Source organism: Lissotriton vulgaris, chromosome 2_1 (genome assembly GCF_964263255.1).
Source record: "Lissotriton vulgaris chromosome 2_1, aLisVul1.2, whole genome shotgun sequence".
NCBI lineage: Eukaryota > Metazoa > Chordata > Amphibia > Caudata > Salamandridae > Lissotriton > Lissotriton vulgaris.
Genome location: NC_141687.1, coordinates 411613787 through 411685875, shown reverse-complemented (window position 1 = coordinate 411685875; position 72089 = coordinate 411613787).

The following is a 72089-nucleotide window of genomic DNA, read 5'->3' as shown; positions in this document are numbered from 1 at the left end:
GTGGTAGTGTAGGACGAACACTAAACAAGTAACCAAAACACGAAATGTGGATACCAGTGAGCCAGAAGCATTCCAGGAACTTCCATTTGATTCTCAAATAATTGATAAGTGTGGGGCTAGGAGATGTGACAATGCAAGATGCCAAAACTAAGGCCCTCATTCACAATTCTTTTAAGCACTGCAACGTAGCAAGCCTTCCTGCTGTGCTACCGTGCAACAAAAGAAAAGGGCAAGAATGCACGTATCTGCAAGATGTGAGTGAATATTTGCATTGTTTAGCATTCCATCCATCATTTGTTCCTTTTGCATTTGTTGCCCAAGTGGGAAGGGCATGGCCAGACGTGGGTCCCATGCCCCCTGCACCACTGGATTCAAGCTAGCAAGGCTGAGGAGGAGTGATGCCCCGAAACCGGTCCCAGGATGCTTGTTTCCGGTCCAGGGAGGACTTGGCTTTGCACTTCGGGCTGAACTGTTCCCATAAGGAACAGGGTCAAGACTGATTTGCATATGGCTGGGTCCAAACTGGGGTGGTGTGTTGAGCAAAAAAATTAATGGATTAAGCTCAGATTTTTGTGATTGTTAATGAATGTTTGCATTGTTCAGCATTCTGTCCATCAGTTGTTCCTTTTACACTTCGCCTCTGTGCCGGCACACAAACAGTACTTGTGCGCTAACGCAGACAATGTTGTGTCATGTTGCAAGGGTTCCTGTGTTGCGGGGATGATTGTTTTTGTGCAGGAAGGTATGCACAAAAACAATCATTGCTGGCATTTTTCTCTTTTTATGCATGCTGCAGAATGCAGTACTCATAGAAAGAGGAAAAATTGAGGAGAAATAAAAATATTTCTCCTCATTGTTCCACTCCTATGCCTTCATTGCGGAGGAGTAGGATTCTGATGCATTCCCCGTTTTATAATACATTGCAACTCAGGGTTTGTGTAAGGTTCCATGGATGTTGTGTGGGAACACCAAGAGCAACACCCATGAAACTCCCCTTTCACGCAAAGTAATGCATGAAAGTGGCCAATATTTACAAGACGACGAAAAGTCATGCTGGGTGACATTACGTAAATATGGGCTAGCCCATTGCGATGCCATTGCATCAAAAAACCTGACGCGACGATGGCACAATGGGCTTGTTAAGAAGTGCTTAATTTACAGAGAGTGGCAATTAGCAGTGCATGTCAAATGCAATGCAGTCAGAACCGCACATTTTAAGGGGCCATACGGTGAATGACGTCACAATACATCTCAAGACCGAAACTGACATTATCAAAGAAAACAAAATGCTAGAACGCCTATTGTTGGTAACTGTTAGCAGTGCAGGGCTCGGTAAAGAGACCTCCATTTTCACTGGATGGCCCCTTTATATATAATGTTATTTCATGCAATCGGCAGCCTGAAGTTTAGACTGCCCTGCTCGCTCCCTGACTCTCCTGCTCTTGCACACAGCACACAGGCTTCCACAAATAAAGATTGTTTCTTCAGAGACCAAAGACTTCGCCCGCTCTACAATAAATAGCCGCCTGGAATCAACAACATGTCACCCGCCAGATTAAACGTCGTCCTCGGGAATAAAGGATAAATCTCCGAATACGGTAAAAGGAGAAGCACGGAATCAAACACTAATCACCCAATAGATCAAAGGATTCATCAAGCGACCGATCTCGTGGAATTTCAAGGGGAAAACCATCAATCTCTGCATGGATCTAACGGCCTACCGCAGAATAAATGATTCACCGCCCGGCGGATTATTCAGAATCAAAAAGCAGCTCTCGAACAGATTGAACAGTCACCCAGGATAAGAGGCTCATTTCTCACCAGGTTCAAGAATAAACACGCGTTAAGTATTCACCTCTGAGTAGTACACGCAGTTCTTGCAGGAGGGATGGATGCAGCGGGAACTGCCAGCCCTCCAATGCTTGTTTCCTCTCTTTAGCCTGGAACAATGAAATTATACGGCAGAGGCGGTCCGAATTATGTGTAAGGGTTGACTAAATTATGTAGCAAAGGGAAGGCAAATGATGCATTATGATATAATCGATCAAATTCATTTTCAAAATGATCTCGCTATTTTGATATTTAACACTGATTGGTATAAAGGGGTCCCAAAGCTAGAGATATACATGCCATCTTATAAAGAAGGCTAACACACATTCAGCAAATCCAATTTAAATAGTTAGTTGCCAATAATTCATGCTTTTATTGGGTATACCACCAGTTTTTTAACAAGTGCACTTTGTCTTCCATTGCAAAATAGTTTGCAAAATCATTATCCAATAATGCACTTACCAGAAAATAAGCCACATATACATGCTTTTGTAATGAAAAGTGCACCTATCTGAATCCAGAATATCCCTACAATGTTGTAAAACGTCTACAGTTTCGGTTTATGCTGCAAATCCCCTACTGTACATTGAAAATCAATATGTCTAGATAGCCTAATCTAGAGAAGGACCATGCACATTCGCACAGACATAGCACACTGCATAAATTACTAATTCACAGATTGAGTACATGCATTGTGAGCCCACTGTGGAGCACCTACAAGGCAGCCAGACTCTGCTAACATACCCAAGTGTTTGCATTTTGTTGCTAATCAACATTTGCTATTTCACAAGTCCACCTTGTGCCAGCACTAAGACTCTGAGAATGTTTTGTAAATTGGCCCAATGGAATTTGCGGGCACAGCAAAACACTGCAATGGCAGGGCATGGTGGACTCGTTCAGGTTAAGGGCCACATCTACTGTTTACCTGTCACAAAAACTGCTTGTAATTTGCAACCAGTATTTTTGCGACCAGTAAAGAATTTTATGAGCCAAACTGTATATTCATAAATTAGTTGATTAAATTCCAATTAGGAGGAGGTTGTAATCTAACCTACCCTATGAATAATAATGAGGTAGGTAACAATTCACTCTGATTGGAGGCCATCACGTGGATGGTGCCCTGTTAGGGCTAGCAAACCACTATGCCTACGATCATCTTTAAATTCTGTTAAAAAAAATTGCAGACTATTTTCCTTAAAGGGTATGGGACTGCATATGAACATTTAAAAACTTGCGTATAATACATAAGAAAAAAGGTGTTAGCATTTATAAACCCTCTAATTTACTGATTCTGAGGGGCTGTGAATGCTATAATTGTGCATCTGGCCCTAAATGTCATATCCCCTTGACTGCAAGGTATGTTGTGGGTGCAGTGTGAAAGCACATCAGAGTACTAACAAAGCTGACCTTGTGCAGAAATACACCGTCTGACGGAGGAAGGTAGTGCTGAGCGTCTTTAGTGGTCCCCTGGTTCCCAAGACAACTCTTAATTAAGGGGCTCATTAGGATTGCGGTTAATCCGCATCCTCCGGGCCGGCGGAAGCCACCGCCGGCCCGGAGGATGCAGATTAACCGCTGCGGACTGAAAAAAGACCCCCCCGCTAGATTATGATGGCTGGAGGATCTTTTTCCGTCCGCCGCGGCGGAAAAGCTCTAACATGACTGGCGGTGTCTATCAGACACCGCCAGCCATATTAGGATGTCAGTGGTCCTATGCCTTTACACTGCGGCATTTCCGCCGTGGAAAGGCATACAGACTTTTCTTTGGGGGCCTGTTGCGGGCCCCCAGGGGTGAAGGGGGGTGGGGGGTGCACATGGGGGGTACCTATGGTACCCCCCTGCCTTTGCGGTGCCTACAGCTTTGTGCACACAAAGGAAAAAATAAATGTCTTCACATTGCGGCGTGTGCTGCTTCAAGCAGCACCCGCCGCAATGTTAAAAATACCGGATGTGACCGCCAGGCTGGCGGTCACATCCTAATTAGCGAGAAGGGACCGCCGCCGCCCCTGCAGACGGTCCCTCCTCCTCTGAGGTGGCGGACGGACGCAGGCCCGTCCGCCATCCTAATGAGCCCCTTACTTCCTCTCTTTATAGTTCACACAATCTTAACAGGTTTTAGGGATAAATGTGTTTCCATACAAAAGAAGACACAGTACTTTAAAGTGTTTCAACCATAGGCATATTTGTGGGTGTGCTTGTTCAGTACAATCTAGAGTGGGTGTTTTTTGTTCTACCTTCTTGTTTCTCAGTTTAGGATTGGCACCTATTTTATCTCAACACACTTTGATACAGCACAAGAGTGAGAAATACACAATGGGAGGAAAGATGGTGGAAGAGATGAGATTGAAAAACAATGATAAAGAGAAAGCAGGGATACAAGAGAACCTGCAAGACTGGGCTAAAGAGGCAAGAAGTGAAAATTGTATTTAGTCTTGGAGTTTGGGCTTTTCAGCAAAACGTTGGGCCTGGCTCTTCAATCCTACCCTTGACTTCTACGCCAATGGGAACATAGTCTAATCAATGTATAGTTAAGTTACAGTTCCAAAATACACCAATCATCCTTTGTGTACTGGCCTGGGCCTTAATTAATGATATTGATTCAATATATGCATTGCCACTTTGCTTTAAAGGTAAAGAATTATAAGAGAGCATTAATGGTACAATACATCACCCATCAACTGGCTTTACATCTTGCCTCTCTAGCAGGTCATTGTCAGACCTGTGGTGTCTGATCGTGCCCCATATTCAATCCTCTTTCTTCTAAGCCACATAGCTTCACTGAGGCGCAGCACGAGGCTGCCTCCCTGGATAACCCAGCCTGTTCATTTCTTCCTGTTCTGGGCACAGTTCGCCTCCCTCCCAAGGCCTGACAGCGTGCGCCTTCATAATCAGGCATGCATAGATGCTCATTGATGAAACAGACCTTGCCCTTAAGATACAACCATGTAAACAGGGACCTTGTTCTCATATCTCAAGTGTACCCTGTAATTTATGCAGCACGTCCCCGCCAGAAACTGCAAGTGTCGCAGAGATTATGCCTATTCAGCGATGTACGAAAAAAAGACGTATTTTCGATTTTCACAGCTGTAATCACGGAGTGTAGAAGCAATCACGTTCAATCAAAATTCAGAGCGGGGGAGGGGAAGTTCATTCCTTCTTATAAATATATCAACTTCAAAGACAGTGGGTGTTTTCAGCTAGTTGGGCATGATATCACCAGCTCCCAACACCTGAGGGTGAACACTCGGGTCTTTGCAGTGGACAAGATGGTGGCGAGGGCGGAAGGACAGTGGTTGCATGGTTGAAGGTTATAATATCGTCCTACATAAACAGTGTGCCCTTACTGCCGTTTACAAAAATATTATCCCATTGGATATACTTCGAAATCCAACAGAGGGATAGTTTTGTAAATAAGATTCAGGACACAATATTTGTGCCAATCAATATTTTGTCCATGACAATCTGGTACCATCCAAACAGGGGCAGGCATAACATTGGCAGAGGGCTCTTCTTCTTGCCACTCGAGACATCCATCCAGATGTGCTTGATTATTTGTGTTATCCCATGACAGCTGTAAAATGTTTGGCCACTCTTCCCTTTTAAGCACACAACAATTTGCCCTTAGGTCTTTGTAGTTCTGATTTTGCCATTACAAGTGGCGGGCGGCATCTAACATGTTAGAGTGGAAGAATCTGTTTGGACAGCTTCTGAACAACCCTGATTTAGGATCATATGTATGAAACTATTGCATGATCGCAAACAATGAGAATCGCAAAAAAACAGTGTTTGCAATTGCGAAATAGACAAATGCGATGTATGACACATTTTCGCATTGCAAAATAAAAATTGCAATTTTTGCGATTTCTTATTTAGCGGGGCCCGAAGTCTGGGAATTTCTCTGCGAATTCACAGTCTGCGATACACAGCCTGCGAAAATCGCAAATAGAGAAATCGCAGTTTGAGAATTTGCAAAGCAATGTATGAAAAATTAGCAAATTGCAAATTCAAGAAATTTGCACATCAATTTTACCACCAAGTCAATGCAGATGGTAACCTGGTGCAAGCTATATAAACAAGCCCACCAATCAACAGGGACTTCCACAATGGCAGCGCTATATGTGATAGTCAGGAGGCTGCAAATTTGGGCAGCAGCACAAAGAAAGAGGCAACAGGAACGGATCTTCAGAGTGCGCATCACTCTGTTCCAGCAGAACGAGGAGGAGATCCATGAGAAGTACAGGCTGGACTCAAAGACCATTTTAGACTTGATAGAGGAGCTGAAACCCCAGCTGTAACACCCAACACACAGTACTAAAACAATTTCAACCCATGTGCAGGTCCTGTGCTCACTGCACCTATTAGCCTCTGGGAGTTTTCAAGGGGTGATAGAAGAGACAGGTGGGGTCTTCCAGAGTTGCATGTCACGCTTCTTCCATGCATTCCTAGATGCAATGGTACAATGGATTCAACACCACATACAATTCCCCAGCACACAACAGGCATTACAGCAAACCAAACTGGCCTTCTACCAGATTGCACAATTCACGTAATTGGCTGCATAGATGGGAACCATGTGGCCCTCACACCCCATCAACCAATGAATATGTATTTAGAAACCATAAAACGTATCATTCCCTAAAAATACAGGTCATCTGCAATGCCAAACATGTCATCAATGATATTGTAGCTAAATACCCAGGTAGTACTCACGACTCTTTCATCTTTAGACATATTGGGATATACAGACGTTTCAATGCTGATGAGTTTGGTGAGGGTTACCTGCTAGGTAAATGCATGTCAGACATCCCAACATACAGTACATCATTGGGGTGGGGGGCATTGACTCACCTCTCGTTTCCATTCCTGTAGGTGACAGTGCTTATGCAGGACTTCATCCTGACACCATACCTAAATCCAGCCTATGCAAGGGAGAGGAGATAAAACCGTGCACACAACTCTACTCGCTGTGTAATAGAGCGGACATTTGGGATCCTGAAGAGCTGGTTTCGCTGCCTCCATAAAAGCGGAGGAGCACTCCAATACAGCCCTGAAACCTGCTACAAGATTGTGGCTAGCTGTGCAATGCTCCACAACATAGCTATAAAAAATGGCATCCCAATAGAACTGACTGATACTTCTGACAATGAGGGTTGGAGCAGCTGCCGGACGACAGAGACGGGATGAGATCACACAGAACTACTTCTAGGTGAGTAATAATGACATGATGAAAAATATATTTAGTAGCAGGTCTGTGTTTATTCAAACCCTTAGTTGCAAGATAATATTTTATCACACAGCCTGCCAGACTCAATGAGTGTTGCTATACGTAGCACATGTTAGGTCCACAGTGCAGGTATGCATGGAAGTCTGAAGTCCTGTTGGAATGGGTTGCTTTACTCATTTGCGTGACTCAGTGTTGCCAGTTCATCTCCTCCTGGGATGGACTGCTGCTGCCCGCTCTGGGTGCTGGCTACCCTCCCTTGAGTCCACAGGTGTTACACCCTGTCTCCCACTGCACCTTCTTGCATCGGGCACTGGTGGGGTGTTGCTACTCCTGCTGGACACCTACTCATTCTCCCCAGATCCCAGGGGTGCTATGCCACCTGTGTTTTGCTTTCTGCAGTTGTTCCACAGCAGTGGTGACCTGCACCAGGCCTTTTGCCACATTCTGGCAGCAGTAGGACATCTCCACTTGCATGCTGATGGTGCGACGTGGCAGTGCAAAAGTGGTTCACCACCTTGGAGTAGCTGTTCAGACGGCTGTCGGCACTTTGGCTCACCCTGCACCTGGCTGCCTGGTCTCTCTTTATTGTGGCACACAGGTAACGTTTAGCACCTGCCATGTCCATGATGCCTTCCCCCATGTAACGTAGGGATTTGTTGACTGTGAACAGCTGCCGGTTGATGGAACGCATCGATTTTTGTTGCAGGTGCTGTATCTGCAGCATGCTGCCCTCCAGTCCAGCAAACATTGTGGCCTCTTGATCTGTGGCAAAACTGGTGCTCACCCTTGGCCTGCGTCTCACGATTCCTTGCTTTCTATGTTGGGGTGTGTGCTGTTCCCGTACCTGGGCCGCACGCTGCCCTGACGCTGCCTGGATCATCCTCCCCTGTGGACTGTGTGTCAACCTCCAGAGGTGGCAGTGGTGCGCTTTCTCTGTGGGACAGGTGTGGTCTCCGTGGTGTCTTCGGAGTCCCCCTGCCATGCCTGCTCATCCATATGTTCCACCTGCTAAGCTCCTGCGCTGTCATCCTGTCCCCTAGGTTGTGCTGTGGATGGAAAGGGAAATTTTGATTTTGTGACATTGTCTGCATTTCTCACTCACTAAAGTTTTCTCAATTTGTATGGGCTAACTGCTATTTATCGCTTTTTCCTTTTACGGGAATTCACATACTGCTTCAACATTGCTGTGTCTCATTGCCCCACTGTTATGCATCTGACTACATCTCCCATGATGCATTGCTGTGTGTGCTGGAAAAAGTGGACCGGCGTGGAAGGAGTAGTTTATGTTTGGTGCATTCCTGACTGTGTGAATGGGATGGTGATGTGTGCGGCTGCATTTGGCATGAGTCTTATTTTGGCTGGTGGTTTCAGGGTTGGAGCTGTTTATGTCAGCCACACCATTGACGCTCCCGGGCAGGAGTGTGGAGTGTTGAGTCAGTTGCAGTTGATGTTCCACCCGCGGTCCTCTTGGCCTCTGCCAGCCAGGCTGCCACATTCTTCTTGGACCTTTGACGCATGTCGTACCATCTCTTCCTTAGCTCCTCGACCATGCGCTGGGTCACAACGACAGCATTTACCTTCTCCTGTATATCCAGCCAGATCTTCCTCTTTCTCGACTCAGGTACACGGAGTTCATGGCTGAACCCCATCTCGTCAATCAGCACTTTCTGCTCCCTCTCGCTTAACTTGCGCCTTCTCTTTTTCACTGCCCCCTCCTTGTCCTTCTCTTTGTCCAGTGAATACATTGTAGCTGTTTGGAAATGCTGTGCTCACATTTCTGCCTCTCCTCATAGCCTCTGACTCTGCCTCAGGCAATCAGGTGCAGCATGTCACTCCCACTTCCTGGGTGTGATGTCATGAAGCTGCACCTGAATTGGAGAGCCCCTAAATTTTCAATTTTTTATTTGCGAATTTCGCAAATAAGGAATCGCAAAAAAAGGATTTGCAGTTTATTTTGAGAATTTTTAGAAATCGCAAAATTTTTGCGACTTTTTATTTACATCGCGATTTGCGATTTTCAAAATTCGATTTGCTAAAAATCGCATTTTGAGAATAGCAAATTGCTTTTTTGATACATATGCCCCTTAGGGGTCGATTAGGATGTTTGGCGGATGGCCAATGCCCGCATGGCGATGGCAATCCACCCTACATCATTCCCCCCACCACCCATTTCCCCCCGCCATATTAGTATGGCGGTGGGACACCGGCGGATGGAAAGACCGTCTGCCGGTTTTCCGCTGGTCGATCAGTCGACCGGGCGGAAAAGGGGCTATCTATGGGGCGGTGTCTACCAGACACTGCCATCCATATTAGCATGGGCAGCGGAGCATGGCTTTCCATGGTAGAGACCCCGCCATGGAAAGCCATGCAGAGTCTGCTTTCGGGAGCCCGTTGTGGGCCCCCAGGATATTGGGGGTGTGGGGAGTGCACATGTGGGGTTACCTATGGTACCCCCCGGCATTGTCATGGACATGGTGGCAGGCACCTCGCGGTGCCTGTCACCTTGTGAATGACAATGCACATGGTGCATTGTGGCGGGCTGTGCTGTGAGCACTGCCCACCACAATGCTGGGAATTGAGGATGCCACCGCCACAGTTGCATCCTAAATGCAGATGAGGGACCGCCGCACCACTGGCGTCTGGTCCCAGCACCGCTAGGGTGGCGGACGGACTAAAGTCTGCCCACCATCCTAATCGGCCCTTTAGTGTATTATCATGGATCAGAATATTCAATGAAAAACAAAGTTATGGCTGCAAGGATAGTGATTGATTAGGAGATATAACGCAGTAGCAGTGGGAATTCACCAAATGGAGAACGCCAGCTTGACAAAACCAGGCTAAAGATTCACCAGGTGGGAAAAAAGTAAATGCCAAAATGAACTGAATGTTCGATTATATTCACCAGGTTAGTTTCATCTCCTTGGACGAATGGCTTGCAGAGTAAATACAATTGTGGAAAATGATTCTATGAAAAAGGTTAATCAGAAATGGGTTCCTCTGCAAGTTTGATTTTCATTAATCACACATGCAGTCACATTCATTCTCAGAGAGAAGAAAACTCGTTCTTTTCAGGTGACTACTGAGAGACTATGAAACACTGATTTGGAGAGTACAGCCTTTTTATTATTGATTAGCTTGAACTAGAAACATCTTTTCAGGAAACAAATGTAAAAAAGAATAACGTTGCAAGAGAGAAATTTAGAGGCATTTTTCATGTTCCCAACAGACAGGAATTTGTGGTAGATATGATACGTTGGTATTTGTGGGACGAGAACTCGACAGACAGGCGCATTTGGAGAATCCACTGGAACAAGCCATTAGCCAGCCAGGAAGGCTGGGACTGTACGAGATTTGAAAAAAGTGTCAAAAAAGAACACGTAAGATATCGACTGAAAGAGACGCATGCCTGATAGTGAGGTCAGGATTGTGTGAAAACATCTGGTGAAATATAAACAGAAGAACCAGGGAGGTATGCTAGACTTGTGTTAGGAAATGGCTCACTAGATGCATTTGTAGAACACCAATGGAAAGTCTAAAATGTTTGCCAGCGAGAAAGACAAGGGCTGTGTGAGAGGACCACGCTGCAAACACCAATGGAAAAAAGGCATCTCCCAGAGAGGCATTTGATTAATCAGTGCCATAAATGCCTTGATTCCATTGGTGTTGGATGGGTTGAGTGTGGCCTGCCTTATGTCAGGGATTGGTAAATGGCTCGAGACAGGCACATGAGAAATCCTGATCGGAAAGCTGCATTAGCAAGAAAGGCATGCCATGATTGTCAAGTGAGCATCTTTCTCAAGACAAATTTGGAACACTGATTGGAAATAGAAGGACATATGGTAAAGGAGCAGGTGAGAGGAGTTCAAGAGAGCACACTTGAGAGATACATTTAAAAAGGCATATTTGAAAGGTATGGAGGCAAGAATTGCGTGATGGATTAAAAATGAAGCTGAGCAAAAGAGATATGTGAAATACTGACTTAAAAGATACTTTGGTGGATAGGCACGCCAAGCTTCTGTTATATTCCATATTGGAACCCCAATATCGGCTCAGGTACTACTTGCACTTTTACCCTACATTGCCCTCATATTACACTATATAAAGGTTCAAAGGGCTGACCTTTTACCTAGTTGAGGTAATGACTAGAGGACCTGGGGATTTCTCTGAAATGCCTAAGCCTCATTCAATATGCATGAGGATTCTTGGAATCACAGCTGGACAGCAGGCCGAACATCTCCTCCTGTCATCCTAGTTCGACATGACACAGCGAGGTACATCCCCAGGGGCTATCACTTTTGGCATTTATACACCATCTTTTGCTAAGGTAGGGAGAGGAGAAAAGGACTTCCATGCTGACACACTGACGCGAGATGCTGAGGCGCCTGCATGCAGACACTCCAGCTCGGATTGGTCTGAGCATGAGTGGCTGAGCGAAAAGTAGCATTGTTTCCATGATCCCTGATGGGACAGAGTTGTCATGTTCGATAGATGCCAAGAACTATTCTCTCCTTGGTAAGAGGGGTTTCTAATGGGACTATGAGCTAGCTGGAATGCAGGCTGACATACTCAGTGGGGGTGTCTGGAATCAGTCCGGACACCAGGCCCGCAGTGTATGCACAAATATTATATAGGTTTATAGGAACTACAGGACATGGCTCCACCAACGTTTGTTTTGGTACTTATTTAACAGTCAAATTTGAGTAGTTCAGTTGTGCTTTCTCAGAGACCCCGACTCATATTACCTCAGAGGCGTCTGAAGTGAGAAGGGAACTATCCTGCCACAGCTGAGTAGGCAAAAATTCCTATTTATCAGCTGTAGGTTTATCAAGCTTGAAGGACAAACAGTTCCTATATCTGTGCATAAAACCTTATCTAAGTTTCCTTGAAACTCTTCCTTGAGAAACCTTTTTCAACAATGACTGAAGGAGACGCCACTGTGTTAGCACAACGTGCGAAACTTGAGGAAGAATTTAAAGGGGAAATTAATATTTCAGAAAATGCTAGAACCTCCCTTACCTTAAAAGTAGCTGAATACGATTTCCCAGCTAAGGGTGGGACAGTAACTTTCGTGATTGAGGCTCATGAACCAGGTATTCTATTCATGGGTTACATTCCCAGAAGGAGATGCACAAACACATACATTTCATTCTTACCACTAGATGAATACAATCCATATGAGGACATTGAAATTCCACTCACCTACCAAGAGCACATAAACTGGTTTAAAGGTGCCCTTCCCCATACAAGAAATAAAGCAAGACTAAGTCCGCTTGGAAGAGACGGGGACACTTGGCCTGTACTTGGGACTTTGACACAATGCCAGTAGCAGACTTGCGTAACCTTCATAAAGGAATATTAAAACTTTACAGAAATTTAATACAATTTGTGATGAGAACACTAACAATTCAGCCATCAAGATCTGCGCAAGCAGGACCCATTCAGATGTCCACAACTACAATTACACCACAAACACTAAACATAGTCATGGGTAAAATGCCCACTAAACATGAACAATTGCCATTCTGGATAGCTCAGAAAATAACACAGCTAGCGGCAGTATTTCCAAGAAAAACACAGAATGCTTACAATCTGCTTACCAATGAGGATAGCTCCCCAGACATTTGGGGTACAGTTTACGCCTCAATATATACCAGAACTCATGGTATCCCTTCATTAGCAGTGGTACCAGATGTATTAAGACAAATACTGACTGAGTATGGAGCAGAACATGCCCCGAAATTAAGAATTAAATTGCTAGGTCATTTTGCCCAGGTATCATCTATAATATTAGCAAATGTTAAAGGGGAGGCATCAGCAGTGGCAATACGCCAACGCCTTAGGGATTTCAGTACTTTACAACAGGAAAGTGAATTACCTAAAATTATCACCAGCACCTATGGTGAATCTGGTAGGGATAGTTTGGGAGCTAGAGCATTAAAACCTCAACTAATGAGTGGTCCTGAGAAGGATAACACAAAGCAAGCACCTGATTCTTCTAAGAAGAAATGGGATAATAACAATAAAAAACATAAGAACAGATCTCACTCCAGGAATGGGTCTCCTCAACAGAAGCCCTCCAAAAGGAAATACAACTTTATGAATAGGGACAACATTAAAAAAGCATTGGCATAGCCAATAGGTCTCGCCTTTGGGAACTTATACGTGTTTAGCCATGCAACAGTTAATGTTGTTGCAGCAAGAATATTATGCCGCATAACTAAATACTTATAAGGTTCCAAAGGCAAGACCTATTGGCTATGCCAATGCTTGTTTTTTTAGTTTCTGGGGAAGATTGGCGAGCCACTTATATCAGAGATACAAATGACTACTGATATATTTACATCTTTGAATATTGAAGCCTTAAACCACTCAAAGAAATCAAAATGAATAATGATCACACTTAGCGACCATTACTTTGGTACACTTTGATACCACAAGAAAAAAACAAATTTAAGTATAAAAAATACCCAGTAGGCGGCAACACCTCACTTGCAACCCAAAACCACCACCACTCACATCACATAAACTACATGCCTTACTTCATATGACTCTCATCACTTTAGTTACATCACTTCACCCAATGTAGAAAACTAACTTGGATCACACCATGTTGCTTACATTATAATTAGGGCTGGGCGTAGTTTGCGAAGTAGCGCTTCGCGAAGCTACGCAAAGTGCACTTCGCACTACGCGAGCTACGTGTAGCACTACGCAAACTGCGTAGTAGAACTTTTTGCACTGTGCAAGATGCCGTTTTCAATGATTTCACAGTGTTGACAAGCATATGGAACTGTGCAATCATTGAAAACGGCATCTTGCACAGTGCGAGCTGTACTTTTCTACTGCTTGAGTAGATTTTTATTTGTGCTGCAGCTTTCTCAACGCAGACTGGTAGTTTCCCATCGCGAGCGGTCACTAGCATGCGCGACCACTCGCAATGAGAAACCTGACCTCGCCGCATTAAGAGAATCTCACCAGGCTTATTTTACATGCTCGTGATCGGTAACTTGATGTTGCTGATCGCAAACACGGAAAAAGTCTTGCGAGGATGTCATTTTGCTTGCTTGCGGTCATCATCAACTTGACGTTGAGGACCCCGAGCAAGCAAAAAATGACCGCTGCACTACGCTATGCATGTTTTCACTGTGCTACGTGCAGTTGGCGTAGTGCGAAGTTGCGCAAACTTCGCAAACTACGTGAGTGTAGCGTAGTGCTTTGACCAGGGTTAATTATAATACAAAACTCACATCTCCTCTATTACCATGCTTACCCAACCTCACATCACTTCCATAACATTAGTTTCATCAAATTGCATCATTGACTGCAGAGCACCCATATCACTTAGATCATTGACACAACATCACATTACATACATGACGCAACATGCCACATAACATACATCACAACACTTAAAGACTCAGGTCATATCACATTCATCACTCACAGCGCGTCACACACATTGTGACTCACGGCCATCACATCCTTCATGTCTTATCCCACCACTCCAAACTCAGACACCCAACTGCGGCCATTGCTTCCATCTTGTTATCAAGCTATGCTGGTGTCACTCGGCCACACCCTGTACATCTCTTAGAGGCCCAAGACAGCCTGCAGAGCTTAAGCTGGCATCCAGCAACGTGTCCGGACCTGAACTGACTACCCCGCATGGAGGTTCGAGAAAAGCTGGTCTTTCAACACAGTAGAAAACGTTATCGCACATTTCCAGTGAAACAGTCAAACCTTCTTCTATAGAACAACAACAGTGGCCATTTAAACTGCGCACAGTTTTGGCTGTTTTGGCTGGGCATAGTCAAAAATCCACCTTGACTCCTACTAAACAGGAATGCCGCCAATGCTTTAAGTAGCAGGAAAAAGATGGGGGAGGGTAGGTGTCGCTAAATGGGTTTGGCCAAAGAAGGTACAAAAGAGTCCTGTCCAAGATGCATGCCCTGTGCAAATCATGGCATAGCCTAAAACATGTAAGTAATAATCGTGTGTCACATAGCATGCCACCTGACCAATGTCTGGGCGCCTCGCTTTGAGTTTTTTGTTATGGCACCCATAAATATCACTCAGAAATTCACATATATACATAAAAGAAGCCGGACGATGGGCTTTTTTAATGCTTTTTAGCTGTATCAGCTAAACGAAAAACAATGATTTTGTGGGGAATAAATAGAATTTAAAATGTTTAATTCTGAAAATGTGAGTGTGAATTAAACATTACTAAGATCTGTAAAGGGGTAGCTGCTTTCGGAGTGTTATCACATTCACACCACTTTCTTCTGTAGGAATACACCCTGTTAGACACTTACACCCTTGTTTTTCCTTATATCTAGCTAAAAAACTCCACCTGCATATCTCACACGTTCCCCCAGTTACAATTGGCACATATTCGACCCTCGCTCTGTGCGCTCTGCAGAGAGACCGAGGGCTGTATGTGCTTGTAGTCTGCACACCTTTATGACACATAGGAAGGAAGGTACTCGGAGAAACTCTCACTGCCTACTGGTTCAACTTCAGATCTCTCACTCGTGCGCCGTCATAAACACCCACCCACACCTGAATTCACTCAGATACCTCCTGGCAGGCGGGCAACTAGAGCTACATTTCGGCGTGGGGGAGCTAATTCTTCTAGCCAAAGGCAGAGTGGCTCTAAGAAGGGGTGAAAACACAACAGAAAACCTCATTAACAAGTCCTGCAGCAATACTCCAGAGCCCACAACGTACATACAACAGATCATCCAGCAGGGCAAGCGCTGTAGGCTCGATCTAAAAACGTTGAGGACATTAACTCTCTTTGCACACTCAGATAGAAAAGCACAGCCACCTTACTACATTGTGCACAGCCTAGACACATGATTGAATGGGCAACTGACTGTGAAGTAGAGGTAGGATACTATGCACAAGAGTACCCCGGTCCACTCACAGCCCTCTCTGCCCGGCCCCTAAGGAAGGAGTCTGAAAACGGACCTAGGCATGGCCAAGACTGCCAGCGCGGTGCCTTACTACTTTATTAAACTGCCACTTTGATAAGTTTACACAAAGACGATTGTGGTCAGTACTGTAACCTCAGCACAATCACACAGCTAAGCTTATGCTTTCAAGATCAGGCGACACATTTTATTACTACCTCAAGGCTTCTTATAACGCAATGAATGAGAAAAATGTTATGCAAAGATAACTATTGTTTTTAAAAATGTCAAATTATTTATTTTAATATTTTCTCTAATATTATTAGTGTAATACTTTTATTTAACTATGCACCTTATCAATAAAACTGGATTTGAAAATGAAATTAGTTACATTAATGGCTTTTGCATCCAGATATTTTTTTATGTAGCACTTGTACCTGTGATATAAGGGTGCAGGAAGGTCAGTGCCAATCTATTTTGCAGGGCAAAATATATTTTATGCAGGAAAGTTGACTCAAGTGGAGTGCAAAACGGCTGTAAATTGTGGAGCAGAACCCTCTTTCCTACATCAATCTATACAAATGTTGTATTGTGGAACGCAAACATGCTCAAGTTCTCACACTAGACACTGCCAGAGTGCCCTTGCACTAGCACATTGTAACCGCACAGAGCGAGGATTTGTGGGGATTATATGGTAACATCCACATTTTCAGTTTACATTTCAGCCGGTAAAACATATGAAAATTACAAAAAACAATTTGATGGACAGAATGTAGATCAATGTCTTACATTCACCCCAGTACAAGGATCTGGGCCTAAATCCATCGTTTTTTGCACTCCACACCACCCTGGTTTAGATAATGGCTTTATGCAAATCAGCTCTGACCCTGTGCCCCATGGGAACAGTCCAGTCCGAACTACACAGCCATATCTTTCCCAGACCCGAATCAAGCATCCGAGGACCGGACCGGTTTCGAGGTAACACCTCTCATCAGCCCGGCTAGCTTGACTCCAGTGGTGTGGAGGGTCTGGGACCCACGTCTGAGCTACCCCAGTACACTCAGGGAGAAAATTACAAAAAACAATTTGATGGACAGAATGTAGATCAATGTCTTACATTCACCCCAGTACAAGGATCTGGGCCTAAATCCATCGTTTTTTGCACTCCACACCACCCTGGGTTAGATAATGGCTTTATGCAAATCAGCTCTGACCCTGTGCCCCATGGGAACAGTTCAGTCTGAACTACACAGCCATATCTTTCCCAGACCGGAATCAAGCATCCGAGGACCGGACCGGTTTCAAGGTAACACCTCTCATCAGCCCGGCTAGCTTGACTCCAGTGGTGTGGAGGCTCTGGGACCCACGTCTGAGCTACCCCAGTACACTCAGGGAGAAAATTACAAAAAACAATTTGATGGACAGAATGTAGATCAATGTCTTACATTCACCCCAGTACAAGGATCTGGGCCTAAATCCATCGTTTTTTGCACTCCACACCACCCTGGGTTAGATAATGGCTTTATGCAAATCAGCTCTGACCCTGTGCCCCATGGGAACAGTCCAGTCCGAACTACACAGCCATATCTTTCCCAGACCGGAATCAAGCATCCGAGGACCGTACCGGTTTCGAGGTAACACCTCTCATCAGCCCGGCTAGCTTGACTCCAGTGGTGTGGAGGCTCTGGGACCCACGTCTGAGCTACCCCAGTACACTCAGGGAGAAAATTACAAAAAACAATTTGATGGACAGAATGTAGATCAATGTCTTACATTCACCCCAGTACAAGGATCTGGGCCTAAATCCATCGTTTTTTGCACTCCACACCACCCTGGGTTAGATAATGGCTTTATGCAAATCAGCTCTGACCCTGTGCCCCATGGGAACAGTCCAGTCCGAACTACACAGCCATATCTTTCCCAGACCGGAATCAAGCATCCGAGGACCGGACCGGTTTCGAGGTAACACCTCTCATCAGCCCGGCTAGCATGACTCCAGTGGTGTGGAGGCTCTGGGACCCACGTCTGAGCTACCCCAGTGCACTCAGGGAGAAAATTACAAAAAACAATTTGATGGACAGAATGTAGATCAATGTCTTACATTCACCCCAGTACAAGGATCTGGGCCTAAATCCATCGTTTTTTGCACTCCACACCACCCTGGGTTAGATAATGGCTTTATGCAAATCAGCTCTGACCCTGTGCCCCATGGGAACAGTCCAGTCCGAACTACACAGCCATATCTTTCCCAGACCGGAATCAAGCATCCGAGGACCGGACCGGTTTCGAGGTAACACCTCTCATCAGCCCGGCTAGCTTGACTCCAGTGGTGTGGAGGCTCTGGGACCCACGTCTGAGCTACCCCAGTACACTCAGGGAGAAAATTACAAAAAACAATTTGATGTACAGAATGTAGATCAATGTCTTACATTCACCCCAGTACAAGGATCTGGGCCTAAATCCATTGTTTTTTGCACTCCACACCACCCTGGGTTAGATAATGGCTTTATGCAAATCAGCTCTGACCCTGTGCCCCATGGGAACAGTCCAGTCCGAACTACACAGCCATATCTTTCCCAGATATACTGCCCTGTTCCCATGATGCACTGGGCCAGGGACAGACTAATTTGCATATAGCCAGGTTCTGAGCTGGGATGGTGCAGTGAGCTAAATAACGGTGATGGATCAAGCCCTGATCTTTGGACTGGGTAAGAGTGGTCTGCTTAATTCAGACACTCTGTTCATCACCACCCCCTTTTCTGGATCATTTTTGGCCACTATAGGTGTGGCAGGGTATACTCAGACATGAGTCCCTTGCTCACTGCACCATCAGGATTCAAGCAAGCCGGGCCGACGACGGCTGAAATGCCAGAAACCGGTCCCCGGAAGCTTGTCTCCTTTCTGGTGAAGAATTGGCTTGGTAGTTTGGTCTGCCCTGTTCCCATGATGCACTGGGCCAGGGACAGACTAATTTGCATATAGCCAGGTTCTGAGCTGGGATGGTGCAGTGAGCTAAATAACGGTGATGGATCAAGCCCTGATCTTTGGACTGGGTAAGAGTGGTCTGCTTAATTCAGACACTCTGTTCATCACCACCCCCTTTTCTGAATCGTTACTATAGGCAGTCTACCCTGAAAGTAGAAGTGCACGGACTGTGATGGTCGAGGAAGACTGGGAGCAAGAACACATGTGAAATTGATACACGGAATACACGACAAATAGATCCGAGAAGTGTCGACTTTTATAATCTATGCAAACATGAAATTCCAGTCTAGATCAGATGAGGGGGCGGCGCAAGGGTCAGTTTTTTTCCGAAGTACATTTAGAAACCTAACATTCAGACAAGCCCCTCTGGTGCTGCTTGACTTACAGCTCAAGACTTAGATGAATTGCTCCTTAAACTTATCTGGCACGCTTAATATGGTTATGCCTCGGGCTTCGGCGCTTTGATTTAACTGATAGCAGCCTAACTTTCGTCGCCCAAATCTCAATCCATATACCTAAACATAATTTGCTTTGACTTTCTGAAACGTGTATGTTTAGCAATTCAGCAGACTGCATCCGCCCACAACTGTAATGTTTCTATGGGTATGTGCACTCCCAGGGGCTCCGCAAGTTACTGTCTCATCAGCGGTCTAGTGATGTGGGCATGGATCACCTGGCCAGGCGAGCACCTGTCCGTCTGTGCAGCGCTGCATGCCAGCCACACATTTGCCGGGGGGTAAAGCCATGCGGAAACGCTAAGCTAGGGCGGCTTGCTCGCCAATCAGGCCAACAGTCTCAAATAAACTCTTTAAATACACTCCTCGGTTCGCCACATTCATACTAAGGACAGGCTGCATCCAATCCTTCCTCTGTCTGTTTTTCAACCGGATTTGCTTACTTTGTCACCCGAGTTACTTCCGCTTTTCCTCCTGTAATGGTTCAGAAGGAAAAGCTGGGCATGCCATGGGTGCTAATTGTCGTCCCTCTGTATTCTGTGCACGTCTCTTCCTGCTGTAAATATAGCATGTTCTCCGCAATGCCAGTCTCTTCAAAGAATCAACACCGGATGCAAAGTAAGATGAGGGGCAGAGTCACTCAAAGTAAGTGAAAAACAAGCATGCGCGCCTTGCAGCAGGGGGAGGGGAGAGAAGAGGGGGCCTGCATGATTAACTCACGGGAGGGAGCGGCTGGCACAGCCATAATTGCTGCATATACCAGCCGCTCGCTCCCGCGAGGAAATCGCCAAACATGCACGCGTTGCAATAGAAAGCAATGCAACGCGTGCACGTTTTTGGGGAGAAAAGCTCATCGATGACATGAGGTCCTCTTCTATGCAGCACATGCGTGCTATGTAAGCAAGACCTAAAAACCTGACAGGTATCAGGATATAGATACACATTCCTCTTGTTACTTTCAGGGTTCACCAAGAAACTCAGAGAGAGAAGGATGGTCAGAACACAGACAAGAAAAGTGTACGAAGTCAAGAGACACACCATGCAATGCCAACTACACTTCTAAAAAAGAAGACAGGCCACAATATAAACCTCAATTTAAAAAGAAGGAAGTAGCAGGTATCAAAGTTAGACATGACCAGATTTCTGAGGACTCAACTACTGAATGGGGAACGGGCTCTGACTATGCTAGACAGCGTAGCAGAAGTAACAATAGCTCGCCAGAACCTGATGGAATTTCGGGTGACAGCGGAGTTGAATGAGCACATCATGGTGACAACACCTATTACAAGCGTAAGTGTCCCACATAGGTTACATGAGATAATACTCCAAATGGAGGGGTACACACCCAGAAAAGTTAAAGGTCTCTTTTGGGAGAACTTGACTTTCGGCTATGATATACTTTTAGCTGAGCAAAATTGGCTGCCTGCAATTGTTATAGATTGCCCAAAGGGAGAACCTGTAATTTTAGCATCTTTTTCCAACCACGTTCCAATTTCCTTAAAACATACATATGTACAGGACTACGCCGTAGCCCTTGCTTAAGCACTTTAGTGCAACCAAGTTGGGTGGGATACTGAGTCACCTCACCACATAATCCCAGTGAACTAATCCAGTTACACAGGGACAGTACCCAATAAAATAGGAAGTGAAAAAAACAGGTCAGGGAGATCTTAGATCGACTTGAATACCAGTGTGTAATAGAAACTCCTCAATGAATAATCCTTTGTTTCCGGTAAATAAACCAGATAATTCATACTATCTAGCTTTAGATTATAGACAATTTAACATATGCACTAAAACATTTGCAGTACAGAATGCACATACTGCCGCATTAATGAATAACTTTGTGTGGGAAAAATTCAAAACAACACTAGATATCTCTAATGGATTTTTCTGCCAGAATATAGCGTCTGAAAGCAGATATTTTACCGCATTCTCAGCGCTAGGCTCCCAGCGTCAATTTTGTCAACTTCCCAAAAGTAGAAGAATAGGCGCTGGTTGTTCAGCGCTAGGGTAACAGGAATTAATTAATTAATTTATTTATTTATTAATAACATTTCTAGAGCGCGAACAAATGCCCTTGGGCGTCTCGGCGCTTAAACAGCCAGGTTTTTAACTGCTTGCGAAATGCCCAGACTGAGGGGCTGCATTTGATTGACTGGGGTAATGTGTTCAAAAGTTTCGGGGCCGATACCAGGAACCTAAGGTCCCCCCAGGAAACTGTCTTAGTGCGGGGAACCACCAAATCGTTTAGAGAGGCGGAACGTAGATTTCTGGATGGGCAGTATGGAAAATGAAGGTCCTTGATTGTGCAAAGACTTATACACAATACAGAGGGTTTTAAACTCAATCCTTTTTCTAATGGGCAGCCAGTGTAAACTTGTAATGGTTTCGGTCGCAGACTTAAACTTTGGAATTCTGGCCAGAAGTCTGGCTGTTGAGTTTTGGATGGTTTGCATTTTGTTAATGACCCTTACTTGGGCATTTGCAAATAAAGCGTTACAGTAGTCGAGGGTTGACAGCACCAGTGAGGTCACCAGGGTTTTACCGGCCGTTTCTGGGAGAAAGGGGAGGATTTTCTTTATTAAACGCTGTTTGTGGAAGGCAGAGGATGCAATTTGGTTAGCGTGTGGGAGGAAATTAAGACGATCGTCAAAGACCACTCCCAGGTTCCTCACCTTGCTCACCGGCTTAGGCGGGCTGCCAAAAACCGTGGGCCACCATACAGCGGACCACTCTGGTGTCAGTTGTCCGAAAATGACGACTTCCGTTTTTTCAGAGTTAAGCTTTAGGCAATTGGAGGCCATCCAGTCCCCAATTGCCCGCATGCCCACCTTAAAGTCCTCTGCAACTTTATGACCGTTGTTTTTGATGGCCAGGACCAACTGCGTGTCGTCCGCATAGGAGGTAAGGCTCATCCCATGTGCTCGAATGATGTTAGCTAGGTCCGACACATAGATGTTAAAAAGTGTCAGACTTAGGGATGAGCCTTGTGGTACCCCGCAAGGGAGAGCCAAGTTGGATGATTGAAAGGAACCCAGTGTGACCGCCTGGGTCCTATGAGCCAGAAAAGATGGTAACAGTTTTTTGGCTGTATGTTGGATGCCCATGTTTTCGACACGATTGATCAGAATCGAGTGATCGACCGTGTCGAAAGCTGCCGATAAATCTAGCAGTATTAATACTGCTGTTCCCCCGAGATCCCGGATGGATCTAATATCATCTGCAGCTTTGATGAGCGCGGTCTACATACCGTGAAATCGGCGGAAACCAAATTGCGAGTCATCTAATAGCTGGTGTTCCTCTATAAAAGCAGATAATTGTTGATGCATTGCCTTTTCGGCGATTTTGGCCAGGAATGGGAGGCTTGCAATTGGACGGTAGTTTTTTATTTCGTCCTTATCAAGGTGTGGCTTCTTTAGTAAAGGTTTAAGAAGCGCTTTTTTTAGGGCCTCAGGATAAATACCTGTTCTGAACATATTATTGCAGATTAAGGTAATGGAAGGTATTAGCACATCAATGATGGGTGGGAGAATTTTAAAAGGGCAAGGGTCAAGTGCGGAACCTGTTTTAATTGTATTGAGGATTTCCGCAATTTGATTATTAGTGATATCTGAAAAAAGGGAGAGCTTAGGTCCTGTATAAGACGAGGTGTGAGTAATAGGAAGGGAATTGGGATTATGTGAGAAAGTTGTGAAGATATCATTGACCTTTTTAAAGAAGAACATGGCCAAGGCATCACAGAGAGATTGAGAGGGGGGTGGGTTCAAATCATGGAAGTAACCTGCTAGCTTCTTGGTAGTGTCATGAAGCTCCTTAGAAGAATTTTTGGCTAGTTCTATCCTTTCGCTAAAAAACTTCTTCTTAGCGTCGCCGATCATGGCTTTGTATTTGACCAATGTCTCCTTGTAGCGAATTTTGGAGTCTTTTCTATAGGCCTTCCGCCAGTGCCTAAATTTGGACGAAGAGGCATTGTCCTATGTAGATGAAAGTGATCTAACGGATGATGATATACAGGATCACTTGACCAGGGAGAGCACCATCATTTTTGGATTTGCCTCTGAGGGCTACAAATTAAAATTTAAAAAATCAAAAATAACCCACTTCAATGTACTATTTTTAGGATACGGGTTATCAAGTGTTGGAAAAACCTGGCAGCTAACTTTTTAGAAAAGTGTGCCCTGCTGCAACCTCACAAATCTTTAAAAAACTTACAATCCATATTGTGATTTTTAAATTTTGGCAGGACATATATTTTGGATTACGCAGAAAGAGTAAAACCTTTCTACGACTTAATAAGACCTGATTTCTCAGTTAGGCATTGGACACAGGAACACACGGATATCCTTTGTTCCCTACAAGCTGGCATAATATCTTCAAAACATTTGCATGCATGCGTAAGCGTCTACAATCTGGTGATACGCATTGTTGCGGGTCAATCCGGGTATACTTACCTAACCTTTAACGAAGGTGAAACAGTACCCATAACATACAAATCACATTTATACACAAATGCTGAAATGCGTTTTACATTCACAGAACAAATGTTGACAGCAGTACAGACCGCTGTAGCGAGAGAAAGAGCACTGGCTCTGGGGAAACGCATGATTGTCGCAACTCCGGTACCAGCATTAGAGGCTGTTTTGAAGGCTAGCATTCCTAATGTTAAGGCTTTACATCCAAGATGGATACAATGGGCTAATTCTCTCACTGCAACTGATGTTGAATACAGATATGACCCAAGGTTGTTGTTAGAAGCCAGCATTCCCGTGCGCACCGTTGTCAAGTGCGCGACCAGGGCCTCCCTGCTCCCACGTTAGGCCAAGAAAGAACACCGTCTGAGACAGCCCTGTTCATCCCCTTAGTAGCTTGACATAAGCAGCCAGGCTTATCTCCAAGCACAAGTGTTCAGTATGTGCAACCACGCCCACAGCAATCCAAATGATGTCATCACAAATGGACTCCACACGAGTTTGTATAAAAGGAGTATACTTTATATAAAAAGATATACGAAATGACCGCACGATACAACTCCCACATAAATACACTGAGTACTATTGTTCCCGGTGGGTTGGACAGTCCAAATCCCCAACCATCGCTTCTAACCAACAATTACTCGGACCTTTAACCGTTCTCAACAGGTTAGGTACGTCGTATCACTAGATTCACACACGTTGCAAAATACAAGGAATACTGCTTTACTTAACAGTGGATTCCTATACAGTGCCACAGTGAAACAATGCAATGCGTAGTGCCTAGATCATGTACTGAGGCAACACAAGATAATGCAACTCAGTTTGTTACCAGCATGCCCTGTTCAAGGAAGAAATACAGCAATGCGTCATGCTGCCATTATGTACAGTGGTATAGGAAAACAATGCAATGCTTATCACCACCAGCATGCCCTGTGCAAGGAAGGAATAAGGTAATGCCTCACAGTGCAATTCAGTACAGTGCAGTAAATAACCAATGCAGTGCGTTACACTAGAATCCCTTATCCTGTAAGAGAAAGATAATGTAGTGCGTAACGCACTAACCCCTGAGTTAGTTAAGCACCTCTAGTGTCAGACATTGTCTAATAGTTCGATAGTTCGTTAGCAGCAAATATGCAAAGTGTTATACAACTGTTTTACGAAGTTGTGCGATTGGTTGCCCCCAACACAGATCAACGATGATACACAAATTCCACTCAGGGCTCTGGCCCCTGTACTGCCCCATCTGGAACCAGCACAGACCGAGATCTGGGCCGAAGCAATAGGCGCACAGAGCTACCAGCAGCGAGAGGCAGAGAAAGTGTCCATCTGGGCCCGCACCCCTCCCCAGGCGATGATCCACTTTACATGGGGTGGGTGCGACCCCACTCTCTTCTCCTGCTGCAGTGGATTGGCCTCACTCCAGACCCTTGTCACCATGGGCAAGTTGTGCTCTGGCCAGTAGTTCCGCTCTTGCGGGGATGCCGGTCCGGGCTGCCAACATTCAGCGCAAACTCCTTCCACAAAGCCTTTCCCACAATGCTGGGGCTACCCCATGTTGCCTACGAGGGCCCGATCACTTGGCCCCCCTTTCCAGCGCTGTCAAGACTTCTCCGTCACCTGTTGCACACTGTCTTCAGGTGCTCTCCACTCACGCCCGGGTCAAACCATGACACGCACACTGATGCACATGAGGTACCAGGCGTTCTCCACTAACACCCTGGCTGCACTTCCACACACTGGCCTACGGGTCAAAGACTCACTCCTTGTTAGTGCCCACGAGGTCCAGCACTCTTCACTAGTGCCCGGACTGCACTGCAAAACACACCCCCTGTGCGTCCCGAATCTCGTCTCTCTTCCCCGATGCCCACAATCCACAGGCACTCCAACACCTGTAGCTGCACCAAGACATGCCCCCTGCGCGTTGGAGTCTTGATTTGTTCGAGGTGCCCACAATCACCTTAGGCACCTCTTCGGAGGATCAGGCTGCCACGACACGTTCCCACCACTGCGCCACTTGAGAATTCCTGGAGACTTTTCTGTTCCTGTGTTTCTGAACAGGGAGCCAGTTCACCTCTGGCCCTTGGGGTTCAGGACTCAGCATACAGCAAAGTCCTGCTCAGGAAGAAGGAAGGACATGGCCCACTGCAGCGCCCCTTCAATCTCTCCTTGGTCAAGAGCTACAAACTTCCAAGAAGCCCCAGATCATTAAGCAAGGGTTGTGTCTCTTGCAGCCTATTCGACAACTGTTCCTGAGGCAGAGGTTTTCTTCCCGATCGTGGACAGGTCAAAGCCGCCAGAGACTCGACCAGTCCACGGCACTCCCAGCACTCCTCTGAACGATACCGAGACCGTTCTTGACGCCATCATCAACATGACAAAAACCTAACCAAAGTCTGGGGGTTACAGTTCTCCCACTCATACCCCTCATTGGCTTTGAAGTTTCTTTGTCCTCAGGGGTCCTTCACCCTTCCCTAAATCAGTCTTGCATATCTCCCCCCCACCCCAGTGTCACTGTTCTCTCTTTGATACAGGGGGCCTGGATCCTTAATCACTCAGAGGGAGATGGATCTATTGTTTTATTGCTCTGAACCAAGCCTCTTCACCTCACAAAGCCTCTCCTTCTCCCTGCTCCAGGTGAAGGGCCGCCTGGCGCCATCTCCACCCCTGCCCGGGGTACGACCTCCCTCACTTCTCCCAGATCAAGGCAGGCAATTCACACTCGGCTGAGACACGCAAAAAGGTCTAAAGCACAACTCTGCCATTTTCCCAAACAGTCATTTCTGGACACACAGTGACAACCATCTACCCAAAAAAATGGGTTATGACGCTGTGAGTTCAGGCATACCAAACTTCACTATTTCATTTCCAATTCTTGGGAAACTAGGCTAACAATACTGCACCCCACCTCCCCCATTCTGTCCTATGGGCAGGATTGCCTTTCACCAGGGAAAATGAAATGGAGCCTTTTCCACTGTCAGGGCCTAGTAACACTGGCACAGGTCCTGCCTTTTACCTACACTGCACCCTGCCTAGGGGTTACCCAGGACGTCCTACAGGGGTGCCCCATGTGTATGCAAAAGGGAAAGTAAGGCCTGACAAGTGGTAGCACTTTTCAGGACAACATGCTAATTTAGCATAATGCGCGCAGGGCCAACACTGAAGACCTATGTTCCCTCTATGCGCATTTTCTTTAGCACTAGCTCTGGTACACACAGTGCACATCACTTAGGGGTCTTGCTAGTAAGGCAAACATGCTAATCAGAGACAACCAAACCCCACTACAATTTATACAGGGAACATCTGTACTTGCACACTGATTAGCAGTGGCAAGTACCTACAGCATATAACTTCACAGCTCTCTGTCAGGAAAATAGTCTAGGGGAAAAGCAAAACGTTTAAGTTAACTTTAGTCAACAAGGCCAAGTTCAACAGTTGTAAACACAGGCATTTCTACAAGAATATTCTCTTCCAAATGAAATAATGCCTCTAGCCCAGTAATAATACATCATTTACACTGACGGATCTGCTAAGCAGGCCATAGGAAGTAAACAGCAATACAGCGCCGCTTGTGCGGTTGTAAAAGGTCGTATGTGGGAAGGCAAGTTCCATCCCAGTGATACAAAGACACAGTCGCTAGGAGACTGCATGGCTCAGCTGGCAGAGTTAAAAGCCCTATTACTGGCACTATTAAATACAGATCTGAAATTCCTCACACTAATTGTGTACAATTCATTTTACTGTGTCCAGTCATACAATGAATAGCTTCATTACTGGGGTCAGAATGGGTTTAAGGACTCAAACACTGGCACAATTAAACACAAAACCCTATGGGAACAGGTAGCTGAGTTGAGAAACGAACTACCAAGAACTCACGTGATGCACACGCTAAGTCTTCATCGAAATGGCGTTCACGTTGAAGGGAATTAATTGACTGATGAAGATGCATAAGGGGCTGTACACACGGCTTCCGTAGCGGCAATTACGCCTTCAAAAATGAGAATAGACAGGCAGATAATGGTAGCTGTCATTGCTTCACAAAAAAACAGCACAGCCTTATCGAAAGGTTTTCCACTCAAATACTCCTACAAGTTAAATGCAAACAACATTCCATATGCTCAGATTCCTGGAGTGGGGGAATAGAGTAATAACAAACATGGATCGCAGATTAGACTTCATTCTAGCTGCACACAAGGGTCTAGGTTCTGCACATGCAGGAATTACAGCAACAGTTTCATTATTGAAACAACACTATTGGTGGCCTGGTTTAACAAAAGAGACGAAGAATTGTGTCTTAAAATGTGAAATCTGCCAGCAGATGAAGGGTTCCACATAGCACGTCCAGCGCAGACACCTTTACTTACTCGTGTGTGCCTATCTGGACCACTGCGGCCCACTATATTCGGATGGGGCTTACACGTATATCTTGGTTGCAGTGGATTCATGCTCGAGATTCCTATGGGTATGGCCTCAGTGCTTGGCTGACGCTCGAACTGTTATGAAAGACTTGCGTGTCTTTATAGAGACATATGCAGTTGGCACATTACATTCTAATAGTGGCCCCGCGTTTAGCTTTAGGTCTTACAAGGAAGCCATGGAAAGCTTGGGTGTAGCACTCCAGAGCACCACAAAGTAATGTACAGGCCAAGCGCACCAACACTGGGGAAGTCAAAAATCAGTCACAGCATCCTGTCTGGATTCCAAAAGTCGGAGACCTGGTCAGAGAAAAGATTGAAAGCCTGCACCTGTTCTGGCTGTTGAAGGAACAAGAACAGTACTTCTTCCGCCTCTTGCTGGCAAAAAAGAAAAGAGATTTGTCTCCATTGATCTGATCAAACCACACTATGTGGCCAAAACTGAATAGTAGGCCTGTGGGCTCCTGGGTAGCCGACACTCTCCTCTTGCTACCACACAGGAAGTTCAGACTGAAAGACTCATAACGTTGGAAGAGTCTCCAATACAAAGAAATGGAATTTCCTACAATGAAATGGAACTCGTCCTGTTTGAATTGAAAATCAGTACTCAAGTGAAACACAAATATCAATTCGACCAAATACTGATATCTACATCAATATGCCTCAAAAGGGGGCACCTGCCAGTTCAACAGCATCTGCTGAGCTACCAAAGATAGATCGAACTGCATCTGACTACTTCATCGATTTTGATACCTTCTCTCTTGATCCCAGCAAATATGATACAACTACAGCTCCAATTTCCTGTAAGCAAAAAATGTGTGAATTCTACACTATTCTGAAAATGACTTACTTAGTATCACCTTGGCTCCAGCTCTGGTTAATATCTGCAATATTGTTTTTTTTCTGTTCTGGATTGGCCTAGTGACTGTTTTCTGCTTACTATTGAATGGAAATTATCTCCCAGGACGCTTTGCAGTATCCTATGTGAAGTTGGTCCTGAAACTACATACATCATCTCATCGTGAACAAAGAGACTTGTTTTCCGAACCATTACAGCTATTCCAATTCCTGATGGTATTGTTTGGGACAGAGTTGATTATGATGTACTTGACCAGACAGAACTTTTGAAAATACCATATTTATTTAAAGTATCTTTAAATTATATCATTACCTCCAATACATTTTCTGACGATTGGGATTTTGAAATTGGCAATAATATGTTGTCTGATTTTTAAAAAATCTGCTGCATTTTCGAGCAATGAAATGTTAGAAGGCACATCTGATTTTGCTACTATGTACTGCTATTATTATGGTCATCACTTTTTTACGCAAATTAATTATCCCTGGAAATGTTTACACATACCATCAATGGGAACATTGTCCAACACCACCTAAAGGTAGTTCGAAAACTTATGCACAGAAATCTTCATATTTTTCAGGGTTTTACACTTCTGACCCAACCTCATTTTACTACAAGGTTGCAACTACACCTGAACAGAAAAATATGCTGACTGACACAAAACAGAATTACTCTGCATCATTTATTGCCCAACTTTCTGAACAGGGTTTCAACTTATGGAAAGACACAATAGACACAAAATCTGTCTAGGGTTCTAAGGATTGGCGAGTTCAGGGAACAGAAGCAAAATTTAGAGCATGCCTCATTCCGCAACAAATTATATTTCTGAATGAAACTGTCCTGTCTTGGACTAGCCAAGAACAAGGATTTGAGCACACCACGGTTTCCCACACCTTCACACATCAATTTTACATAAGGTGGAGTGGATACAATAGATGACATCAAGCAGTACAATACATCAGACCCTGATTGGAAGGGATGGTTAGTTTGGCCCACAGACACAAACAGATGTCAATCAAGATTCAGGGATACAACCAAAGGGTTTAGTACGCATAGGCCATACCCACTAAATGTACAAAGAGAACATCCAGGGTGGTGACATCATATGGTGTAGGGAAGTTGTGCCTTGATTGGCTAAAACAGCCCTTATCCTTACTCTCAAATGAGGTGGATTTAAGGGGATTTTTATTAGGCCCCTGAAAGCCACATTAGAAACGTTTCTATTATGCTGTATATAATTAAATATGGAAAATATCTCAATAAAGCGTTAGCTGTAGTTGACAATGGTATGACTACATTAATATCCAGGATTTATTTACTGGGCAGCAATGTATCTACTGCTATTGATATACTAGAACAAGGCATGTCCATTCTACAGCACGGACAATCAGAGCTTTGTTCTATTATGTTGTTAAAAGCTGTACGCTACAATCATTGCGTGCTGGTTCATGTGCCTTGGTGATTTATCAACAGTATGTCTCTATTTTCAGCATACAATCTGACTGAAAAACAGATTACAATGGTACAAAGGGGAGCTAAATATACAATCCTGCGTATTGAAAAACTTGACAAGTTACCATTTTACTGTGGCAGAGTCACCGTTCACAGAATGGTTAACTCATGGCCATATAAACTACTGGTCACTACTTTCTAGTTTCAAAATTGCCTAGCAGGCAGATATGAAGCGATCGGTTTGGAATTGCTGTACAGATTTTGATGCTGTAATGGGGACACAGAAGTGTTTCTTAGCAGTACTAAGTGTAAGAATGATTTAAGCATCTCTCTCGTGTGCCAGGATATTATGCTTCACAGGGCCTGTAATGGTTCAGTTGCAAACTTATCTTGTCACTTGAAAGGAACCCTTGCTGCCTTGATTAATCCGGTATTTGAGTTAATTTGAAATGGGAGTTACTTGATGTTGAATGATGAAGGTTGTTGTGGGTTGCTCCCGGGCATCGCATATCTTGTCACTGTAAGCTCAAGGGTCACTTGCTGTATACAAGTATTGTTTCCACCGACCCACACAATCAAGGAGTCGCCATTAGAACCTTCATTGAATGTTTCCTTTATACAGTTTGATACTCTGAGCCAAATGTAGGAGAGTAGGGTCTGCAATCCTATGATCACCCAGATTTTTTGCTTTTGTTTCACTGGTTTACGACTTTCTCTGGCTGTGGGCCTGCTAATCAGACCCACAGCCTGGCTGTTCTCTTTCTAAATTACGATATGTACCCTAGGTGCATTTACCAATTGGTACTGGGCCACCTTATCAGACCCCGTAACGCAGGGCATAGGTGCACCCAGGGCCGCCAGGGGCTGCAGCATGTATTATGCCACCCCTGGCTGGCCTCCTAAATTTGACACAACTGGCTGCATGACAGCTGGGGCAAAGTTGTGTAATCACCCTTTGCTTTAGGTATAGTAGCTCTATATCTAACCATACAATGGACACCTGAGTTCCTATCAGTCACTCCTATGGCAGGCCTTGACAATCCTGAAGGCAGAGTGCGTGGGCTCGTGTGAACTAGGTTCTGGCCCGAGCCGAGCCCGGTTGCAGCTTGCGGAATCAAGACCCCATGGCTGTTCCATGATAACGCGTACCACATCGGTAACTTCGGTGTCGCGTTATCAAGACATGTCGAGTAAGGTGTCATACGAATCGGGATGCTGCCCTCTCACCAACTCTGGCGACGAGGTTAGCATTCCGCCCTTCTAGAGGGACACGACATGTACGTAACTGTGAACCCCGGTTAAAGTTAACTAAAGCCTCAGCTCCACAAAATGGACGCTGCCACCACAGACACGAGTCTGACCTCCTGCTGCTGGGAGTCCTTCCAGCGAGGAGAGCTTGGAAAAAGGGTTTCCTGTCGAGGGCGGTGTTCGCACCGTCCCAGACAGGGTTTGTGTATTCTGGGTAGGTAGGGCTTTTGCGAGAAGGTGACTGCGGTGTGGCACCCCGGTGCTCACTACGCATCTGCCGGTTAGAACCAGTTCCAGGGGCACCAGCCCTGGCCTGGGGAAAGTCCGGCAGGGGAGAGGGGTGTAAGTACCCCCCTTCCTGGTCCCACCCTTAGGGCAGGACCTAGTCATGTACCCACCCCTTTCTTTAGAATAAAGGCCGGAGCGGGGACCCTTCCAAATTAGATTATCTTTGAATCAAGAACTACTTTCTACGAAAGGACACTCAAGACTCTTCTCAAGATTTCTCCCTTGTGACTAAGGAGTAGTCACCCTGCATCAGCGGGCACCATCTAAGAACTCTGCGGTTTGCTGCAAGTCCTTCCTCAAGGATCCGACGGCCCAGCTCGACGAGAACCGGCTTCCCTGGCACCTCTGACCTCTACCCACGTCATCAGCTCAGCTGTGATCTGTGGGTGCGACGAGACCTCGAGGGACCAGCCATCATCAGAACCTGCACGCTCTTAACCAGCACGACCATCGAAGCAATTCTCTGGTGAGTGCTCTGGGGTCCGAGAAGCCCCGACCCTGAGCCGCTCCAGCACCGAAGTGCAGTCTCCCAGCATCTCCACGATCTGCGTGGGGCCCTTCTGCTTGCTGCTCAGCACATTGTCTGGTCACTAGCCGCTGGCTTGTGCCCTTCTGTGACGACATCCGACAATCAACACTGCTGGTCTGGTTGCTCCAGACTGGCCCTTGCTTCCATCTTTGCGAGAAGCACCCCGGACCCTCCTGGTCCACTCACGACGCCATCTTAGGCCCACCACGTGGCCCTGAGATCTGCCAAGGCTTGTTGCCCCATCCTGGGCCCAGCGACGCCGACAGCATCATCCTTCGTGGGACAGCTCGCACCTCCATCCTGGTCGCCGACAACGCCTCCTGGTCCGTGAGACTGCAGAGCCTAGCGTCGCCCACTCACCTGGTCGAGGTGACGGCCAACTGGTGCCCTCCTGGTACCCTCTGACTACTGGCTAGTAGTACGAACTTGGTCCCCTCTGCTTTCAGGTATCATCAATCTCTGATCCAGGCTTGGATCTCTACGAACTATTCATCACTGGTCGCCGGCCAGCAACTCCTTTTCTTCCGGCTCCTGGCTCGTCAGCGAAGACCCCGACGCCTGTAAGACTTGTGCAGCCGCAGCCCTCATGGCTAGGTAACTCGGCATTTCGGTGCCTGCATAGCCTCTTTACTCTAGGGTCCCGAGTCCCGAGCTTCCGACTTGCCTTATCGGGTCCGCCCGAGACCTTAAACTTTCCGTGTCCTCGGACACTTGTTTTAATTGTGCACTTGAAGTATTTTCCTAAGAGATTTGGTTTGTGCTTAGTACCCTGTCCTCATAAAGAGCACAGGGCTGTTGTGAATCTTAATAAATATCCTGTTTATTTTCATAACACTTGTGTGGTGTCCTTTCACTTGGTGTTCAAGGGGTACATGTGTGGTAAACAGCTGGCCTAACACGCCCTCTCGAGTCTTTAGCCTTAGACTGCTCGTATCCACGCTACTAGGATAGCTGGTCAATAGGTTGACTTACAACCAAACACCATAAGGGTTGTTGGAACGATACATAGCGGTCGCTAGAATAGCGAACGTTGCATATCGGGCCAACTTCTCACACCAAATGAAAGCCATATTTTTACGGCAAACTGTGGCCTTAACCTCCGCCAGAGAAACGTAGGATCATCAGGTTGCAAGGTCCTCGTCCGAGATACAGGCACTGATACAAACAAACTGCCTTTTCCATTTCACAGAAATCATACAACGTATCTTTAACATGGCTGATACGACCGGTATTGTCCACCTATTTAAGACTATGGGTTTTGGACTGTTAAGCACCTTTCAGACAATCATCTGAGTTGTTCCCAACTTTATACACTCCGTTTTCGGAAACATTTTCGGAGGGTTTCCGGCAATCCTGTTTCTATTTGTATTCTCTTGGAGCGCCGTTACCATGATCACATGGTAACCCATCTGGGCACAACTCGTCTTCGAGAACTAAGCGAGTCTTGGTTCTTGTCATTTAGACCAGTCTGGATCAACTGTATTCTGCCTGTCGTCCTATGCCTGTTCTGTGGAAAAGAATGCATTTTGGATCTCTGTCTAACACTTCCAACAATTGCCCCACAGGACGTTGATGCTTTACCGGACTCAATTCCAGCCCATGTTCTGCAGTGTCCTCAACGCATTCCTATGTTGATGTCTGCATTCTTAGAGCCACCACAAGATGCTTCAGCTCCTGTAGGAAAGGATACCGGCTCCTCAACAAACACTCAGGCCTAGGATGACACTAGCGACTCACCAGCAATGGCTGTGGTGAATACAGAGGAGCATCTGTGTTCGACAGACCTGATCTGCGAGGTGTTGCAGGAAACGTCGTCTGTGATTGCAAGCAACAGTGATGTTGCATCTCCCAGCCAGGACGCAAAAAACATTTGGCTCATCTTGTGCAGGGAAAATTCAGCTTTAAAAAAAAAAAAAAAATTGGAATTTTAAACAAGACATTTTAGTCTAAGCTGCATGATTTTCAGTCGCTCTATGTTCAAACTATGAGGCATTTTATAAAGAACGGAGTTAAAATTATCGCCGCTTTAGCGGCAGGAAACTGCTGCTAAAGCGGGGATAATGGGCTTGATAATATGCCCTTGTGAATTCCCATAGAAGCCCAGGTTCACACCAGAACCTGGGCGTCTATGGGAATTCACAAGGGTATATTATCAAGCCCATTATCGCCTCCTTAGCAGCAGTTTCCTGCCGCTAAAGCGTCGATCATTTTAACGCCATTCTTGATAATTTGCCTCCTATATCTTTGAACATACTCTAGATTTAACATTTATTGGACTTTTTACATTTTTTATGCACCATTGTTATAGACTTATTTCCGTACTATATTTAGCAATATGTTAGATTTTTAGAATGATGTCCAGTCGGATGAGGAGTGGGTGTTATATTCCATATAGGTACCCCAATATCGGCTCAATTACTACATGCACCTTTAACCTACATTGCCCTCTTATTACACTGCATAACAGTTCTTAGGACTGACCTTTTACCTAGTTGAGGTAATGACTAGAGGACATGAAGATTTTACACTAGAATTATGCTGGTTCAATAAATACTTATTGAGAAAACGTTCCCACCTTTATTCTGTGTAACCCTGGGCAGAGCAGGCGGAGTTGCTCTACGCGAAGCTCTACAGAAAAAACTCAGTGGAGCTCCGCTCTACACCTCCCATCCCCCCTCCCCCCTCAATAAATATTTATCATATAGGCAGTGCCTTAAATATTGCTACAATCTCTCAGTTTGCCCATCAGTATGAAGATGATACCTTGTTGACATGTAATGTATCACCAACATGCTTTTTGATAAACAAATGGCATTGTTTTATTCTTTACACTGATAAATGAAATTAAATTAAATGAAATTGGGTATTTATAAAGCGTGCGGATACTCACAGAGAGTGTCCCGGCGCTAATCTAAAAACCAGTCACGGAAAGAGCCACGCCCCAACACCCATAAAGTTATTGTTGGAACAACCAAGTTTTAAGTTGTTTCCTAAAAAATACAAATACAAACATGACCACGGTCCACCAAGTGGGGTCAAAGTAAGCCACAAAGCATAGTCGAAATCTAGACAATTCTCACATCCAGTCCATGATATTCCCACCATTAGCCCCAAATCTTGTTATGCTTCCATTGGCAGCCTCAAGCTGCGTAGATTTGCTGCTCTTGCTGAGCACATCAGTCTACTACACTCTGCCATTCCAATCCAAGTGGGGGGGACTAGAGACCTCCATTTACATGTGATATCAAGTTTGGCAACCAGCATTGCAATCCCAAAAAAAAACAATGCTCCATTCTCTCCCCTGCCGCATCCTCCAACAACCCCAAACAGAGCGGCCCTAGGGGTCAGGTTTAGTGGCCAAGCCCCTACCTACTCTCTGTCAGTAGGGGACCAGGATCAAGTAGGACCAGGCCATATGTAAGAAATCTGCATCTGGCAAGGAGCACCAGAGGCAGCTGGTTTGAAGAGTCCCACCTGCTTGGAAAAGCCGCAGGAGGGTCATGTTGGTAATGTGTAAGTAGTTGAGTTGCATCAGTCAAAGTCGTGTAGAAATAGCTAAATCTCAGAGGTCTATTTTGTCGGCACACCACTCCGCATTGTCACGTTCCCCTAGCCAAGCCACCCATTTCTGTCTCAACCTGGGGAAATGGTTTGGGCATTAATAAATAGGAACCGGTAAATCTGTGAGATGTGCGCTCTTGTGTAGCTTCCCCATCAAAAATTTGATGGACCTGCTTGTTGGGAGGAATGTTAGCCAGGAAAGCATGTTGCAATTGCAGGTATTTATGAAACTGAGTATGGGAGAGTTGATACTGCTCCTGTATTTCTCAAAACATCTGTACATGAGCACCCATACAGATGTCTCCTGAATGAGCGATTCTGATCTTATCCCACTTCACAAAACCCTCTAAACCTGCAGTGTGGCACAACTATTTTCCCTGCCAGAGGGGGTCATCTCCATCAGCCTGGGGACCCATCCCTTGAGGCAGAGTGATTCTAGCCAGTTGAGTAATACCACCCTGGTTATCTCTGGAAGGGATCGATGAATTTGGGACCCATAGAAAAGTCCCATTATCCTGTCAAGGCCAAGCAATGTCAGTTCAACGCTGTAAGTTGGATCGTCCCAGCCCCCACCAAACCAGTCAGTTATCACAACCAAATGTGAGGCCAAGTAATAACAATAAAGATCAGCTATACCCATCCTTCCATCTTAGGGTGACTGTCAGCAGTTGACTTGGGCCACTCGGGGTGGCCGTCTGACCAAAGGAATGTGCGGATTATAGAGTTTAGGTTCTGGAACCATTGCCTGGGGAATGAATGGGAATCGTTTTGAAAGGCAAAGAGAAATCGGGCCCAACTCATAATTTTGAAGAGGGACACTCTACCCAGGACATGAAGCGGGAGACACCTTCACTTCTGTAGATCCCTTCTCTTTTTGCTTACTAGGTCAGTCAAACCGAGGCTCCACACCAGCCATGGGAGGAGAGAAATGTAAATGCCTAGGTACTGAAATGATAGATGACGCATGGGGATTGTGGAATGCCAAGAGCAGACACTCGGGTTGGGACCACCAGAGATTTGGTTTTATTCACTCGGAGAGCTGAAGCTTCCTCATAAATTTCAAGTATTTCTAGATATTGTGGGTCTGGGTTCACTAAAAAGAGCAGGATGTCATCCGCATGCAGCACAATGCGCTCTTCAGATTCATCCTCCCATGACCATCCTTGAATGAGAGCATCGCATCATGTGAGTCTAGCCAGGGGCTCAATTGCTAGGTAAAATAGGGGAGGAGAAAGGGGGAATTCTTGCCATGTACCTCTACAGATATGAAAGGAAGAAGAAAGTGTTCCATTAACCTGGACTTGAGCGGTTGGGCAAGTGTAGAAAAGTCTGAGCAGGGTATGGAAGTGAATCCCCAACTCAGCCCAGCACTCAGGGAGGGCCAGTCAACAGTATGAAAGGCCTTTTCAAAGTTCACTAGGACCATGGCCAAAGGGCCAAAGGGTACCAAAGGTGATGCACCTGGGAAAGAACCACTTTAACTCTCCAGATACAGTGCCTGGTGCCATAGGCCAGCATAAAGCTGTATTGTTCAGGATGGATCAAACAGGGCAATGTTTGTTGCAGCCGGTCAGAAAACACCTTGATTTCAGAATTAATATAGGCCTATTTGAGGTGCACCTGTACAGTGGTTTGCCCAGCTGAGGTATCACAACGATTGTGGATTAATCTAGTTCTAAGGGGATGGTCCCCATTCCATCACTTCATTGTACAGAGCCAGTAGGTGAGGGAGCAGAAGAACTTGTGATTTCCTATAGCATTCAACTGGGAACCCATTTAAGCCTGGTGTTTTACCTGGGGACATAGTCAAAAATGCCTTCCCAATTTCTTAGACTGTGAATGGTTGATCAAGCTCTCTGCCCAGAGAAGGGGGGATCTAGATTTTGGTGCCTATGAAGCCCACATGGTAGGCCATTAGTCAAAGAAGCCATGCACACATAGTGGCAGCAAGTCTCAATGCCTGGGGTCTATTTTCCCATAACCTGGCTGTCATCACTCAACGGCTGCAATGTCACATGATGGAGTGGAGCCCCAGGCAAACCTTGCTCCACCACAAACCATAGCAACAGCCTACCGTGTGGAACACAGGGTCACAGCCAATCCTCCAGGAAACGCTCAACTTCAGAAGCCTCAGTGCCCTTGAGGAACCCAAAAAACTAGAGGCTATTCCTGCGTGATCTATTTTCATCATCCTCAGCACATTCTTAGAGAACTGCCATATTTGAGGGCAGCTTGGAGACCTGACGTTTGAGTGTGTCTAATTTGTCTTCCACAGAGGACACCCAGCTTTCCACTTCGGTCACCCGATTTGCGACTTCCTGAGGACTTGGCGTAGCAATGAGACATCCATTTTGACCCCACTACCCTTAGAATCAACTGCCTCTCTCGAGTCCTAGATTGCTCTGAGGATGGTAGCAAGGTAAGAATATGCTGGCTATCTCTTAGATAACGGGGGACTGTCAGTGACATATACTGAACAAATCTAATTTAGGCCGAGGAGGGGATGGGGGTTGTCTCACCCCATTTTTCCCAATGCATCTGAGAATCCAAAACAAAGCAGCCATTCTTCATGACCCATGGCCCACTTACCCCCTTGGGGCAGCACAAGCAGCCAGGGCCAAGGCTGTTCTCTGGAAAGTTGTGGGTGCACCTAAGTCCAGCAAACCCAGACAAAAGTAGGCAAGGCAAGCCGCAGGTAGAGAGGTCCCAGCCTGAAGGGCCCTTTGTCCCAGGCACCTCTAACTACAGAGGATCCCTTACAGATCAGTCCAAAGAACACAACTAAACAAGTGACCCTTTCTGTGATTCTGACGCTTAACAGCTACAATAATATATGTCCCAAGAATACAAAGTGAAGTAAGTTATGGATCACAACCAAATTGAACCATATCGCAAACAATAATGTTTAAGGATTGAGGTCAGTCCAGGTATGAGACATCCTCAAGCCCAAGTAATACAATTTCAAGTATTTTAAGGCTCTTAAATCAAAGCAAAAACTGGATCTACAGAGCTTCTGGACCTCCTATTTCGTTTTGGATTGTCAGCATCATATGAGCAGGTCTTCAGCATCTCAGCTGTACTAGGAAACTACTCTGGGCCATATTAATAATAATTATGCTATAACCTCCACAAAATTAAAAACTGGTGTTTTTATAAACTCTGCCGTTGATAACATCAATCATATCCCTAGTGCAACAAGTACCGATGAATCATTCCATGGGACTATAATGTCTCTCTTTCAGCACCTGTACAAGGAAATCAGCAATGCAAGTCAAATCATCTAAATTAGCAGACATTCTTCTGAGAAGGAGTTGAATTTACATACAAGTACCTCAAGTTGCTATTACAAAGCAGAAAGGCTCTTCTCCAAAACGCCCTGATCTTGAATATGCTTCAGACGTATTGGCAGATGTAAGATTTGTTGTCGAGCGTACTTACTGCCGGCAAGTCTCCTAGATACTTGAAAAGAATGAGCACAATTACAAGGCAAACATTCATGTAAATTGGTTTGATTGCCACTCCCATCAGAATAAAAAGTCACACATACTAGACACGCCAACTGTTCTCCTCTCGTTTTTGCAAAGATGTTTGCAAGTCAGTTGCTATGCTATGTCAACCATACAAGTGATTAGGAATGCAAAAGCTAGTTTGAATACAGGACAGGCACCCATGAATACATATGATCAACCACTCAATAAACGTATGAAAGATACATGCAGACTAACACTTATGGATAGGGATAACTTTGCTGTTATTTTTGTTCAGTTAAATATTGAAAAGGCACTCTTAAAGTGCTAAAACTTGTTACCTAAGAGTGACATAGTGCAGCTTATGAAAAAGCAAACATTGCTTCATCAGGGAAGCCAGACTCTTTCTTGAAAGACATTTATGATAATTAGGCAAAACAAACATGTTAGACCTGGCTTGCCCAGTGGGTTTATCCCCATACCTTTTGCTTTTTGCCCTTCTTTTCTGACCTGTTTTTGTTGGTTTTATGACTCTGGACAATTTACCACTGCTGATCAGTGCTAAAGTGCATATGCTCTCCCTGTAAATTGTTATGACGGATTGATGTTTCCATGATTGGCTTTTTGATTTATTACTACGTTCCTGCAACAGTGCACTGTGTGTGCTCAGGGCCTATAAATCAAATGCTGCTAGTGGGCCTGTAGCACTGATTGTGCCAGCCACATGAGTAGCCTGTAAATGTAACTCAAACCTGCCACTGCAGTGTCTGTGCGCAGTTTGGTACTGCTATGTCTACCTGGCACACTTGCCAGGCCCTAACCTTCCCTTTTGTTACATATGAGTCACCCTTAAGGTAGGCCCAATGTACCCCTGTGGGCATGGTGCATTATATGTATCCTGACAGAGTATGCATCCTCCACACTACGCCTTTCTAATGCCTCAAGTGTACATATGCAGGATATGGTTAATGCACTTGTTAGAAAGAACAGATCCCATTCTCAGCATAGGTTCAACTCACCATAAAATTGCCTTGAGAGTCAATGTGCTTGAGGGAAAGCACAGCCTGAAAAGATTTGTTTTTTTATGTAGATAGCTCAGTTGGTTAAGGTTTTTGTTGCAGAGATCCTTGTATTACCTGCAGGTCACAAGTTAAATTCCTTGTCATATAGCTTAATGAGCTATGACCATGTGTCAAGGAGCTGCATGCAAAGGACAAGACATACACTTGGAACCTTAATGTGGTTTCCTCAATCTCTTGTTATTTTAGGGTTGCTATAAACGAGGGTAACTTTTGGGTTATAATAAACACTTGTTAGTAAATGCTATATAAATGGTTATTAGTGTCATAAGTATTGTGGACAGATACTTCGACTTTCTTACAACGCATGAAGATTTCTTGCACATAAAGCTTGGAAAGGTCGGAAACCTAAGCCCAACCCTTGCTCTGCCCTTATGCCCACCCATCACTCCACCGCTCCTTTTGGTGAGTACCTGCACGTATTTTTCCCATTTAAAGCACTGAGGACAGGTTAATATTTCACCCCCCTTGAGGTTTCACTGATCTTTTGCACTCCCAGGGGCATATATATCAAGGACTTATCGCCGATTTATTGGCACTTTAGCCCCCAAAAGTGGTGATAGATTTATCGCCCTATTCTCAACCTGGTGCAAACTGCCAATATCGCTAGTTTTCCAGTGATAGCTGCTGCAAAAACATAGCCACAGATGAGAGCGACTACTAACGCTAATGATATGCAGAGTGCGCATTCCCGTGCAAAAACATACAAAAACACCACTTCGCAATATTCTCAACGACCAGCCAGATTTGCGATGCGATCCAAAAACAGGTGCTAAGGCACGTTAGCAGCAGGGATTTAACACCTGCCTTTTACTGGTATTAAGCAGGAAGACAACCTGCTGTATGAAATGGAGCCCAGCCCAGAGTCACATCTGAAGACCAACACATGTCATAGAGCTACTGATCATGCAGCTCGGAGACCCAAGAGGGCCACAACACCCACCGCCACCACCCCCAGGACCCCCCTCCCTGGACCACCACCCCCAGACTACCACAGAGGCAGCGCAGAACAAGAAAGCGGACGTTCCTAAAAAGTACCAGCCTCAGAGACACAATGCCAGAGAATGCCATTGCCCACTACAGGCTCAGAAGGACAACCATCCTCTGCAACCCGACCCACAATGCCCACAGGCTGACGATACCAAAACAGCGGAGAACCAACATCTCTCCGCAAACAAAGCTGCTGGTTGTGCCTCACCGATTGGTCTCTGGTACCTCCCAACCAACAACTGCCAGAATCGGAGGAGTCTCACTTATCAAACTTCCTCACACATGTCTTGGATGCTTGTCCACAAAAGCAACAGTGGGCCCCTGTATCTGCACCATACGCTAGTTCAAAATCGTAGTGTTCTTGCACAACCAACCCCAATGCAAGCCGTTACTTGATGCCTCTGTGCTCCAGATCCAAGATTATAGTCACTGAAATGGGGGTGCGCCGAGTCATGAAGTCCAGTAGTCAACAGTACTGTAAAAACAGTTCTTTCTTGCAAATACATAAATCAACAATACGAAAAGCTCTGCCAACGCGTTCCATTCCCAACAGTGAACTTCATCTGGGTAATGTGTGGATTCAATTAACTGCATATGCTGCGGGAACTCCCCAATACAATTCCATATTCTGAAAGTCAGTATTCAGAAACCTGTTAGATAAATGGTGACAATGGTCAAGCGCCCGTATAGTCACAAACAGAATCTGGCACAGTGTATTGCACTTGGACAAACCTGAATGCTTATAGCTATGATTTATCCAGCCTAAAAGGACCATAACAGAAGTTTGTGTGGTTGTAACCTTTGTAGGAAAGAAAAGGAAGGTTATGACCACATGAACTTTTGTTACGGTTCTATTATGCAGGATTTATTATACCTGTAAGCATCACGGTTTGTATCAGCTTGATACCCCTGAACCTTCAATTCCCCCACACTGTGCAGGATCAGCTGGAGACCAAGCAAGGGAACTACGCCTTAGCTGGCTTCCCGCACATGTTGGGAGCAATTGACTACACACATGCACTACTTGTGCCCGCTGCTGACACTGCACACAATCACCGCAACTGAAACCACATGCATTCCATCAATGTGCAGGCAAAACTGGACCACCGGGCCTGTTCACCAATGTTGTCGCAAACTCACCAGGCAGTGTGCCTGATTCCTACATCTTCCGCAAGTCCATCACCAACCAGCGCTTAGAGGATGGCACCTATGGAAATGCACTGCTCGTCGGTAAGTACCAACTTAACACATCACTCACCTCAACTCCACAATCATACAATCCACAACTGTAGGAATGCAGCCGTTACCAAATCACATACAACATGCCAATCAACATGCCTAACTACCAGACACAACAACACAAGTAACTGTGGTAACCGTGGCTAGCCATGTAGACAAACCATCCATGGCATGGCACCTCTGCCACACAATTTCAGAATGTGGGGAGAGGTGGGAACCAAGTATGTGCAAGGGAGGCAAGTAACCCATCTTTGAGAATGTACACAGTGTGGCGGTGATGTGCTCGACAGACTTCAGTCTGCAGACCCAGACATGTCCATTTGGACATATAATGCTGGTATTTTGTAGTGTTGTGCCAATGAGAAAAATCAAGGACCCCCTGAACAATGGATAGTTCAATTCCTAGGACAGGAATTTAAAGGGTAGTGAAAAAAACTCCTAGGCAATGAAAATAAAGCAAATATATACAGTATCTATAACATTAAGAAAACCAAGGAAGACAGAAAAAATATATTCAAAGTTGTTACCATTTTATTAATTTCGTCTCATATTATCTAAACAAATGATATTTATACAAAACATTTAAAAAATGAAACACAATATGTAACATCACATTTAATCAATATGTATAAATAGAGCGTTAAAAAGTGGCAATATCTTTATTAACTCGACGCGCGTTTCGGCGTATACAACGCCTTCTTCAGGAAAGCCACACAATTATCTAAAATACACAAATAAAAAAGAGAACATACTCAGACTTCACAAATGGTTAACTGTATCTTGACATATTATCTCAAGAAAAACATCTATGTAAACAATTTGTATCTCTTTTTACATATATCTTAAAAAACACAATGTGTATCAGTAGCAACAATCTATGTACATAATCTGACGGTCTTGCTATGTATCACACCTTACAATCTTATATTTTTCTATGGTACTATATCTGAGTGCTCAAAAATGAACCTCCATGAAAGAGGCCTATTATATGTAAATGCCTGTAACAATATATAGTCAAGAAACAAAAAGATAGAGAATAAGTAGCCAATCACTCACAGATCCTGTTTCAATGTGATTAGTTCCTAGTGATTAAAACCTGCACCTCCATAGTTGGTGAATGTTCTTGATTCTAATAAATGGCTGAAAATAATTTATGTATCACCATTATTATGGACCTATTTAATGGGGTCTAATCATCATTAATGTACACGGTAACTGCTGTTTGTATAAGCTATCTGTATAGTTCCCTTTTAAAAAATACATTTATCGAGATTTTGACTCGTGAATTATGCAATTGAAAGCAATAAGTTATAAAAGTTATAAAAATCAAAGTAGCTAACATTAATCTATGAAGATTAATGTTATCTACTTTGATTTTTATAATCAGTCTCAGTTTATCGGTCCGCTAATATCAGTTAAAATTTTGGAGCATGATGATTGCTCACACTGTTGCCGAACAGTCTCTTTATGATCTTATTGAATTATTAATTGTAGACCAGCAGGTGGCAGCAGAGACTCAGAGAGGAGCATCAGCAGTCACAGCTGAAGCGAGCTGAGCGAGCTGTGCTGAAGCGAGCACGAACGCTGAAAACGCCGAAAACGGCGAAACGCTACTACCATCGCCGAATCCAGGAGCTTGCAAGCTGCAGAAGTGGAATCAGTGAGTCGTGCGTTACTGGCAACGGAGCCGGGGCTGAGCCGGGACTGCAGTGGCGAGGCAAGGCAACTCGGCAAGGTGAGGAGAGGCGCTACGAGCTGAGGCGCAGCACCGGCATCCAGAGTGGAGAGGCGAGGTGAGCAGGAGGCGAAGGCGAAGGCGGGGGCAGGAGAGAGGCGGGAGTGAGGAGAGAGTGCGGTCCCACGGCCCCCCAGCCCCCACGGCCCCTCACCTCGCACCACATTGCCTACACTGCCCACACTGAAATCCGCTTTGATGCTCACTGAAGGAGGCAGTGTGAGATGAGCAGGTAGCGAGGCAGGAGGCAGCCAAAGACAGCAGGAGCTCTAACCCCCAAACGTGACAGAAACGCTGAAATCTCACAACACAATACAACAGGCAACAGGCAACAACAGACAACAGCCAACAGCCAAAGCAACAAAGCGGCTGATGTAAAGTGAACACAGCTTGATCTTTAAGACAGTTTCTGTAGTTTCAGCAGTTCCTGCATGAACAAAAGCCTGAACAAAACGAAGCCTGTTAAGCGGTGAAAAAGCCTGTGCACTGTGGGACTTGCAGTGTAGGAGTGCTCGGGGCTTGCAGTACTGGGGCCCCGACGAACGCAGCAGTGAATAAGATCCAGTAACCACTGTGCAACCAGTGTGCAATCAGTTAGCATTGTCCCATGAGCAGAAGGGGACACAAGGAGACACAAGGAGACAAGGAGAACTGCTGGCAAGGAGGGGCCGAAACCGGCGCATTCAGCGCGTAGCCCCGACCAGGCGGGCGAACGGGGAGAGACCCAAACTCACAGGAGTCACCCTAAACTGCCTCTGGTAAGCCCAGCTGATCAAGAGACCACGAGCGCGGCCGCCGTTAGAGGCAGCAGCGAAGCAAGAGCCCGGGGGTGGTGGCCTAGGCTGGTCTGACTAGGTCCGACTTCGCTGGTGGCTCCCCCCTGTGTGCCCCGCTCGCTCTAACTAGCCCATCAGCGGCCTTCAACAGAAGGGCACAGACGCAGACGCCGGGGAAAACGCCCAAATTGACGGACATCGAATCTCCGCTGCGACTACCTTCCAATAAGGAAAAAGTGATAGCCAAAACAGGGCAAAACAATGAGGACCAGAAACTCTTCCTTACTACAGGCACAGGAAAAACCTCGACCACATAGAACAGCCAGGAGACGGAAGGCAAAACTTTTCTACCCTCCAGGGACGGGTGGCCTCTACTCCGGACCTGGGCTGTCAGAGGGGGGAACCCCGGGAACACCTGGTGCCACTGGGGCAACGCCAACGTCACCAGGATTATCAACTCTATATCCAGCACTGACATCGTCGCAAGCAGGGCAAGATAGGAGGCGGTATAAACCGGCACACCTATTTCCCAGTCCCGGGGCAAACATCTCTCTAGGAAACAGTGACATAAGAAGCTTCTTTTATCCCCCGGTCACAAATCCAGCGGCACCAATCAGACCGTTAAGCGGCACCCCGACCAACAAAGCCTTTGAGGACAGCCTACACCCCAGTCCTACTGCCTCACGGGATCCAGGAAGGCCCCATCATCAACAATAACTACGCCACAGGGTAGCATACCCCTTAAGCCAGAGGCCCGGGGCAGCCTAACAACTCCCATATATCACTCACTTGAAGTCCCTCACTCGAACTCAAGCCTAAATGGGGCCCTGGCGGCTGACATATTGATTAGTACATGTAGCGCAACCCCGGCAACAGGGGAGCACATGCTTGATGCAACCAGCCTAATACATGAAAGTTGTGAAAGAGGGGGAATCACAGAAATACAGGCTCGCCACACCCCACCCTCGATCTTGATGCACCAGAGCCACTGTGAACAAGATAAAATGACCTCGTCACCATCTTCATTGAGCAGAAGCTCGGATAGGGGGGAGAGTTCCCCAGTGATCATACTGTCGAACTCGATGCTCCAGAGAACCTGTGAACAAGATAAAACAACCCCGCCACCAACTTTAATGAGCAGAAGCTCGGACAGGGGGGAGAGCTCCCCAGTGATCACAGATCACCTAGCTCTGATCAACGAGACACTTATCTCTATGACAGGTGCGGCAATAATGCACGCTGACAAGCTCGATGCCCAGATAAACATACTACAAACTGTCGCAAATCTAATATCTGGAATCGACTGTAAACTGGACCATCTGAACTCCCTGATTCGCAGAGCACAGGACAGCACACACCTCAACCCGGAGTCATGTAGCTGCAGCCCTATTTTGAACAATTTAGGAAAACTTCCGGCCATCATGACCACATTGGTGGAGGACCTCAAGAGCGAAGTCGGCAAGATCAAGGCCCCGATCTCTCAGGAACCAACCCCGCAGCCCCCAAAAACAGAAGACTCAAGAAACCCAACAAACCACTCGATACAGATCAATAAAGAAGACAAAACCGCCTGGGAGGCACCATTACCGACACTCAACATGAGCAGGCCAGAAGCCACTATGATCAAAACACAAAACCACGAGCCCCCGCACATTACCACACTAACCAGCCCAGGTTCCCACATCCTATCTAGAAAAAACAAGAAAAAATTAAAAAAACTCAATAAGGCAAATAGAAATAAATCTCTCGCTCCCAGAACCATCCGGGAATGGCTACGGCCTGAGAATAAGACGCCCGCTCACAACGTGAATCAGGAAATGACCAAACTGGGAGCAACCGTAAAAATACTGGAAACAATCGAGATAAAAGTCGAAGACACTCAGCCCTCCAACTTAGCAACAACCTCATTCGTAAACCCCCAGTCAGTTTCCACAGCACCACGCTTAAAACAAGCAACGGACCAAAGTTCAGCTGAAGCAACCCAGGCACTCTCAAAAAGACATGACCCCCAGGCCGCTGCTCCACCAACGATCACGCAGGGCTGCGTATCGCATGCGCCTCTGACTGTTACAGACCTCAAGGAAATTGAACAGCTGTCACTACCCACAAACGTGCCCAGCGTGTCACAGAAGGAGTCTTTTCGGCAGCAATTGGGGCCAGTTGGGTCAAACAGGCACGCAAATGACACTCAAGTGGACACAGCACAAATTCCACAAACAGGAGGCCAAGGGGCGGATACAGCCTGCCGAATAACCCACTCCCAGGACCGCAAGATAATGCTGTATCCTGACTATGTCTCCCAGGGGTCGTGGGACATCCTCAACCGTAGCAATTTATTAAAACTTTTTGCAAACATCCCAGGGTTGGAGGGAACCAATACTACAGACATTGAAACCATCTCCTTCATCCCGCCAGACGCGGAGGAGACAAACGAACCCACGGAGCTAACCTTCGTGAGCCCGCACATGGCCGAGGCCCTGAAAAGTCAGCACAAGCTATTGGAAAGTTGGGGCATAAAAATAAAACCAATGCGCACCAAAAAATACCCACTTGTTTTAAAAACTCAATCTACACGCTCCCAGACGGGAAACATAGATCAGCGATCTGGAGGGAACCTAAGCCCGCACACCCATCCCAACGACGCGCGCCAAATGGCGCCCACCCTCCAGGGGTCCAAAGGCGCCACAAACACTGGACTGACCATTAGTACCCCAATCAAAATAACAACCAACCCAAATCAGGGCACACGCATATGCGCAACCTTGGGACGCGCATGTAATGACTGGTCCTGGCTGCCACGAGCATTAAACTCAAGATCCTAACATAGCCACGATGCCCGAGACACCCCTCGGCAAAGCGTCCATCATTCGAAAAAATCCTCCAGACAGGTACAACCGCCGGATTGCCTTAAAATCATGTCTTGGAACGTCGCAGGACTCAGAAGGCTGCTTCTTAAAAAAAATGCAGTGACATTCATGGAAGAGGCAGATATTATCTGCATACAAGAATCCTGGCAGCTCCACCCGCTCTCACTAAGAGGATACGCAGAATATGGAAAACCTGCAAAAAAGCCTAACATATTCGGAAGACCGTCAGGGGGGATATGTGTCTACATAAAGCACTCACTCAGCCTGGAATTCGTGGCAATTCCCAATCTTCCAGACAATTTTCAGGCAGGCATCCTGAAAGGCTGCCGCCTGATAAATGGTCACTGCTCGCTTTTATTAATCAATCTCTACTACAACTCACACGGGCCCATACCCAATTTGGCCACGTTGATAACCCTCCTAGAGTCCTTAATGCTCCAACATCCGGCCCTGGAATGCATCATTCTCGGCGATTTCAACACACATAATATAGGGACATCAACCACACGACGTCTTCAGCCTGGGGCCACCATGACCTATTAAAAACTTACAAGCTGGCGACAGCGCACTCGGTCCTCCTAAATCTCAGTCCTGGGTCCTTTGTTGGTCCTACATATAACAACCAAACAACGATCGATTACATCATCCTCAGTGAAAAATTACAACATCTCATGTCAAATTACACAGTACATCCGCGAAGTGATAGCGATCACGCTGCGCTAATCATCACACTGAATTTCACAGTGGACACTCGCCATAGGCTCGAATACATTGGTGCATCTAACGATGAAGATCTGATAAAACTGCCCAGAAGAATTAAATGGGCACAGACCTCAATTACATCTTTTAACAATTGGGCAAACCAGTGGCCAGGTTGGCCACTGAATGAACAGAAAATGGGCGCAATAGCCACCTGGAACGCCACCACGGGGACCCTGGCAGCAATCCTTCGTGGAACACCAAGCAATACAGCTAACAGGCACCCCCCACTCACCTACGGACACAAGGTGGAACTTATAATCAGCGCTAAACAACTGAGCAAGATACGCAAACTCTTCTACAAACATGGCTCAGGCACAACGAAGAAACAACTCCAAGAGGCCAGCAAAAGTCACTCCAAGAAGGTCTGGGAGGCAAAACGAGATTACTGCGAAGCACAATGGCTGAAAATCTACGACTTACTGAGCCCAGGAAAATCGCAGGAGTTTTGGCACTACCTAAGCACCCTTGGACGGTGCACAAACCATAGAGAAAACTCTCTCGATGCACCCACTTGGATCGCACATGTAAAATCCCTTTACATTGAAACCGGGACTGATTCCAAGCAAAACGAAACAATTGACGAGGGAGCCGACTCAGACCCTATCACCGAGATGACTGCCCCGCCGGGAAGATTGGTGGTGACCAATATTCTAAAAAACATCAGACAAAATGGTGCCCCGGGGCCCAACGGCCTTCCCGGACACTTATTCAAGGCAAACATCGACTTCTGGTCAAAGACCTTGACCCACCTGTACAATGAATGCTGGCTCCTGGGTGACGTGCCCGATTCATGGAGAGGCTCGCTCCTACAGCCAATCCACAAAAAGGGCCCCAAATCTGAACCTTCAAATTATCGCCTGATTGCCCTTCTGGACATCGAGGGAAAAGCATACGCCAGCGCAATCTTGAGGGACCTTACAGACTGGACGAATGCTGAAGGCCTACTCCCACTATGCCAAACAGGATTTAGACCAGGGTCCTCAACAGTCGATAACATCACTGCACTCTCTTATCTGGTCCACCACGCTCGGGCATCCAAAAGCCCCCCCTTATTCGCTGGCTTTATTGACTACTCGGCGGCGTTTGACGGGGTAGATCGTGCTATACTGTGGAGCAAGCTGGCCCAATGGAAAATCAATCCAGCTTTGTTGAGGGCGATCCAATCCCTGTACCACAAAACATGGGTAAGAATCAAACTCTCGAGGGATCACGCATCCACAAAGATCAACACGGATCGCGGCCTAAAACAAGGGTGTGTGCTAGCTCCAATGCTATTCAATTTATATACTGCGGATATGGAGAGGGCCTTGTGCGGAGCGGCACTGCTCGTGCCAAAGATCGGCGGGACAAAAATCCACATTATGCAATATGCCGACGACTTGGTGCTTTTGGACCATACAAGAATTGGGCTACAAAAGGCGCTGACTGCACTGGCCGCATACAATGACAAAAACAAGCTCGTAGCTAACCCATCCAAGTCTAAAATTATTATTTTTGGAAAGTACCCAAAGAAAAAAACAGTAAAATGGAGGCTTGGCCACCTTCTGCTGGAAAGCATTCAGCGGTACACTTACTTGGGAATTTGCTTTCAGGAGTCGGGGCTCTCAAGCGCGCACCTAAAGACTATCCAAGGCAAAGGCAATACTATAACTTACGCTATCTGCAAGCTGCACGCCTCCTTATACAGCCCGTCCACACTAGCTATCCAACGAGTACTCAGAGCAAAATTAATGCCGGCCCTAAATTATGCTCTCCAAGCATTTCCAGGCAAACTGCATAAAGAACTAGAAAAAATCCATTGCAGAGCCTACAAGAGATTATTCCATCTTCCGAGGTGTACCAGAAACACTCTCGTTCGCCTGGAGTTCTCACTCAATCAGCAACACCTGGAAGAGATGGCCACCCTAAGCAAATACTACTTCTTAACAACGACGGCAAAGGAGAACACACTTAAGGCAACACTGAATTGCATCTTCAGGGAACCAGGGAATCCCTGGTCGGCCACCCTCAAGGCGGCGAAGGTCCACCTCAATCTCGCCACTGAGTCTTGGAACCCAGAATATGTTAGCTACACTGCCATCAAACATTCCATCAAAAAGCAAGTGCGGGCGCGGTCAAGAGAATTGGATCTGGAGTCATTGGTAAAAAAAGACCTACACGAGTCCTTGTACTCACCACAAATCCTGCATAATCCCAAATACCACCTTAAGCAGGCCGTGGGCCGCGCAGCCCTTCACAAGATCTTAGCGTATAGACTACATCCGCTGCCTCTCAAAGAACTTTATGGCTTTGGTACTGCAGGCCCAGGTGCCCGGGAATGCAGGCTCTGCAGGTACAAACGTGAGTCACTGGCCCACCTACTATTCTGCTGCCCGGTCCTGCGCACGGCCCGCAGTCTCTACCTCAGGCCAATTCTAAGACAATCAGGAACACGCACTGCAAAGGAGGCGACCATCTTCCTCTACACCTTGACAACGGTAAAGCATATGGCCTCCTTTGGAAAGTTCATTTACCAGGCACGAACTCTACTGATGGCCCCGGAGGGCTTCCGCTCATAGAGTCTTTGTTGATCTAAGTCGCAACATGACCCTCACCCTCCGCAAGCCCGCCCCTTGGGCAGTACTAACTCTGTCGGTTTTAACTTTTGTAATTTTATAACCTCGTATAATGATTTTAATGTAATGGTTTTGAGTAACCAAACAATAAAGAATTCATTCATTCATTCATTCATTCATTCATTCATTCGAATTATTAACCTTGACTTATTGCTTTCAATTGCATAATTCGCGAGTCAAAATCTCAATACATTTCTTTTTTTATATGGAACTATACAGATAGCTTATACAAACAGCAGCTATCGTGTACATTAATGATGATTAGACCCCATTATATAGATCCATAATAATGGTGATACATACATTTTTTCAGCCAGTTATTAGAATCAAGAACATCTACCAACTATGGAGGTGCAGGTTTTAATCACTAGGAACTAATCACATTGAAACAGGATCTGTGAGTGATTGGCTACTTATTCTCTATCTTATTGTTTCTTGACTATATCATGTTACAGGTCTTTGCATCTAATAGGCCACATTCATTAAGGTTAATTTTTGAGCACTCAGATATAGCACCATAGATAAATATAAAATTGCAATGTATAGGAAGACCGTCAGAATATGTACATAGATTGTTGCTACTGATGCACAATGTGTTTTTTAAGATCTATGTAAAGAGATACAAATTGTTTAAATAGATGTTTTTCTTGAGATAATATGTCAAGATACGGCTAAACAATTGTGAAATCTGAGTATGTTCTCTTTTTTATTTTTTTACTTTTTGGATAATTGTGATACGCCGAAAAGCGCGTCGAGTTAATAAAGATACTGCCATTTTATAACCCTTTATTTATACATATTGAATAAATGTGATGTGTTACATATTGTGTTTCATTTTTTAAATGTTTTGTATGAATATCATTTGTTTAGATAATATGAGAAGAAATGATTAAAATGGTAACAACTTTGAATATATTTTTTCTGTCTTCCTTGGTTTACTTAATGTTATAGATACTGTGTAGATTTGCTTTATTGACATTGCCTAGGAGTTTTTGCCACTACTATTTGTAGTGTTGTGGACAGTGAACACAAACAAGTCACCTCAGGCAGTGTGGAGGACCTTGGACATGTAGCTTTGTCCCCCCCCCCTGTACGCATAAGCAGAGTGGCCTTGGCCAGCATATGTCGTGAATAAATAGCTCAGGGCTCTGAGCTTGGTTCTGTTCCGGGATGGCCACCAAAGCAACTACTGTGTGTGTCTCTGTGTCCACCATATCAAGACTATAGGCCTACACACACATGGCCGACCACCTTCAACGGCCAGATTTACACTGGAGACGAGGTGGCTACATTCCCAGCCAACCTGCGCACATCTCGTTATCGCATGTCGGGAGTGTCTGCCAGGGTGGCGCCCCCCCACCCAGCCACGAGGCCGCTGCCATGACCTGTGGTGCCTGAGCGATCCTGTGCACCTGCTGCACTCCAGCCCCGGTTCCCCAGACCCGTCCGCCACCAAGTGATAACTGGCTGCCCCTGCGCACCAAGCCCTCAATGCTCACCTGCCGCCATTGGTGTGTCTCCAAGAGGGCCCACCACATGCCGGTGCAACCTCCTCAGCTGATTACTGGATACCACTCCACAGGCCCCCAGCGCACCCTGGGCCCCGCACCGTGGAGTCATGTTTGTGCTGGCTACTGCCTTCGGTGTACACTGCAGTCCAGCAGGGCTCTCAATTCCAATCGAATCTTGATTGGCAGGATGGTGTATCGAGACCTACGCATCATCGCAGGCTGCACACCCACTCAGCTCTTCAGGTGCCCCTACCTCAGTGCACCGCAAGTCATTGTACTGTGGCGGTAGGCCAGTGCCAGTCGCTGTGCATCGGGTGCCACCAACCCAGTGCGTCACAGGTCATGGACCCTTTATAATTGAGTCTTGTGGTGCGGATGCCATGATGTCACCTCCGGCAGTGGGGAATGTAATGTGTTAGGCCCCCTGCAAGAGGAGTGGGCTGGGCTGGCATATGCCAGTCCAGCGTACGGGTGTGAACATTGAGCCCGGGGCTCTGGGGGTGGTTCAGTTCTGGGCTGGACAAGTAAGTAACTAATGATTGTGGCTCTGTTGTAGTGTTGGCGCCACCCAGACCGCAATTGGCAATGTTTCACCCTGTGACTCAAGTCCTACTACATGAGCAACATGGACGTAAGGGGGAATTACTGACCCTACATACATCTATACTTTCATACTTGAATGATCATAGACATGATGCATCTGTGTGAATTTGAATGTTTTATTCACATTCAGTGGAGTGTTGAAGCTGGAGCAGTACAGGGCCATGCAAACCCAACTTTACATTGTTGCACTGTGGAGGTCCAGCCAGAGTCCTTGAGGAATGACAAGTTAATCGGAAGAGGAAGAGTTCAGTCCGCCGTCTGATTGCTGTGTCATTGGTAACCAAACAGAATATGGCAGTCCATGTCGAGGTCCAAGGTGAGTGTTGCAGAGTGTATCGGGGACAGTGGAAGGTGATGATGTAGAGGGCAGAACCAAGCAAAAACAGGCAATATGGCAGAGATGAATGCTCCTGCTTCTTTCTTACCACTAAGTCAGAAACATCTGCATCTTCGTCATCTGATGTATCATGTGGCTCACATGTGGGCAGTGTTGTTTTGCCTGCATCACTGTGTGGCAGTGACACCATCAGTGGCCGGAGGTGGATTGTCTGTAGCACTGTGTGTCACTGACACTTCAGGGGCAGAGACGTGGATGAAGTAGTAGCAGCAGCATTCATCCCCCCCAGGCCATATGGCAGAAATGCCATGATGAGGGTCTGCAGGGCATGGAAGAACCCAGCTACCTCTCGCTGGTGTGCAGCCGTGGCAGCCATTCTTTCCACCTACATCCGCTCCATGTTCTCCATACTCCTCCGCATGTGTCCCAACTCCAGGATCACAACACTGGCGCAACTCTGACTAGACAGTTGTTCTTGTCTTAGAGTCAGGACTCCAGCGATGTCAGCCATGGATCGTTGGAGAGCATGGAGTAGACTGTGGGTGTCCATTAGGGACTGTGAGTGGTCCCTTTTTTTTAAAATATTTTTTTTATTTTGATAATTTTCATTGCGAGTGATCAGGTTACAGACAAGTTTAGTACAAAAAAAGAAAGCAGCAGAGAATGTTTCATATAGACAATGAACATTGCATGTGAAAGAAAGAAAATAAAAATAGCCATTTTCCAATCATAATTATACATTGAGAAGACAGCACTGTGAATAAGAACTCAAGAAAGAATGACTAAGTAAGCTACTACCCCACTTCCCCCTCCATCCATCGCTCTATAGGTTCCCAGATTTTTATTCCTATTGCCCTTCTTTTACGCCCTTTTGTTTTATAAATCGCGCTTTCTAAAATATACCTTGCCAGCAGCTGCCCTCTCCAAGCAGAGAAAGAGGGTGGGTCTGGACTAATCCAATCTTGAGCCACACATGAACGAACGATCCCAACAGAGATAAATAACAGTTTTTTATGATTATCTAACATAAATGTAGAAGAGACTCCGAACAATACAAGCTCTGATGTGAGTATTATAGGAATTCCGAGTATCAAAGAAAGAAAATGTTGAATTTCTGATAAAGTTCTGCTTAGATGTGGACATAGAAAAAACATATGCACCACGTCTGCCGCGTGCAAACCACATCTACTACAAGCAGTGCCTACTGAAGACCCCCATTTTGAGATTTTGGCTGGCTTATGATAAAGATTGTGCAACACCATGTAATGCTGTGTTCTACTCCTTCCGGAAACCAGAATAGAATTGGCCAGATGGATGGATTCCTCCATCTTAATGGAGTCTAGTCCCAGTTTCTCAGCCCAGAGTTGTTGTCTGAAGGATAAATCATCTTGGTGTAAGGACAACAACTGATTATAAAAATAGCCAATCTTTCTTCTTTGATACATGGAGTCAATCAAAGGGATTTGTTGTAGCGATGTGCGTTCTTGCACCGTTAATTTATTAAAATAACTATGCCACTGTAAATATTTAAAGTAATCAGCATTCGTTAGTTTGAATTTAATTTGAAGTTCTGTAAATGAAAACAGTTTATTATCCTGTAGAAGATCACTAAGCTGTGTGATACCAAGGTTGCGCCATCTTTTCATAATATTATCTGTACCTGCAAATGGGAAAATATGAAGTGACAGCAAGGGAGTGTATCTCGTAATTCTGGGGATGTCAACAATTCGTTTAATGGATTTCCAAGCCCTAAAAGCAGCTTTAAGAATCTTACATTTAGTTCTTTTACAGTATCTGGGCTCTATAAATTTTAATAGACAACCCTTAGCCTCTGCTCCTAGAACCAGTTCATAAATGGATGGGGTGTGGGAGTTCAATATCGGGGCCTTGTCGCTAATAATTAAAGGGGAGATGAATTGGAGCACTGATGATAAGTATTAATAGAAAAAATATGGGATGCCCCAGCCCCCCTATACTTTGGTATTATCATTTTTTGGTAGGCTCGTTGGTGTCGTTTATTTTCTCTAATTGTTTAAAAATGGGAGAAGGAAACTCCAAAGGAATACAACAAAATAAATATAAAAATTACGGCAAAATCATCATCTTCATAACATTGTTTCTGCCATATAGAGACAAGTGTAGATGATTAATGCGCTCAAGTAGGGCTCCAGACTTTTTTATCGTGGGTAGAATGTTTATTTCAGGGATTTGTGAAACTGGTGTTGTGATCTTGATTAAGCATGAGCGAATTTTGCGGATCTCGCGTTCGCGAATTTTGCGGATTTGCGGATTCGCAATCCGCAAAATCCGCGAATTCCCGCGAATTTGCGGATTTTTTTTTTGTGTTCGCCCGTGTTTCTGCCAGTTCGCGAGGGTTTTGTACACTTTCGCAAATTGCGAACTTACCTGTCGGGTCGCAAGTTTCGCGAACTTGTTGTTTCTACGTGTCCAGCCTGTTTGGGACACTCTTCTTCATCACTGCCACTCTCTGTCACCACTGCCACTCTCTGACTACTCATGCCACCCTCTGGCCCACCCATGCCACCCTCTGTTTCATCACCACACCCTCTGGTTGTCCAGTGTACATTATTTTCGGCAAAGCAAAGCACACCTTCCCTGCCTCAAGTGACCTGAATTAATTTGGGGCTGATTCATGTGTCACAGAATATTTTTTTAGCTGGCACCTGCTTCCTTAGTGCGCCCTGATTAGTGATCTTTTGCACTTGCTAAGTGCTTTCATTGTTGCAAAATTAGTTACAACACCTGCCCTGCCCCAACTGACAATAATGAATTAGGGGCTGATTAATGGATTTTAACTTCCAGCCTGGCTCCTGCTTGTCTCCCTTAGCTGTAATTCAGGACCTTTGTGGCATATGTGTAACTATTCTGAGGTTCAGAGCAGGGTCACATAATAGTTTCAACTGGCAACTGAACTCTGGAGGGGCCCCTCAGGAAGCACTACAGGAAATGGCTACTAATGATGAGCCTGAACTTTTGAACCTGGTAAGTAGTTACTTTCAGTTTTGCTAAAATCGTATTTCTGCAATTTTGCACTTATTCGCGGGGCGCGAACTCACGCGAACTCACGCGAACAGTGCGAACAGTGCGAGCAGTGCGAGCAAAATCCGCTGCTCGCAGATTTGCGGATTTTGCGGGAGATTCGCAAATCTCGCGGATTGCGGATTTCCCGAAAATCCGCAAAATCCGCGAGCGGAACGGATTTTCCGCCCATGCCTAATCTTGATACCCAAATATGTCGCAATGCGAACTATATTAGGAAGAGATGGGGGGTTATAGCCGGTGAATAAGATTTGTGTCTTGGCCATATTTAATTTATAGCCCGAGAAGGTACCAAACTGATTGGCCAGATCTTCTATCTTTGGGATTGCTTTAACTATATCCGTGGTAAGAACAACCACATCGTCAGCATATGTCAGTGCTCTGTAATGTATGCCAGCCGCCACCACCGGGTTTTATATCGTGCGCATGGTTTAATTTATTTAGAACGACATCAATATAAATTGCGAATAGCAACAGGGAGACCGGGCACCCCTGCCTAGTACTTCGCCAGATGGAAAACGAGGTTGACTTATTTACTCCAATTTTAATAGATGAGGTAGGTGTATTATACAACCCTTTCAGTGCCCTCATCATACCTGGTCTAAACCCCTTAAATAATAGTAAATCCCAAAGATAAGGCCAGGCCACTCGATCAAACGCCTTTTCGGCGTATAAAAGGGTAATCCCCACCGGTGTATTTGTACCTTCAGCCCAGTCCAACAGAGCAATTACTCGGCGGACATGGTCCGTGGTGTCACGTTTGGGTATGAATCCATGTTGCCATCGCAATACTATATTAGAAATTATTGAAAACAGCCGTGTTGCTAGAATTTTAGAAAAGGCTTTGCTGTCGGCGTTTATCAATGATATCGGCCTATAAGTGGCTGGATCAGAGGGAGGTTTATGCTTTTTAATAAATGCCATAGTGATTGATTCGCTCCATGAAGGGGGAGTATCACCTTTCTGTGCATCCAAGAATGTGGTCAACATGTCTTGTTTTAACACATTTCTAAACATTCGATAAAATTGTAGTGGAATCCCATCTGGTCCCATAGCTTTACCAATAGCCAAAGAAAATATTGCAGAGTTTATCTCTTCTCAGGTAATATCCAAATCTAAAGACTGGGTCTGTTCTAGAGAGAGTTTGGCCACGTTATCATTGAGAGTAAAATTCAAAAATAAATCACTGGAATAATCTAAGGTATCTTGAGCATATAGCTTGCTATAGAATTGTCGAAAGACATCTAGAATTTCATCAGGTTTGGTATGTATCTGACCAGTCTCATCTTTAATTGACCCAATAAAATTTGATGCTACTTTTTGTCTCGTCTTTTTAGCCAAAACTCTCCCAGTTTATTCCCCCATTTCGAATATCTGTGCCCTCATGACTGCAGATTGTTCTGCCAATTTGGCTGCAAAAACTTCATAATGCTTAGCTTTATAAATGGCTAATGAGGATTTAATAGCTTTAATATTCTGGTTGTTCCTAATAGCAGATATCAGCTTCTCTTCCCACTCTCGAACACCGTTATATAAAAGATCCATTTTTTCACGATTCAGTTTCTGTTTATTGATTGAATATGATAGGGTCTCTCCTCTCACCCCCGCTTTAAAAGTATCCCATGCGATTTTAGGAGGGCACTACCTCTGTTAAATTCAAGGAATTCCGTGATCCACTTGCCCATGTGTTCTATGTATTTTTTATCCGCCAATAGTTTTCAATCAAATGACCACTGCTTGAGGCTGACACTGGAATCCATTTTTAGTTCTATCCTAATGGGATTGTGATCCGATATTATGCGGGGAAATATCTGAAATACAGTATTATCAATGAGAGAGGTATTAATGAAAAATAGTCCAACCGCACCATCTTATGATGCGGTGCAGAATAAAAAGTATAATCAGGTAAGATAGGATTCTTTATAAATGCTACATCAGACAGGCCATATTCTTTTATTAACCCTTTTAGAGCTTTAAAAGATTTTTTTTTAAGCCCGTATAATCGGCGCTGCTGTAAAGATCTAGGCCCCCATACAGATGAATATTAAAATCACCACAAAGTATCAGGGGAGATGGCCACTGCGCAAGCTCAAGACTTAGGAAATTCAATATTTCAGGATCGTCTGTATTAGGAGCGAAGATTGAGCAAATGGTGTAGATTTTATTATCGATATTGAGTTCCAAAATAACCCATCTACCATATGGATCAGCCTTGCTGCGCTTAAGAAACCCTAACCATCTTCTGATGAGGATCGCCACCCCCTTTGTGGTAGTTCCTTGACGTGTGCACGCCAATAAGTGCAGACCTACATCATTAAAGCAATGTCGATCATTCCAAGTCAAGTGCGACTCTTGTATGCATAACAGGTCTATACGCATAGACTGTATCATCTGTGCACATACCCCCCTCTTCTTTTTGTTATTTAGCCCACACAGATTCCATGAACAAATCCTCAATTTCCCCGTCATTTCATTTTAATGAGATCTTCCTGAACATAAATGACATAGTCATTAGAATGAAATTTACTACACATAATTCTCTCTTATCTCCAATAAAGTATATCAACAACTGCCCTCTATGGGTAAGTTTCATATTCCTGTTTAAATAGATTGGCACACCAAAGAATATAATCTCTGCTTTAATTTTATGAAATTTTTTCTTCACCTGATCAGCCTCGCACCCTACCAACCCCCTTCCCACCCTCAGTACCATATCCCCACCCCTCCCCCTCCCCAGTAGAGGCAAAGGGACTAAAGAGTCCCTCATCGTGATGATAATGTGAGATGCAGCTAGTGTACATTAAACTATACTAAAGAAACCAATTGTCTATACCCTCCATTATCTAGGAAAAAAGTAAATTAGTACATGAGAAATACAAAACAAAAAGAGATCATTACTGCAAAATATCCCCAGAAAAACAAGCTTCAAAGTATGGAGTCTAACTTTATCTCTGATCAAATTGATGTGAGTAATTCTTTGGCTACCCCCTCTGAAGTTAGAAAATGTGTTTTCTCTTTAAAGATAACCTTCAGTTTGGCGGGGTTAAGGAGAAAAGCCTCGGCTCCCTTTGCTTGAAAGAGTGGAATCATCTGTCGGAACTGCCATCTAAGTTGTACTGTGGAATGGCAGTAATCAGGACGGACAAAGAATTCCAAGCCTTTCCCCCTTCGCTTCCTGTCTGGCCTAGCTAGATCGTAGATAGCTTCTCTTGCAAGAAAGTTGTTTAAACAAATGAGTATGGCCCTGGGCTTAGCATTGGAATCGCTTCTGACATTCTTTTGAAAGGGGAATCTATGCACCCTTTGGAGTTCTATATCCCATTTCCACTGGGTAAGCTCTGGAAAGGCCTCAGTGAAAAGATCTACTACGAATTTTCTAATATCTCCCCCTTCGCTAGTTTCAGGAATACCTAGGATACGTAGGTTGTTCCTACGTGACCGATTTTCAAGATCCACAAGCTTCCAATTGATCTCCTCTTTTAACCCCTCTAACGATGACAACTGTTTGTTCTGGTGAGTCAGCGAATCCTCAATTGCTGAGATCCGAGCTTCTGCTTCTACCACTCTAGCTGAGACTTCATTACAAGTTTTACCAACTCGGCGAAGATTATTTTGAAGACAGCAAACTGCGCCTTGTGTACGTAAGTTCTCAGTTCTGGTCTCTTCACGATGCTGAAGCATAACTTGATATAAAGTAATTAAAGTTATTTCAGGTACCTAGGAAGTCTCAGAGGTTAATAGCAGGGGGGTAGGAGATAGTTCCATGGGGGGACCATGGACTGTGAGAACCGAATGCTCCTCATCACCCCAGTCCGGTCGCTCCAACGATTTATCACAGTCAAAGTCAGAATCCTGAGGGGAGCTATGTACACTCTTCCCACTCTCTTTGTCCCCCCACTCACCGCCTCCTTCTCCGTCTCCATCTCCATATCAGCTACCTGCTTCCAGCGCATTCGATAAATCCGACATCAAATAGAATTGGCCAGCCGAATCGGTAGATTCCACTTCTTCTCGCAGGTTGGCTACTTCTGTAATCTCTACTGATTGTAATGATTCTTGCAGTAGAATATCGGAGGGCGGAACCCCCTCCGGCTGCTGTGCGGATGGTATAGCGCCATCAACAGAGTTAGTTATAGTACGGCTTTCTTTTTCTTGATTTAAAGATGAAGCCAATATAGATTCGTCCTGAGGTACCTGCTCGGTGGGTCCAGAATTAGCCTGTATAGGACTGCACAGATTTGCTGAGTGGTTGCTTGTCAAGATCAATTGTTGTTGGAGTACAGACCGCTCGGGCTGTTTGGGCTGTTCCGCTATTACTCCTTGATCTCCTTTTCCTTTGTTATTGTTGACACTTTTATTTATTTTCTTAAAAATGCAGTGGATTTTCAGGATAGTACCAATGGAAGGACTACTACTCCCTGAATGCACTGGTAGGGGTTGTGCAGAATCCTGGACTGGAGCAGTAGTTAGCGTTGACCCGGCGCCTTCTCCAGCTACAGTTTTGGCATGTAGTAAATTGCCAACATCTCTGCCGCTTTGAACGTTTGGAAACGCTGGTGGTGTAACGGCTCCTCGACTCTGAGCCGTGTCCTGAGCAGTTGCGGCTGTCACTGCTCGAGTCTTGGGCTTCGGCTGCTTCGGCATCTTGTAACAAGAATTGCAACCTGCCGCCATTTGTAAGCGGCTGTGACGGAGCCCAGCTGAGCTACTCAAATTACTAATGCTGCTGACAAAGCTCCAATCAGGATTTTCGCAGAACCCCAGCACGTCGGCTCTCCTCACTGACCGGCGCCGCCAAGCCGCGAGGAGCGAACGCTGGGGATTCCTGTGGAGGTCTTGTCGCATGCCTGGCACACTGGTGGGTTAAGTAGATGTCTTTACAGATTATCGAAAGTTAATAGGGGGGGCATGCCGGAGATTTGATAACGGAGTAGAATGTAGAGAGTGGCGAGTCCACTGCCGTTGCCTCTCACACGGATGCCCTTGCGTCCGCCATCTTGCCTCCCCTCGGAGGCGCCTTGATACCTTCGGGTTTAGTCTGCGCGTTACAAGTTGCATAATAAATAATGTCAGTCGGTCATCTGTGAGTGGTCCCTAATGTGACTTAAACACCCATGTATGGCATCTAGTTTGTCTGCCATGACGTCGAACCCCACCCGCACCTGATCAGTCATCTTATCCTGGCGCCCCAACACATGGCGTTGGAAGGCAATTTGTTGTTTGTGGGGATCCTAGGAGGCAGCTGTGGTGATGGGTGCTTCCTACTGTGTGGTCTGTTCAGGGGTGAGGTCTCCTCGATGCAGCTGGGCTGCCCTGCTCCTGGAGGTGGGGTGTCAAAGCTGTCCATGAGCTCTTTGAGGGAGTCGTTGTCAAGGGTGTGGAAGTCCTCTTCATCATCAGTAAAGAGATGTTCGGTCTGCTATGCAGGAGGTGTTGATGTTCCCTCTGCAATGTGAACGGGAGATGCAGTTTAACATTGTGTTCACATGTACGTTGTGCATGTAGAAGTTTACATTCAGACTGCATGACAATGTACGTTGTGACTGTTTGGGAGGAGCTGCCTATTTGATGTGAGACAGTGGACATTTCGACAACATCATGGATGTGTGTTTGAACTTGTACATTATCATCTCACATTTCCCTGCTATGCCAAATGTGATTGCTGAGGTTCTACAGACAAGGGACGACATTTGTGTCCTCTGTTCTGTTGTGAACGTGTTGCAGCTTGCACCACATTGTTGTTAATGTTGATGTGCTCTGAATGTTATGTATGTGTGTGTGCAGCATTTTGGGAGAGTCGCCCCTGCAGCTCTGATTTTGCTGCCTCTTATCCCTTTCAGGAGGTGTGCCTTTGACTTTTGTGCTTACCGTATACAGTGCTGAGATGTTGCAAACTTGGTACATTGGACTCTTGGTGGGAGTTGGGAGTCTGGGGCATGGTATGTCCGTAGATGTTTTGTTGTTGTCAGGGGTTGTTTGTGCAGGTGGATGTGTCAGAGTGTGGCCTGCTCATTTACCAATGTGGTCCACACTCAGACACCTCAGTGTCATGGCCTGCAACATGTTATGATATATTAGTTATTTTTCCTGAGCACTCAAGATGTACAGATCCAATATCCAAATTAAAGTTCCGTTGAATTTATCTGATGCAGTCACAGGTTGGTAATCCAAAATAAATCATCAACGAAAGTCCTTCAAATCACGGATAATATTTTATTTTCCTCTTTTCTGGATTCAAACTCTCCAAATCCCATATACAGAAGTCATTGGATTATTCAGCCAACACGAGTTTCGTCATGTTAATTATCTACACATCGACTTCATCCACGAACGCGTTCCCTGGTCTGGCGTCAGAACTCCAGACCAGGGAACGCGTTCGTGGATAGACGAACACGAATCTAGATATAGATCGTGAGTGTGGTGATTCGATTACGTTGGATGATATGTGAGGACTCCTGTTCAGATTATACTTAGAGAGTGGGGGTCTTTTGACTTCATATTTGGAAGTACAAAGTGAATGAATATTTCAAAAGTGAATTTATCGATACATGTGGATTACACCCTGATGAAGTCGATGTGTAGATAATTAACTTTCGTTGATGATTTATTTTGGATTACCAACCTGTGACTGCATCAGATAAATTCAACGGAACTTTAATTTGGATATTGGATCTGTACATCTTGAGTGCTCAGGAAAATTAACTTGTTTGTAGACCTACTGGGTAGGTTGTGATGGGTGTTGGTGACCACACCCTTCCTTAGAAGCACTGACAAGATACTTTGGAAATCTATACTATCCCCTTATTTGCAGAGCGCCCTTTTGACCTGGGTTACCAATCGTTTGTTATGTTATGATATATTGACTGCAACCATGCTTTTCGTCATGCAGTGTCACTTGCATTGTCAGTGTGGCTCACAAACACGTCGCTTTGCTGAGTTGTGCACATGTGCATGGGTTGGTTGTGAGATTGGTAATGTGTTGGAAGGGCCCCTCTGGGCACATAGTTGACGGGGGCCTATTTGCTGTTTCTAAGTGTGCTGTAATGTGCCAAGGGGATCAGGGACATGATCCAGAGTCATTGTGGGTGTGCACTGTGCCATACCTAAGTGTGCATGTGTGCCGTTGTGCCCTTCTCCCCCGTTCCCCCAGTTCCTGGTCATTGCTCACCCTGTTGCTGTTGTGTCAGGTCAAGTTGAGCAGTGTCCGGTCCCGCAATTCCTGCCACCGTCTCCACACTAAAGACTGTGGACACCATTTCCTCCATCTCATCCAGCTCCTCCTGTGGCGCTGGACTCCCACCTACAGTATGCTTAGCTGCCTTCTGGTTGTTGCTGAGTTTCTGCTTGGTTTTGTGCTTCACATAATTCCAGAGCCTCTCCACCTCTTCAATTGTCCTCCTTAGCACTTCGACTGCATTCACCTTGTCCAAGATGGACTGCCATATTCCAATAGTGGAGGTGATGAACAGTAGTTGATGGTGTTCTACCACCTTCGTTATGAGGATCCTCTTTTCCTGCAGACTGAACCGCGTCTTCCTCTTCTTCGCCTTGCCCTTTCCTGATCCCAAGGTCCCAGGCTGGTCCTACGTGGGGCTGTAGGGTTCTGGTTGTCCTTTGTATTTGCTACGGCTACCTCCATTGTGCTTACCAGTTGTTTAGGACTGGTTTGTGGGTTTTTTCTACTTTTATAGTGATTTTTCCAGCCTGATGTGTGTGATTTGCAGGTTTAGCGCAGAATATTGCTGATTTTTTTATCGCGGTTGGGCCCATCGCCACTTTTTTCACGTTCAGCTTTGGATTTTTATCGCCGTCACAGTAATTTTATCGCAGACATCTGACGCGTTACCGGGAAACTATTGCATGTTACCGCCGTGTTATGAATACAATGTTAACACAGAGTTATTTTTCCACGATAGACAGCAATCTGTAAAATTGCGTTAGCCTAGTTTGTCAATGATTATTGCACGTTCTTGAGAATATCCCCCCCAGTTTTTAGGTCTCGCAGACGTAAAAAGCAGGCGTAAGCCTGCTGTCTGCGAGACATCTGTTGCTGGCGTGTTAGGAGGAATGTGAAGACAGAGCTCACGCACGAGGGTCGCTGTCTGATTCCTCCGCACGGCACCACACACGCATGCGCATACACAGAGACACACAAGCGCCCATGCACGCACCCATACATACAGAGAATCCACCCCCGCCGTCGCATACACACACGCGCGCACACACACACTGCATACACACACGCTCCCCCCCTTACCTCACCAGAGACACACACACGTGCGCACACACACGCGCGCGCACACATCCCCCTCACACCCCACTCACCATGTTCTTCTTGCGTGTCCCTCGGCAGCCAGCGGGTCATTCAGGTTATCAGGCGGGGGCTGCGGGGCTCTCCACGAGCACGGGAGCCCCGCTAGCTAACACGGAAATCCTCCGGGGGGCACAGGAGCGCCTGCTTCCTGTGTTTGTCCGGCCCCGCCCCTGTCCCAACAAAGGTTGCCTGGCTTCCTTTTGAAGCCGGGCTGCGGCGGTGAGTTTGTTTGCTGTGCTATGTGTGTTCGGTTGATCCCTTTATTCTCTTCCGCACCACTCACACATACACTAAAACATGGACACCTCAGGTATATATTTTGTTTTAAAGTAACGCGAGTGCCTTACACATAAAACTTTGAACATATTTGTGGGTGGTTGATTGTTTTTGATAAGTTGAAGGCAAATTGATACGTTTACATGTGCTATATCTCTTTATCTGTGTGTATAGTGCTGCCCCTTCTATTGTTATACTTTTACCCGCAATGTGCTCTGAATCGTTCCCTGGGGACTTTTATGTGCCGTACAAATAAAAAACGAAAATAATGCAATGTAATAGCCCGATCTCCTGAGACGCTCCGTTGTACGCTGTAGCGCTGTGGGCCCAAGGAGCTATGCACGCGTGTTTATAGTGGACAATGCAGCTTAATGAGTCACACACATATGACTAAGAACAGGGACTGAGCTGCACGGCGACTCAGCTGCAGGTCGCAGGAGACAGCCCAAGGGGACTGAAACGCTCCGTTCCACGCGGTAGTTTTATAAATAAGCAGGGCAGGTAACAAAGTAGCCAGATCTCCTGAGACGCTTCGTTCCACGCTGTTGCCCCAAGGAGCTATGCACGCGTGTTTATAGTGGAGGCCCAAGGAGCTTTGTACGCATGTTTACAGTGGACAATGGAGCCCAGTATGTTACTCACATATGACTGAGAACGGCAACTTAGTTAGTTGCATGTCGCAGGTGTGACCGCTAGTGCCTCACTTCATTTTCATACGGTTGGATGTATTTGGCACACAAGTTGAGTGACTGCAGCTTTATGTGCACAATGCAGCTCAGTAGGTCACGCACATGTGACTAAAACGGCGGCCCAACTTTGGTGAGTTTTTCTTGAGCCTTTTGTGCTGTTTTCAAGAAAAAGGCTCACTATGGGATTCCCATAACAAACTGTTTTTGGAACCAACCCACAACCTCTTTCATTATTCTGGATATTTTGTTGCACATTCATTGAGAATCTACTCAACTTTTTTTATTGGAGGGGGCGGGAGGGAAGGAGGGGGTCGTAAAGGTTGTAAACGAAAAAGTAAATTTGTTAGCAAAGCAAAAATAAAATAGCGTTGTCTCACACTACCTCGCGCCCGTGCACACACACACAGTCAGTGACGTCGTTGTTGATCGGCGAGTTTGTGCAACTTTGGAAAAGTCGGGAGGGTGAATGATACATCACGTTTTCACCCTCCTGACTTTTTCTAAAGTTGTGTGTGTTTGTATATAAGCTTCCGTGTGTTTTGTTTGTGTCTGAGTGTTTGTGTGTCTGCATGTTTTTGCAAATCTGTGTGTCTGCATTTACGTGTTTGTAAAAAGTTTGCACACTTTGTTAACATGAATCTGTACACCTGTTTTTAAATGTTTATGCATTTGAATATGTCTGTGTGCAGGTTTGTTTCAGTGTCTTTGTGACATATGTGTTCGTCTGATTGGGTCCTTGACCCTTGTATATGTGATATGTTTCTCTGAGTGACTCAGTTAGTGTGTGTGAAGGGGTTTGTGTCCGTGACTGTAAATGTCAAGTGTTTTTCTGTGTCAGAAGTCGTCAGTGCGTTTTGGTAAGGACTGTGTGTAGCTTTGTGCTTATGGCGGCATGCCTTTGGGCCTCCCAATGCGCTTATGTGAGTATGTGTGCCTGTTTGGGTGAGTGTGTTCCATCCTGCCCAGTTGTGTGTCAGTATAAGCATCTGTGTGTGCCACAATGTTTATGTTAGTGTGTCTTTCTCCCTGTGTGTGGCAGCCGTTTTCATCTTCCTGAAAACATTGTTTTCGGTGCCTTTTGGTGATACATCACTTTCCCGGACTGGCGTGCGTAGTTAAAAAGTACTAAATTCCAGGGGCGGCTGGTGACATTTGAAAGTGGTCAGGCGTAAACTAATTTGCATATTGCACCGCAGCGATCGAGCGCAGCGAGCAAGCCCGAACCACCTTGCATCCATCCATACATCATTCATGCATCCACCCATCTATCCACCCACCCACCCTGCATCCATACATCATTCATTCATGCATCCACCCATCCATCCATCATGCATCCACCCATCATGCATGCATGCATCCATACATCATTCATACATCCACCCATACATCCACCCATCCTGCATCCATACATCATTCATTCATTCATGCACCCACCCATCATGCATCCACCCATCATGCATGCATCCATGCATCCACCCATCCACCCATCCACCCTGCATACATCATTCATTCATGCATCCACCCATCCATCATGCATCCGCCCATCATGCATGCATGCATCCATACATCATTCATGCATCCACCCATCCATCCACCCAACCATCCTGCATCCATACATCATTCATTCATGCACCCACCCATCCATCCACCCATCCATCCATCATGCATCCACCCATCATGCATGCATCCATCCATACATCATTCATGCATCCACCCATCCACTCACCCATCCTGCATCCATACATCATTCATTCATGCATCCACCCATCCATCATGCATCCGCCCATCATGCATGCATGCATCCATACATCATTCATGCATCCACCCATCCATTCACCCAACCATCCTGCATCCATACATCATTCATTCATGCACCCACCCATCCATCCATTCACCCATCCATCCATCCTGCATCCACCCATCATGCAAGCATCATCCATACATCATTCATGCATCCATCCATCCATCCACCCATCCATCCATCCAAAAACCCACCCATCCATCCAGCATTCATGCACCCACCCACCCACCCATCCATCCATCATGCATCCACCCATCATGCATGCATCCATCCATCCATACATCATTCATGCATCCACCCATCCATCCACCCACCCTGCATCCATACATCATTCATGCACCCACCCATCCATCCACTCATCCATCCATCTATCATGCATCCACCCATCATGCATGCATCCACCCATTATGCATGCATCCACCCATCATGCATGCATCCACCCATCATGCATTCATCCATGCATCCACCCATCATGCATGCATCCAATGCAATAGGTCTCACATTTATGCGTTTGAGCTATTGACATTGCAAATAGCAATGCCTTTTATTTTTGTTTTTGTTTTAAAACATAAAGAAAAGGCATTGACATTTACAATACCAATAGCTTAAACTTGGGTAACTGCGAGACCTATTGCATTGCAAATGCTTGTTCCTTATTACGGGAATAGAAGTCCATGGCAATTAAGTGAGCATGATGAAGAGGACACCTCCTGGCTCCATAGGCCACCGTTTAGTCTCTAGACTGCATCTCCAACCCTGACAACCGCAGACGTGGCCCGTGCAGGTAAGAGCAGTGGGGCCGGGTTGGAGGTGCTGAGGTTTCGACAGGGAAAATTAAATAAATAATTAATTTTCTCTCGTCATTGTCCGTCGAACCCCCACCCATCTCGCTTACCTGCCCGGGTGGCAGCTGGACAACCGTGTTCGTGGCACACCCCTACACTGCCGTGGCGAGAGCTCTCCAGGCCTATACTTGGAGGGAATACAATGTGTTGGGAAAGTATGAGAAACAGACACTCCAAACTGTTACTTCTCCCAATGGGCAAACACAAGGCAGGCGGAGCTATTAAAACAGCCCTACAATGACATTGCGGCCTGCCCCTGATTAAATAAAATGTCATCTCGGTAGATCAAAGGGGTTGATTCTAAAACAGGCTGCTTACTCACTCATTATGGTAATGCTCCCTCACAGATACTGTACCTCCAGATGTCTCCTACCTCGCTGCCTTTGATCTGCGGCGGAGGTGGCCTTTTGTCTGTCGACGCTGCTAATCTGCATTTTGCAGGTGTCAGAGCTTTTCTGTGATTAAGCGCTGGATTCCCTGTACACGAAAGCCCAACGGAACCCGCTCATTTCTGTCTCGCAACCGGTTTAAAATTGGTGTTTTAACAGAAAGAAAAGTCCTCCTTTCGCCAGGCGCGTGTGATTAATTATTGATCACCTGACTCGTTTGATCTGCTAATATTGTTCCAGTGGTGGCTGGCAGCGGCTGCTTTCGCTGCCCGTGTTCCCTTCGGGCAGCGCTAATCAACGCTTTAGCAAATCCATGTTCCATTTTTCCACCTGCGCATATTTTCGCCCGACATCCCGGCATGCATTGCATCTCCGAGCTGACTGCCTTTATATTTCAGGGCAATGTCAGGTTATAATTTATGGACGTTGGTGCATTAAGCAGGGCTGGTCATACCTACAGTAAGAGTAGACGTGCCTGTACATGCGTGTGTGCTTCTGTGTACGCCTGGTTACACATAGAATGCGGGTAAAGTTAAAACCCCCAAAACTAAAGTGCGGAAATGCTGTCAAGTGGCAACTTTACAATTCAAACCCCTCGGCTCAGGGACATCCAAGGCCACTTGCGTGGCTTCTACGTGACCCACGCCATGCACGGCAAACCAGACCTGGAATTTTAACCAAGAGCATGTTGGATTCTGGTACTTGTAGTCCCACTGCAAATCTGTGAACTAACACCCCTGCATGCAAAGTGCTGTGGGCGATCAGCAGGGACTGGCTGAAGGTGTCACCCATGACAACGGGCCACTTCTGAGCTAAGCATGTCATAGTGACCCATAGTATGCTGAAGTTTGTCAAATATTGGGATTTCTATGCGATTGTTTTCAACGAGTCAGTGCAACTAGAAGTACTGTTTTTTGGTTGAAATTGAGTAGCCTAAATCAGAGTGGATACATATGAAAGTGTCACAGTCACACGGGGCTGACTACCTGATAGCTACCCTGTCACAGGTGAACACGTATTGTCAATATTAGAAGACTAAGCTCGTGCTGCAAAGATCTCTGTGTTACATGCAGGCCACACGGTTGCATCCCAGTGGTTTATGTAGGCTCGTGTGCAGTGTAGCACAATATTGCAATGCGACATTTTTAATGGTAAGCAAAATAATGCAATGGTCTGCATTGCTGTGCATCATGTGAGCGCACATGATGTAAGTAAATAACCTCTGCGGTCTTCCTTGTTTCTGAGTTGAAGAAGAAAGCACGAATGAAGGGGACAGACAGATAGGTAAACAGACAGGCAGGCAAGCAGAACAAGCATTGGAAATGCAATAGGTCTCGCACCATTAGAGTTAGTGCTTTTAGAATTGTTTATGGGTTTTTCTTGTAAATGTTTAGCATTTTTGTTTCCTGTAGCCAATGCTAAAGTATTACAAATAAAAAAAGCCATAAACATTTCTAAAAGCTCTAACAGAAATGGTCTGAGAACTATTGCACTGTGTGAGGGTGAGGGTGAGTGAGGGTGAGGGTGGGTGAGGGTGAGTGAGGGTGAGTGAGGGTGAGTGAGGGTGAGGGGTTGAGGGTGAGGGGTTGAGGGTGAGTGAGAGTGAGGGTGAGTGAGGGTGAGTGAGAGTGAGGGTGAGTGAGGGTGAGTGAGGTTGAGGGTGAGGTGTTGAGGGTGAGTGAGGGTGAGTGAGGGTGAGTGAGGTGTTGAGGGTGAGTGAGGGTGAGGGTGAGTGAGGGTGAGGGGTTTTGGGTGAGTGAGGGTGAGTAGTTGAGGCTGAGTGAGGGTGAGTGAGAGTGAGGGTGAGTGAGGGGTTGAGGGTGAGGGGTTGAGGGTGAGTGAGTGAGGGTGAGGGGTTGAGGGTGAGTGAGGGTGAGTGAGGGTGAGGGGTTGAGGGTGAGTGAGGATGAGTGAGAGTGAGGGTGAGTGAGGGTTTGAGGGTGAGGGGTTGAGGGTGAGTGAGGGTTTGAGGGTGAGGGGTTGAGGGTGAGTGAGGGTGAGGATGAGGGGTTGAGGGGGAGGGGTCGAGGGGGAGGGGTTGAGGGTGAGTGAGGGTGAGTGAGTGAGGGTGAGGGGTTGAGGGTGAGTGAGTGAGGGTGAGGGGTTGAGGGTGGTTGGGTGAGGGGTTGAGGGTGAGTGAGTGAGGGGTTGAGGGTGTGTGAGGGTGAGGGGTTGAGGGTGAGGGGTTAAGGGTGAGTGAGGGTGAGGGTGAGTGAGGGTGAGGGTGAGTGAGGGTGAGGGTGAGTGAGGGTGAGGGGTTGAGGGTGAGGGGTTGAGGGTGAGTGAGGGTGACATCGGGCTGACGTCAGCTGGGCCCCGGAGTCAAAGGGCACCGTCTGGATTAATAAGCAGCACGGCCGAGTCCATGGCAACACTCATTTAGGCGCCGAACAATATCCGACATGCCTGCAAGGCTGAATGCGAAACGGTTCGCCAGTGTGTCGTCTGATGGGTTTTCACCCCGAATTAATTTGAAGGCGCTTGTGTGGGAGGGGCGGCGG